Genomic DNA, 72,089 nt, shown 5'->3' on the forward strand with positions numbered 1-72,089 from the left:
ACTGATCGCACAGGCAGAGTAAGTCTGGAGCTACTCTAAAACTGCTAAGTTTTTTTTGTTCGCAATATTGCGTAAACTTCGTTCGCACTTTTAAGATGCTAAGATACACTCCCAGTAGGCGTAGACTAAGCGTGTGTAACTCTGCTAAATTCGCCTTGCGACCGATCAACTCGGAATGAGGGCCCTAGTGTGAAAAAATTGAAATTTTTTTAAATGGTTGCAAATGTCTTAAAGTGGCCTATGTTTTGAACTGGTGATGTTGGCCATGCTAAACAATTGGATTATACTTAACATTTATGTAGCTGTTTCTACCAAATTAAAATAAAAAATAAAAATGTTTGCTATGGCCAACATCACATCTGAAAATTAAAACAAAACAAAAAAAACCCATGTGCTTGCTGTTGGTGATTATTACAAGGATGACTGTTTATTTTTAACACATATTTTTTGGATGTGCACAAACAGTGGGGCAGAAGAATTAACCTGGAGAAGGCATAAGGAAGTGATAAACCAGTGATATGTGCAAGGTGATAAAGGCACAAGCCAAAACAGCTCCAATATGTAAATTAACAGTTAGGATCTGTTTGGCTGCTGCCTTTATCACCTTGCACATATCACTGGTTTATCACTTACTTATGCCTTCTCCAGGTTAATACATCTACCCCACTGTTTTTTACATTTTTTTCAAATATTTTTTATGTTTACTCACCAGACAGCTGAGGGGATTGTGGATCCTCGCTTTGCGGACTGGCCAAAATGGCTTGTGGTGGCAGGGACGACACTGTGGAGATGCGCCGTTGTGGTGGTGAGGATGCTGCTGGAGATTCAGCCTCAAGACGGCGTCTCTTGGTAGGCATCCTATGGAGACTATCCGAGCCCTGTGATGTGCGCCTTACTGCAGAGCCGGATTAAAGGGGGTGCCCAGGGTGTCAGTACCCCGTGCCCCCCTGTCTTAAGGGGCCCCCCGGCCGGAGCTCTGCACCTCTCTACAGGTTACCAGGGCAGGAGGGATCCACGCTGTGCATGTGGTTTCCTCCCCTCCTCTCGGGCAGCACAGTCAGGGACTGAGTCAATCAATCTCCAGCCTTCGCTGCTGCCAGGAGAGATGCTGCTGGCGGCAGAGGCTGGAGATTGCTTGACTCAGTCCCCGACCGTGCTGCCCGAGAGGAGGGGAGGAAGCCGCATGCACAGCCACACTCCCCCCCTGGCAGCATGGATCCCTCCTGCCCCGGCAGCCTGGTGTCTTCTCATCTCCCCCTGCTGCAGCGCGGCTCCCGTTGCCTGTGATAGAGTCAGTTTTCTACCTTTTAACACAAGCTATTTACTAATACCTTCAAGCCGTAATGGCCGCTAAACCACGTGCACGTGCTACGCACTCCGTACGCTATTTGCGTACAAAGACCTCGCACGTGGTACGCAAGTTACGTACACACGCTGCGCTGAGTGTACGGAATACACACAGCGAGCGTACACACAGATAATAACCTTTTAAACCTTAAACACAGAGTATGATTATACTGTAAGTCTTAGTATTGAGATACTGTAATGGATATTTAAGCAAGCTGTTTGAGTGATTGAGATACTCAGAAACCCTTTGTACTGGCTAGAGAAACACAGACACCTTGCTGAGGTTCCAACACCTTTATTAACGAGGATTTAGCTATGTAAAAAGGAAAAATACAGTTAACAGCTTATACACTACAGCACTAACATAAAACACCTAAACAGAATACTAGACATAAATATACAATAGCATCTTAATCCTAAACAATAACAGTGAGAGAGAGAGAGTATGGCAAATACAGACAGAGAATAAGATGGTCACAGAGAAACTTACACACGTGGGAATGAATCGCCTGCGCTATCTGGAAATCCAGCTCTCAGTTAATCAATGATGAAAACTTTGTGGAGAGAAGTGAGAGAGCTGGCCCAGGCTGGCTGCCTTATATACACAACATACAGTACACTACAAAGGGCCCTACAATCTTATTGTTCATTGGACACAGGAATGCCTCTCTGCACTGTAACAAAAGGTCATAGGTTTGTTTGAACAGGTGGGCTGTGACTATTTCAAACTGCTCAAGTGGGAGGAATCCTCAGGACTCACACCACATGTGTAATAAAACAGCAAATACTTTTAAAGTCCATAAACTACTTTTACATATAACTACACGCTGGAGCGACCGATCTCTTCCTAACCAACACCGGAATGTTTCTAATAAAATACTCTTCGGTTAGGTACTAAACACCACCGCTCAGACCCTGTCTGACCCTTCGTATCATGCAAAGAGGAATTCCCCTGTCCATGAACCAGTTACACTGAACATACTTACAGATATTATAAAAGGGAATATTACCTATAAAACACGCTATTTGGGTTAACTATGTGGCGATCGAGTCGCCCGCCGGACGCTCACAAACTCTACCGTAAATGCGCATACCACGCGCCAATGCGCATGGCCGTAGAAGCTCCATTACGCAACTGCGAATATGCGCACGCACGGGAGAGCGTGTGCACGCGCAGCGGGCATGTGTATGGGGTTAGTGCAAGGCATTGTGGATCACGATATTTTTCGACTTTGACAGTCCACCCTTTGGCAGTCATCAATAACTGCCACTTCCTAAACAATTCAAACAGAAAAATATATGTCATCATGTAAATACCTTTTTATGATTGGGTAAAGGGAGGAGAGGAGAAGGTGGGAAAGATATGACCTGGTGAGATAGTAGAAGCATGTGTGTATGACTCCATGTCTGAGGGGTCATGTATCATCGTGCCGTACGTGTTTTAAATCAAGCTTCGAGGTATTGCGAAGTATACATTGAATCCTTCTTATCCTGTTTTAAGGGTCTGTGGATGGGCTGTCAAACTCTACCGAGCTCTTTTTGGCTTTTGGTTACAACAAATGGGGTGCACATTAGTTGATGATACATGAAGGGGGAGAGTATGTGGATGCTAATATGTGAGAATCACCTGTCGACTATGTGAGATACTACCTGGAGGTTGTAGAGATGAAGATAAGAAACAATCGTTATAAATGCAGTCATAAAACTATGTGACTTTTAATAGACAGTCGCCGATTGGGGTCTTGTTGATGTCTTGTCTTGATGTACATGTTGTCTGATGTCTCTCGGTGCTTTTGCTGTAAGTGGCGAACAAAAGCTGTTCCAGTGTCCATAAAATTACAGTCTCTAAAGTATTGGGTTTCCCGTAGATAGTTAGTCACTAAAAGTATTGGGTGTCTGTGACACAGTTCATCAATGGTCTGTATAAAAGAGGTTGTCAAATTTTTCTTCCAAGCGGATGTCTTTGTACCTTGGAGGAAAACAAAGGAGAAACGGGTGAAAGAAACGGACCGTGGAATCACATTTTCATCACAACATTGGCCCTCATTCCGAGTTGTTCGCTCGTTCTTTTTCATCGCATCGCAGTGAAAATCCGCTTAGTACGTATGCGCAAAGTTCGCACTGCGACTGCGCCAAGTAACTTTACTATGAAGAAAGTATTTTTACTCACGGCTTTTTCTTCGCTCCGGCGATCGTAATGTGATTGACAGGAAATGGGTGTTACTGGGCGGAAACACGGCGTTTCAGGGGCGTGTGGCTGAAAACGCTACTGTTTCCGGAAAAAACGCAGGAGTGGCCGGGGAAACGGTGGGAGTGCCTGGGCGAACGCTGGGTGTGTTTGTGACGTCAACCAGGAACGACAAGCACTGAACTGATCGCACAGGCAGAGTAAGTCTGGAGCTACTCTGAAACTGCTAAGTAGTTAGTAATCGCATTATTGCGAATACATCGGTCGCAATTTTAAGAAGCTAAGATTCACTCCCAGTAGGCGGCGGCTTAGCGTGTGTAACTCTGCTAAATTCGCCTTGCGACCGATCAACTCGGAATGAGGGCCATTGTCTCTATCGTTGGGTCATAAATTAAATTAGTTGTGTTATTACAGTGTCCTCGCTCCTCAGACTCATCACTCTGGTACTACCTTTACACTTCGTTAAAGTCCGAACGCATCTAAATATCAGACCAACCAATATGACGACTCCCAGAATACACAAAATAAATGTCCCTACATCCATTATAATGCCTTGGGCCCATTCTCCTAAACCTGAGAACCAATTCCGTGGGTTCAACCATGACACCCAACCGGTCAGCTCATTACCCACAGCAGCGAGAGTGAGATTGTGTCTCCTTCGAAACTCCCACTTCAATTGCAAAATGTCATCCATCTTTTGGTCTATGACCTCGGCCGGGTCCTCAGTGCTGTTTGTAATATACGTGCAGCACTTTACACCATACTGAGTTGCTAGGGTAACACAATACCCACCTGTCACTGCTGTGAGGTAATTGAGAATCATCCTATGCTGAACCAGCTCTGTTTTGTAGGCTTGTAACTCTCTCCCATTGTACCTGAACGTGTCGTCATACATTTCGGTGATATTGTCTAACAAGTTTGCTAGCGCAGATATATACCTATAATTTATCACTCCTCTGGCGGTACGAGTTATATCTAACGCGAGTAGGAATTGAATCCCGGTGGATTCATGGATCAAATCAGAGGCCGGATGCTCTGTCCTTTCTATCAGGTGCCGTTTAACGACGTGCTCGTAGTGAGTGTGAGTATAAGGAGCTTGGGCACCGCGGTGAATGTCTTTCATTTTGATATGGGATACAGTCATTACTTCAGGCAGTACTTTTCCAATGTAACACAATCCCTCTGAGTTTGGGGCAAGCCACTTATACGCCATCCTCCCGCATATGAAATATGCATCATCGGGGAGAACATATGGGACTGAGTATGACATAACCATGTTACAAACTTTCCATGTGAAATCTCCTAACCCTAATTCTCCCATCTGTCTAGTACACGTATCTGGTTGTATGATATGTGCACAGTATCCCGGTGATACTTCTCCAACTCGCATGGTCCTACTTCCTAGAGTGTACCTATACCGGAAAAATCTTCCACTGTTTGCTATGTGGCGTATAAGCTCTGAATCTATGGGCATTCTATCGGCTCTATGTGAAAATGTCATGGTTTGATTACTCCATGACACTTCCCAATTCCCGGCTTTCGGGGATTGGAAATGTTAAAGCATACTAAGGACCTATCCATATGATATTGGTGGAGCTTCAAACTAGGAGGACTAGAGATATTAAACCTCTTGTCCACCGGCCTCCCACCACTTAACTCAATTACCTCTCCTACAGTTAAAGGGAATGGTACTAGTCCTGATTTGCTATGACCTTGAGGTACTTGAGAGCACACCCAACAGTCTGTCTGGTTTAACACTTTACCCACTAATGAGTGATAGTCACTCAATGGATGCCGGTCCATGTGGATATTAAAACTGGACTGACATTTCTTGATGCACCCATCCTCAACTATATTGTCACAAAGCCTACAGATGCAGTTCTCTTCAGCTAACAATCCTTCACAATTTCTTCTATTGTCAATGCTACCAGATCGTTTTCTGATACTCGCCTTTACTCGGTGATTGTGCTGCTCTTGGAAATCTACGCCTCCATCCTGGTCATCAGAACCCATTCCAAATCCTTTCTCGACCTCACTGGTACTCTCACCGAAACAGACTGCTCTGGTCAACAACAGGGTCAACAGGAAAACACGGACTGCAGTCTCTTGGGGCGAGTCCATCTTACAGGAGGAGAAAGGGAAAGTTGTAATGGGGGTACAGATAATAATTGAAGGGGGAAAAAAAAACTTGTTACGATAATTTGTCCTCTGGTCTTGTTGTTCTTCTTGCTCAGATGTCATCTCAAAGGTGCTGTCTCTCAGTCTTCCCAAAACGAACACTCCGGTGATACAATATTCTTTCCAAATCAGCGATCTTTCTGTAAGGAGCATAAATCTTGCATTACCATTTGTCTAACTGATGTGTGACATACTATCCGTAAAACATGAAAGAACAAAAAGAGAGAGAACAATGGAAAAGAAAAACATTATCAGATTTTTATCAACAGGCTGTCGCATCAACATGTCCACCAGTATCTCTGCATAGTCTCCCCCCCACCAGTACTTCCCCTCTCCACCCTTTGCGTCTGGCCAAACACAATGATGCTGGTAAGACGGGTTCACTACGGCTGGCCGGCGGTCGGGCTCCCGGCGACCAGCATCCCGGCGCCGGGAGCCCAACCGCCGGCTTACCGACAGCGTGGCGAGCGCAAATGAGCCCCTTGCGGGCTCGCTGCGCTCGCCACGCTACGCGCGCCACACTATTTTATTCTCCCTCTATGGGGGTCGTGGACCCCCACGAGGGAAAATAAGTGTCGGTATGCCGGCTGTCGGGCTCCCGGCGCCGGTATACTGAGCGCCGGGAGCCCGACCGCCGGCATATAGAAGACCACCCGGTAAGACATACTGGGGTTAGGTAGACCTCTGAAAAGACCAAGTAGTCATGTGACGTTTGAGGTCTGCTGGTGAACGTCAGAGATGGGAAAAATAAACATTTACAGATAAATTACAAAGTTTACCCGGCCGTCCCTGTGTTTATAAGGAATGACCTCCCAATTACATTAACTGTAACCTCAGGCTTACTATCAAGGCTTATGATCAACTTTACTGGCTGCAAATTACAGGTGCGGCCCAAAATTCTTCCTATATGATCCCTGATTACAATTTCGTGTGTCATAACTTTGCTCGTGTTCTTGTCTAGGGGGTCTGACTTTATGTGGGTTGTTACAGTTGCTGGCATAATGCCCTTCTCTTTTACAAAGATAACAAACCCTTGGCTTCCTCCATGTGCCAGGGGCCTGGGGTTTTGGTCGATTTGATGCCTCCTCTAGTGCTTGGATGCTCATCACCATCAACCGCTCTCCCTGTGCTTCCCTGGTTCTTTGGATATCATGGTCATGTCGTTGTCTAGGGGGTTGATATGACTTTTGTATATTTCTTGATCTACATTCCCGTGCAAAATGTCCCTCTTTGTGACAATGATAACAAACTATCACATTTGAATTTCTCACAGGGGTTTGGGGCTTAAGCTGGTGTGGCTTCGTTGTTAGGGCTTGTCTACTGATTGTCATTTTCTTACTGCCCTGTGACTCCAGGTGTCTTTTGATGTTCCATTCATGGTTAATAGCAGACTCTCTCAAAACCGCCACGAGATACCTCTCCAGTTAGGTAGAGAGGTTTGTACCCTTGTTCTCAACACTTCCTGTAAACCATCCATTAATACATTGACCGCTATCTCTCTATGCTGTGCATTTTCTCCAATGTCCGTGATCCCAGTGTCTCTAGCCATTACTTGCAGTGCTCGATTGAAATAATTAGAAGTACTTTCCCCCTCTCTTTGTCTTATGGAGAAGATTTTGTTCCACTCGACAACAGATGGGAAATATAGTCCTAACTGTCGGTTGATCTGCTTAATACATTCCTGATTGTGTTCCTCCGTACGAGGTACTTCTGTGTCTAATTTACAATCAGTAATAAATTTTGCAGGGTCAACACTGGAGGGCAAACATGCCCTCAGCACTGTCCGCCAACCTTTGTTGGTGGGTTCGGCGGAGTTTCCTAGTTCTTTAATAAACCTCTGACATGCAACTAGATCTTTCCTAGGATCAGGGAATTCAGACATAATTGCTCTTAATTCTGTCCGGGACCAGGGACGTCGCATTGCACTGTCCCTGGCGGGAATGATTCCCTGAGCGTCAGTCTTCCCATTGGGGACTGTGATCACCCTGACAGGATTAAATTCAACCACATCATCTTGTGTTGGTTCTACAATATGAGATACATTTGTTTGTGCGTGATAAATAACACCGTACTTACCTGTGGACATGACCTCACCTGACCCTCCATTAGGGGGTTTGACTACTGCCTTTACCAATTGGGTCGTGTCCACCTGGATGTCTTGTATGATGGCTGCTGGAAAAGTGGCCGACATCGTGCTGGGCTCACTTTCTTGCTTGTAATCCTGAGGGAGGTTTAACATGGGGTGCAACTTGCACGGGTTAGAATTTGTACATTTATCAGTTTTCCTTCTATCATTATTATATTTGTTACAATTATTCTTATCATCAATAATACAGTTGCTAAGTGCACAATTATCATATACCAGTGTGCCATTCTCTGTAACCACTTTCTCTCTTGTTGCCATATTTTTCTTACCAAAGTGGGAGTCAGCTGTGTGAGCTAATCCTCCTTGTATTTCACTTTCCCGTTGCCATAACTGTAAACAATCATAATGTCGGATCCGCCTCTTCGCGGACTTAATTAGACATATCCTTCTCCTTAGATTTTGTAACACCTCGGGACTAAAACTGCCTACCCGTGGGAACTTTTCCCCGTCATGCACAGTCATTCTTTCCCATTCATTGAAAACCTTTGTGTGTGATTCATCTCGGACCTCCTGGTCTATATCACACGTTATATACCTTGCCGACCTTATGGGCCGGTTTACTAAATCAGCCTGAACCAGGGTTGATCGCCCCCTACCTGAACAACTGGCCCCCCATCTTTGTAGGTGTTGCTTTCACTACCTCTGACCTTCAAATCAGGGTCTTCAGCAAACCCTTACAAAAACCAAGATGTCCGGGGTAGGCCGACGGTGAAAGTTTACCGAGTACCTTCACACACTCGCCCACGTCGACCAATTCGCCCACACACTGCCTTAGCGCTGGCGTACTCAACCCAGGGCCCCTGCGACCTGAACCTCTATTTACTGGAACATGTGGGTGTGATCCGAAGAGCACTTACCCTTCCCAGTAAATATCAGTTGCTGGAGAATTTCTGAGTGACCAGCAAACCTCCCTTAAAATAAAAAAAATTTAGACAAATCACGTTAGAATGTACAAATAGCGTTTATGACCCCTCTAGCGTACGCAAACGGTACTGGGTCAAGTTACAAACTAATGCACACAATTACATGCGGTACAATCGTACTGCACATAAGCAACTAATCTTATGTGCGGAACGACCAACGGAATCGATAATTTCGGCTGCGAATTCCTTCAGCCAGAGCGTAATGGCCTATATGGGTACCGCACCAACCCTCCTGGGGTTGTGCTTCTTGCTATACTCTAATGCTCTTATTTCAATATTTAACAAGGGATGCCTCCCAAGCCACCGCGCTGTCACTTTCATGGATGTACCTCACGAGAACTCGACTTCCGGTGGTTCCAACAAAAATGAGAAACTTATATATATATATACACACTCTTTCACCTCATATACTCTTTACTTTCTTTTCTGTACAGAAAATTCCTTTCATGCAGTATCACAGGCTAGTCCCAGAGGAGTTGCAACTAGAGAAGGATTTTAAATTTTGGACACTGAGATTAACTTGCGCTATTATCGCGTTGCCTCGGTATCGCCTACTAAAACAATACTATCGTGTGATTTGTATTAAGTGGGCGTACCCATACGCTTCATTGCGTAATATACGCTACGTGTGTCGACCCTTGCGTCGCGTACGCTTGTCCCGCCCTTTGTTAGGGACACGTGTACAAAGACCAGACACGTCCACAGTAACACAAGTAACACGTTTCTATCAATGCAAATGATATTTAACTGTAATCATTTACCGAGCACCACACAGATCTCCCTTGTATCTTAGGCAAAGCCGTGTGCGTGTTTTACAAATTACTCCCTTACGTATTAATTTTACTTTTAACTACCAATAGCAACAAATCTTTCTCAGCACGTTATCAATGATAAATGGCAAACAGGAAAGTGAGATATGTGAAAATACACAGATGAAAATGCAATTCTAAATTAATCTAATAACATACATTAATGTAAACACACACATATAATATTACATATATGTACTAATCACTATTACATCTATGAGACCTTATTCAGTGCTTCTAATTTGCATATGAATGTGCTTTTAACTATCTGTGAAGGCGATTTCTTTCACTGCTGGGAGAGAGAAAAAAAACAGTTGAGAAGTATCACCAGTTACACAGGTAAATTTGCATCTCAATGGCCCATCTCACAAGTAGCAGAGTTAAACAGACTCTTGAAGGGAGACAGAGGAAGAAAAAAAAAGAAAACCAACAACTTTGTTTTATTTGTGTATTTCCTAAATCAAATATTCATTTTACTATTAACTTACATTAAACTCTATCTAAACTATTTATAATTAATTATGATATGGATTAAATAAATGCATTGGAAACTCATAAATGGTGATTTCTTTTTGACAATGGATGGCTGATTATTCCCAAAATGTCCGCTGCTCATCCCCCTTCCACATCCATGAGGGTTACACAAAATGGAGGACAGACCATGCGGCTTCTTTTGTCACAAATAAAAAAATCACCATGCAAGCCCCTGATGTTATTTTAGGCCTGGGTTAAAAATAAAACTATCAAGCTATGCAGAGCGATTAAAAATACTTTTAAACCTATTTAAACAGACAAGCAATCCAATCTGCGTGTGCAGTTGGCACCACAATAGAAATTAAAACCAGATTTAAAAAGACAATAGCTTAATGTTCTTACCTTCTTCGGATTCCACCAGCATCCCTACAAACCAAGAGAATCAGATGCAGACGCTCATCTGATCAGCACTACAAGATACCACCTTCCGCCCTTTGCTGATCGATAAAGTCTGCGCGTTTTCGCCTGACTGCGGATATGAGGTGGACCAGACTTGCCCCCAATTGATAGAGTCAGTTTTCTACCTTTTAACACAAGCTATTTACTAATACCTTCAAGCCGTAATGGCCGCTAAACCACGTGCACGTGCTACGCACTCCGTACGCTATTTGCGTACAAAGACCTCGCACGTGGTACGCAAGTTACGTACACACGCTGCGCTGAGTGTACGGAATACACACAGCGAGCGTACACACAGATAATAACCTTTTAAACCTTAAACACAGAGTATGATTATACTGTAAGTCTTAGTATTGAGATACTGTAATGGATATTTAAGCAAGCTGTTTGAGTGATTGAGATACTCAGAAACCCTTTGTACTGGCTAGAGAAACACAGACACCTTGCTGAGGTTCCAACACCTTTACTAACGAGGATTTAGCTATGTAAAAAGGAAAAATACAGTTAACAGCTTATACACTACAGCACTAACATAAAACACCTAAACAGAATACTAGACATAAATATACAATAGCGTCTTAATCCTAAACAATAACAGTGAGAGAGAGAGAGTATGGCAAATACAGACAGAGAATAAGATGGTCACAGAGAAACTTACACACGTGAGAATGAATCGCCTGCGCTATCTGGAAATCCAGCTCTCAGTTAATCAATGATGAAAACTTTGTGGAGAGAAGTGAGAGAGCTGGCCCAGGCTGGCTGCCTTATATACACAACATACAGTACACTACAAAGGGCCCTACAATCTTATTGTTCATTGGACACAGGAATGCCTCTCTGCACTGTAACAAAAGGTCATAGGTTTGTTTGAACAGGTGGGCTGTGACTATTTCAAACTGCTCAAGTGGGAGGAATCCTCAGGACTCACATCACATGTGTAATAAAACAGCAAATACTTTTAAAGTCCATAAACTACTTTTACATATAACTACACGCTGGAGCGACCGATCTCTTCCTAACCAACACCGGAATGTTTCTAATAAAATACTCTTCGGTTAGGTACTAAACACCACCGCTCAGACCCTGTCTGACCCTTCGTATCATGCAAAGAGGAATTCCCTTGTCCATGAACCAGTTACACTAAACATACTTACAGATATTATAAAAGGGAATATTACCTATAAAACACGCTATTTGGGTTTACTATGTGGCGATCGAGTCGCCCGCCGGACGCTCACAAACTCTACCGTAAATGCGCATACCAAGCGCCAATGCGCATGGCCGTAGAAGCTCCATTACGCAACTGCGAATATGCGCACACACGGGAGAGCGTGTGCACGCGCAGCGGGCATGTGTATGGGGTTAGTGCAAGGCATTGTGGATCACGATATTTTTCGACTTTGACACCTGACTGGGGGAGGTGAGCAGCGCGTGCAGCGGGGAGGGGGGGAGCGCTGGTGGTCGGCGGGGGTGGGGAGCTGGTGGTCGGTGTGGGGGCCCAGCTGTCTTGGGTGCCCTGGGCCCCCCGAGGGCTTAATCCGGCCCTGCCTTACTGGAGGGGGGTTTGATGAAGAAGGACCTATGTGATAAGATAAACATTAACATTCTGCTTTTCTATGTGTTTTCAGATTATGTGGATAGACTACATTCTTACCTGCATCGCCAGCATCTGCATCTCTTGGCAGTGTGGGTTGTGGCCTGGCTGTGCTGCGTCTCTTTCGTACTGTACAAATATGAAGAATGTCCTTATGAACATAATATTATGTTTATATGTTTATGCAAAATCCTTACTGTGATGTAAACATATGAGTAACCTGATGAGCAGTAAACAAAACTATGCTTATGCTTTTCTGTCTGACTTCATTGGGTGTGTATAGTTCAATTCTGAAACAATTACACAAAACAATCCATACACAAAGGTGCAGAATTATCAATATTATACTACTTAAAAACCAAATGTGGTAGCTTAACACAACAAGAATATTGCTCTGTATTTTTTTTTTTATGCTAACAAACAAACACTACCCCCAAATATATTTGCGAAATTAAAAGCATCAAAAACAAATATGCATGAAAATCACATCAACCACACAAAGGACAACCCAGAACAACACACAATAACCATAAGTCCATTGAAAATATTTAAATTAATAAAAATTGTAAAAACACATGACTCACACTTCTTTTAAAGACACCAACAACAATTTACTTTTGTATCAAAACACCATAAAAAGCAAAAGGCCACCTGCTAAATTGACAATACAAAGGCTAAAAACATAACTATTTGTGATTAAAACTACATCACCAACACATTAGAAGAATAAACCAACTTACAATCACAATTAGCTAGAAGACATTTCAGACAACTAAGGACAAAGCACAGATGTTTAAATTATAAATAAACCAAAAAAAAAACTCACCATCCTGCCTTGGGCGATCCGAATCCAGGACATGAGTCGCACCAACCACTTCTGGCGGAATCAGAGTACGCACAGGCTCCTCCCAATCCCGATATGATGCTCGGATGGGGTGTCCACCCCCTGTTTGGCGGGCTGATTTAGCCTCCTTAGACATCTTAGCCTTGACACGGCGCTTGATGTCGTAGAATCGCTTATGACACGTGTCCTCGGTCCTCTTCACCACACCCTCACTATTTACAGCCGCAACGACCTTCCCCCACAGAACAGTCTTCCTGCGTGACGACTCCTTAGCAGCATCATGGCCAAACAATTGTCGATGATGCCTCATCAGCTCCCGCACCAAAGCCATATTCTCAGCGTAGCTTAATTAAACATTGCGGCCCATCTTGTAGTGGTGCGTGGCTGCGGAGCAACAGCACCATCACTGTCAGTATTACTGAAGGCCGCAGCAGCAACCTCCCCCTCACTAACCTCCTCCACCTCACTCACCTCCTCCCTCTCACTCACCTCCTCCACCTCACTCACCTCCTCCACCTCACTCACCTCTGACTGGGACATAATCAGGACAAACAACAAATAACACTGAGAAAAAAAAACAGTAAACACACTACTCCACTACTACTACACACCACACACCAAACACACACACACTCACTCACTCACAAACAATGACAATAGACTTTATAAAAAAATAGAATGACAAAAAACTAGACAGACTTTTAAATAACTACACAACAAGTATGACAAGACTACTTACACACACACAGTACAGCACTCAACAATCGAAAAAACCCTCCTCAAATCCTCCACAAACTCCAAAAAACTCAACAAGTCCTAACACACCTTCCTCTCACCTCTCCACTAGCTAAACCCACGAGGTGCGGACGGTTTGGGGCGTTTTTATAGTAATGTGCACAGACACTCCTCCATCACGAATCAAACCAATCACGGACGAGTGACAAAAACGAAACTTAGGAAAAAAACGCGTCCGTGAACGGACAAACACTGCCGTAACCAAAATGTGACGCAGTCATAAGAAAACCTCATAACACGGCCGCAAAACCACTAAATCGGTCGCATTCTACCTTACAAAACCACGAATGACATCGACATCGGAAAACATGAGTAATAAAAATACGACTGCTTAGTAAATGAGGCGTAACCAATTAAAAAAGTTGCACATTTACACATTCGATGTCATTCGTGATGAATCTCACTCCAAATCGGTACAAATACGAATTTTTGTAAATATACCCCCATGTTTGTTTATAAATAAGTGAAATAGATGTGTAAACTGTGCCTGGGCTAATGTTAAATAGCATATTTTTGTGTGGAGGTGTGGTGTGTGAATATATGTGTTTACATGTTTTTCTAAACAATAAGCTCCTAACTGACATAATTTGTTTGTTTGTTTGTAAATAATAAGATTAATAATCGTAAGTTTGATGTGTGTTTTTTGTAAGGTAACCAATTTCTGCTAGGCAATATGCTGTTCCTTTATTGCATTAAAAAACACAACAACCGACACAGAGGGGCCACGGCGGCAAGCGGGTAGGCAGAAGGATTAAGGAGCTCCCTGGACAAAATATCCTGCAAACATCCTGGGCTCTATTTCAAGCTGCCTCCTAGCTCTAATCCCGACTATCAGCTCTGGGGAAGCGGCGGGCACCACCGGAAGACCCCTGCAGGAGTTCCCAGCTCGCGCCAGCCGCCGCCTGCATCTCGGGCCTAGGCCGCTGTTGAATCCCCGGCCTTGATTTCCGGAGCTCCGCCGGGCCGTAGCGGGCGCGCGCGCGGTGCGGATCCGCGGTGACGACTGCATCCCACAGCGCCTGAGGTGTGCGGCGCCCCCCCTCCTGCACCCCTGGATACCTTACTGGGACACTCATATTCCTCTGGTGCCTGAGGTCAGTGAAGCTGCTTGAGGAGGGGAGAGTCTGTGGGCCCGGCGGCCATCTTGGCTGCAGCTTCCAGTGCACTTCCTCCCTGTATGAAGCTGTGTCTATGAGGGGAGTGCAGGGCTGAGGGAACTGAGGAGGACCATACTGCCCTATCTATCTATCACTGCCAGTCTAGATTATACTATATATTTTGCAGGGACTCTCTTGTCCACCTTCCTCTTTCTGTATTACTGCTGGATGTCCTGGGCCCTGGAGTGCTGTCGATATTGCATTTATCATCCACTGCTGTACTTTCTGACACTGAATATCGGGACTTTGAGCGCAGCTTGGGCCTTGATACTATGGTGAGGGGCGGCCAGAGTGCGGCCGCGGCTAAATTGGAGAAGTTTGCCCGCCAGCCTGCTGCCCAGCCGACGCAGTCATCTCCTAAGCCCTCCCCTCCTACCAGACCGACTCCCCCGGCCGGGGCTGACTCGGGTGCAACCATGCAGCCATCTGCTCCTTCCATTCAACAGGTCCTGGAGGCCATAGCGGCCAGCGAACAACGCCTGTCAGACAAAATGGAGAAGGTGCAGTGCGATTTATCATTGCTGCACCAGGACGTCCAGCGAGTTCGGGAGAGAGTGGGCGAAACCGAGACACGGGTCTCTAATCTGGAGGACCTCAGCGGCCCTCTGCAGCGGTCTGTATCTGCAGTTACACAGCAAGTCTCGACGCTGCAAACTAAACTCCTGGATATGGAGGGTCGACTTCGCAGAAATAATGTGAGATTCGTGGGCCTACCTGAAAGGGAAGAAGGGGCACATCCTTAGGAATTCCTGGAGACCTGGCTGAAAGAGGCGTATGGCCCTGAATCCTTTACATCCCAGTTCGCAGTGGAGCGGGCTCACTGGGTACCTTTCAGGCCTTTGCCCCCAGGCGCACCGCCACGAACATTTATTGCCAAGTTTTTGCACTATAAAGATTGGGACTCTGTCTTGCGCCTGGGTCGTGCGAAGGGCCCCCTGCTTCGGAACGGTGTCCGAGTGTCAGCGTTTCCGGATTTTGCAGCGGATGTCCAAAAAGACCGGGCTCAGTTTATGCCCATCAAGCGACGTCTTCGCGACCTGAATCTCCCCTATTCGATGCTGTTCCCCTCTAGGCTGCGTGTGGTGGCGGATGGGGAAACCAAGTTCTTTAGCTCTCAGAGGGAGGCGGCGGCCTGGCTGGACAGATATGCTCCAGGTGTCCGCCAGCTGGCTCCGGACTGACATCCAGATTTCTTCCTACATGGGCCCGCAGTCTGCAAGTATAAGTCCGGGGTGCTTCCTCGTGTTTTAGTGGTTCTGGACTTTGCTGTATAGTGTTATAAGCGCATAAGTTTGTTTTGTTTTTTGGATCTGTATGCCGCGCATAGTACTGCCGTAGGCTTTCGGATCTCCAGGGTTAGAGTTCTGTTAGGGAAATGTGTATGCCACAGTTCGGGGAGGTATACGGGGAGGGCGGATGTTATGGGGCTGCTGCTTGTTTCTCTGTATTTTTTTTTGTTTCCTTTTTTCGTTTTTTGGTTTCTATATATTTACTTGCAAAATTGTGAGTTGATGTTGTGTTATTTAAAGGGGTCTGGCTCGGGGCCCGGGGCCTGCGGACGATATGGTTTCAGGGGTGGAGCGCTGTACGTTGTAGATGCCCGGATAGCGTTGATAATGGGACTTCTCCTTCACTTTGTAGGAGATATGAGTGAGGTGTCCCGGACGGTACACTGGTTGTCATGTCTGCCTTAAAAATTTTGGCGTGGAATGTCTGGGGCATTAATAATAAAGTAAAGCGATCCCTAGTATTTAAAATGATTAGGAAGTATGGCCCGGACATTATTTGCTTGAGTGAAACTCATTTAGAGGGAAATAGACTGTTGTCGCTCCGCAGGCCTTGGGTGGGTTGGGCATATCATTCCTCTCACTCCTCCTCTTCCCGAGGGGTGTCGGTTATGATAAAGAGGTCTGTACAATTTGAGTTGATCACGGTACATAAGGACCCATATGGTAGGTTTGTGTTCCTAGAATGTAAATTGAACTCCCGCAATTTCTTCCTATTGTCTGCGTATATTCCTCCCCCGTTCTCGTATGATGTCCTACAGAAGGCCGCCTCATTTATTGCTTCTTCCCCTCATACTCCTGTCATTTGTCTGGGGGACTTTAATAATGTGTCGAATGTCTCTTTGGACAGATGGAGGTCTCCTAGGGATTCAGGGGCGGGGGGCGGCCCGTCTACGTCTAATTCTAAGTTTGCAGATTTTCTACATAGTATGCAATGGGTGGATGTCTGGAGGGTTCGGTACCCTACGCTTAGGCAATACTCCTGCTTCTCCAGTACGTATGGCTCCTTTTCCAGAATCGACCTGGCCCTGGTCTCGCCTGAGCTCTTACCTAGTATAACAAATGTCCACTATGAGGCACGAGGTGTGTCTGATCATTCGCCCCTGCTGCTGTCTCTGGATGTGGAATGCCGGAAAGGACAGTCATATTGGAGGTTGCATCCATCCTGGTTGGCCCAGCTGGGCGACTGCCCGGATTTAGCGTCCAAGTGGAAGGGGTTTCATGCGGATAATGTGGGCTCGGCCCCAGCACCGGTTGTATGGGATACATTCAAAGCGTATTTACGCGGTACACTGATCGGCAAAATTGCCGCCCACAAGATGGCGTGCAGGTCGACGGAGAGGCAGCTTGAAGTTGAATGCAGGGATCTTGAGACCCGCTATTTGGCTGAGGGCACCTCTGCGCTAAGGGCTCGCTGGCTGGTGGCTCAGGAGGCCTGGTTAGCTCACCTTTCGGATAAAAATGCACGCTCCCTTTTGTTTAGGGCCACTAATATCCATATGCAGGCGGACAGACTGGGTAGCTTACTGGCCCATTTGGTGCATTATGACCGTCCTGGGACCACGATAGTGCAGATGTCTAGTCCGGAAGGCTCCACGGTAGATAACACCCCTGACATTGCGCAGCTGTTCCTCTCATACTATAAAGAGGTCTATGACACTCAGCTGACGTGCTCCATGGAGGACTTAGACATATATCTGACCGATATATCCCTTCCCAAACTTTCCCTCGAGGCTAGAGAAGTTCTGGACGCGCCCTTGACTTTGGAGGAGGTGACGGCGGCGGTGGAGATGTCTCCCAATGGCTGTTATGATTCCCGTACTCCAGACCAGAGGAGATCTTTATGGCAGAGGTCTGAGTACTGGAAGGATATGCTGGTACGGGAGCAGGAAAGCCTAGTAACCCCTGGCGCCCTAACTCCGTTGTCTCGCCCGTGTTATCAGAAATCCCCTGCGAGACTATGGTTGCTTGAGCCCATGGCAGCCGCGTTCGAAGGGCGGATTATGTCTGCCCAACCCCGATGCCCCCTCAGGTCTTAATGGGAGACAAAGGGAAATCCGAGACAGGGTGATAACAAGGGGCCCTCTGACTAAGCAACCAGGCCAGGGGTTACAAGCTATCTAACTTAAACCAAAAGTATGTGCGGACAAACCGCCAGGGAAAAGGACAACCAAAGATCCACTGATCCGTTACTCCTATCCAGCACCGCTGGATACCAGAGGGGATTTGTGGGAGCGGAATCCTCCGCAAAAGCTCCAGAACACAATAAACTAAATAATAAATAGTAGCGGTCAAGCCGCAACACACGGCTACGCCGCGACTCACGAACACCACAGGATGTTAAAGGTGCTCAGTCGGACTCCAGGAATAGATGACAAATTCCGAGTACTGGATCACTGAGGACAGGAACAACCGGGTTGAGCAGGACTGGAAACCCTCTGTAACTGACACAGCAAACAGGAAGCTATCACCGGCGTCTGTGAGAAGTCCTGAGAGTGCTTAAATTTGGGAGCCCTCCAATCATGATCCAGACAGGGTAATCACATAATGATGCCGTGCAGCTGCATGCTGCACGGCCAGAATACACAAGCACTGATTAATTAAGACCCAGCAACGGGGAACGCGGTCTGACCGTGGCGTCCCCGTTGCTAGGGTCTGAGCGGCTCCGTGCGCCCGGCGTCTAGCGTTGCTAGGGAGCCGGCGGCTGTCTGCCTGCGGCGTCCCTAGTTGCTAGGCGCCGGGCCGCACTGACGGGCGGACCCTCGGCGCCTAACAGTACCCCCCCCCTTGAGGAGGGGTCAAGGAACCCCTAAGGCCAGGTTTCTGAGGAAATTCTCGAAAAAATGCCCTTTTGAGCCTCGGGGCATGGAGATCCTCATCCAGGACCCAAGACCTTTCTTCTGGACCATAACCTCTCCAATGTACCAAAAAATAAAGCCGACCCCGGGACAACTTGGAATCGAGAACCTTCTCCACTAAGAACTCCTGCTGACCCTGTACATCTATTGGTGATTTCCCCTGAGAGATCTTGCGAGGAAATCTACTGGACGAAACATATGGTTTTAACAAGGAGCAATGGAAGGTATTTCCGATCCGTAAAGTTTTTGGTAAACGTAACCGGAAAGCCACTGGATTGACTTTTTTGATAATATGAAATGGTCCAATAAATTTAGGACCCAATCTGGCTGAGGTTTGTCGAAGTTTAATGTTGCGAGTCGACAACCATACCCTATCTCCAACTTTAAAAGTGCACGGCCGCCGGAGCCTGTCAGAAATTTTTTTCTCCCGAAATGCCGCTTTTCTGAGAGCCAGGTGCACTTTTCTCCAAATGAGTTTGAGATGAGAGGTCAAGGTCAGTGAGGAGACAGAGGAATGTTGAAAAAAGGAATTAGCTCTGGGGTGAAAACCAAAAACTGTAAAAAATGGAGATACATTGGTGGAGGAATGACAGGCATTGTTGTAAGCAAACTCTGCAAACGGAAGAAACTCAGACCAGTCATTTTGGAGTTTGGCCGAGTACAAACGCAAATATTGTTTTAATGATTGATTAACTCGCTCAGTCTGCCCGTTGGATTGGGGATGGTAGCCAGACGTTAAAGATAATTTCATCTTTAATGAGGCACAAAAAGACTTCCAAAATTGTGCAATGAATTGTGGACCCCGATCAGAAACAATATCAGTGGGTAACCCATGGAGTCTGAAAACATGGCGGAGGAACAAGACTGCCAATCCCTGGGCAGATGGCAATCGGGGAAGAGCAATGAAATGGGCCATTTTGCTAAAACGGTCCACTACCACCCATATGACTCGGCATCCGGCTGACAGAGGGAGGTCCACCACAAAATCCATGGAAATATGAGACCATGGCCTAAGAGGAACATTCAAGGGCATAAGTTGACCGATAGGCAAGGAACGGGGAACCTTATGCTGTGCACAGACCTGACAAGAAAAAACAAACTCCTTAATGTCTTTGGAAAGACCAGGCCACCATACCGAGCGGGAAACTAATTCAAAAGTTTTAGCGATCCCCGGATGCCCGGCAACCTTGCTATCATGAAACTCGGTCAAAACCGTTGCTCTCAAAAACTCGGGGACAAAAAGACGACCAGCAGGAGTATTTCCAGGAGCTTGATGTTGAAGCTGCTTTAACTGGGTAAATAAATCTTGTGTGAGACCTGCCCGAATGACTGAAGACGGAAGTATGGGAGTAACAGGACTGTTGTCTTGAACTGGAAGAAAACTGCGTGACAGGGCATCTGCCTTGGTATTCTTGGAACCTGGCCTGAAGGTGATAATGAACTTGAAACGAGTAAAAAATAAAGCCCAACGAGCTTGCCGGGCATTCAGCCGTTTAGCTGATTCAATGTATTGAAGATTTTTGTGATCAGTCAAAACTGAAATGGTATGAGTGGCTCCTTCAAGCCAATGCCTCCACTCCTCAAAAGCCCATTTAATAGCCAGTAATTCCCGGTTACCAACATCGTAGTTGGATTCAGCAGATGAGAATTTCCTGGACATAAAGGCACAAGGATGTAATTCCAGGGAATCCGGATCCTTCTGAGATAGGATAGCCCCTACTCCAACCTCCGAGGCATCAACCTCAACAATGAAAGGCAATTCTGGGTTGGGATGTCTGAGGACCGGGGCTGAGACAAAGGCTTGTTTCAAGGCCTGAAAAGATAACTCCGCTTCACGTGACCAGTTGGTAGGATCTGCTCCCTTTTTAGTCAGTGCCACAATGGGAGCAACTAGGTCAGAGAAAGAGTGAATAAATCTTCTATAGTAATTCGCAAACCCTAAAAAGCGCTGAATTGCTTTTAAATTGGTGGGTTGCGCCCAACTAAGGATGGCTTGGAGCTTCTTTGGTTCCATACAGAATCCCCGAGGGGAAATAATGTACCCTAAAAAGGATACCTCCGTGACATGAAATTCACACTTCTCCAGCTTGGCATATAGGTGATTTTCACGTAATTTTTTTAGAACCTGACGCACCTGGGTAACATGTTGTTCAATAGAGTCAGAATATATCAAAATATCGTCTAAGTAGACTACAACGAATCTTCCAAGAAATTCACGGAGCACATCGTTAATGAGATCCTGGAAAACTGCCGGAGCGTTGGACAGGCCGAATGGCATAACCAGATACTCATAGTGGCCTGATTGAGTACTGAATGCCGTTTTCCACTCATCCCCTGACTTGATTCTGATGAGGTTATATGCTCCTCTCAGGTCAATCTTAGAAAAAATCACAGCCGAACGTAGCTGATCAAAGAGGACAGAAATCAGCGGCAAAGGGTAAGTATTCTTTACTGAGATTTTATTCAAGGCTCTAAAGTCAATGCAAGGTCTGAGTGATCCATCCTTCTTCTCCACGAAGAAGAAGCCTGCACTTAAAGGGGATTTAGATGGCCTGATAAATCCTTTCCCTAGGCTTTCTTTAACATACTCATTCATGGCCACAGTTTCAGGTCCGGACAATGCATATAACCTTCCCTTAGGCAAAGTGGCACCAGGAATTAACTCGATAGCACAATCATAAGGCCTATGGGGAGGCAGAATATCCGCATTGCCCTTGGAAAATACATCAACAAAATCCTGGTATTCCACAGGAATGGGTGCGGGAATGACAGCAGCTATTCTGATGGGAAGCGTAATCCATTCCTTATTACAGATGGTACCCCATTGTAAGATCTCCCCCGACTGCCAATCAATGATGGGATTATGAAAGGCCAGCCAAGGGTGACCCAGAACCACAGGAACTGCTGGGCAATGGGTAAGGAAAAACTCAATCTTTTCAGAATGCAGAGCTCCTACCGAAAGTAGAACAGGAGGTGTACAGAGAGAAATAACCCCATTGGACAAGGGACTCCCATCTAAACCATGCATGGTGATACACCTACCCAAGGCTAACTGAGGAATACCTAAGGCCTTAGCCCATGTTAAATCCATAAAGTTCCCTGCAGCTCCACTGTCCACAAAAGCCGAGACCGAGGAACAGAGGCTGCCAAAGGAAACTTTAGCTGGAACCAACAGGGAATTATTTGAGAAGATAAGCTGCAGACCAAAGTGAACCCCCTCACAACTCACTTGGTCGAGGCGTTTCCCGACTTGTTCGGACAACTACGGGCAAAATGTCCCTTACCCCCACAGTATAAACAAAGACCAGAATTTTGCCTTCTGGTTCTTTCTTCAGGAGACAGTTTGGAGAGGCCTATCTGCATGGGCTCCTCTATGTCCACAGGAATGGAAAAAACACAAGGAGAAGACCCGACAGATGCTCCTTTTTCAGCCCTCCGCTCTCTGAGACGACGATCAATCTTAATAGAGAGCTCCATGAGTTTATCGAGAGTCTCAGGAGCGGGATACTGAAGGAGACTGTCTTTTATAGACTCGGATAAGCCGAGGCGAAACTGACTGCGCAGGGCTGGGTCATTCCATCCACAGTCGTTCGACCAACGGCGAAACTCCGTACAATAAATCTCTGCGGGATTCCTACCCTGTCTGAGAGCACGCAACTGACTCTCGGCGGATGCCTCTCTATCAGGGTCGTCATACAATAGCCCTAAAGACCCCAGAAAGGCGTCTACAGACAATAAAGCCGGATCGTCTGTCTTTAAGCCAAAAGCCCAGGTCTGAGGATCCCCCTGTAGCAAAGAAATAATAATTCCTACCCGCTGAGATTCCGTACCTGAGGAGACTGGTCTTAAACGAAAATACAGTTTACAAGACTCTTTAAAATTAAAAAACTGCTTTCTATCCCCAGAAAAACGGTCAGGCAGATGCATTTTTGGTTCAGGAATGACCCTCGGGGAAGTCCGTAACAGATCTTCCTGTGACCTCACCCGAAGGGACAGATCTTGAACCATCTGAGTAAGCTCTTGAATCTGGCTAACTAAAAGCTGGCCAGGATTTGGCCCAACACCGGAGGGATTCATGAGGCTGACAAATCTCCCAACAGAATAAGGGAAAAAATTAACTCCTGTTAATTTTAAATTTTAGTTAGGCCGGTGATAATGTTATGATTCCCGTACTCCAGACCAGAGGAGATCTTTATGGCAGAGGTCTGAGTACTGGAAGGATATGCTGGTACGGGAGCAGGAAAGCCTAGTAACCCCTGGCGCCCTAACTCCGTTGTCTCGCCCGTGTTATCAGAAATCCCCTGCGAGACTATGGTTGCTTGAGCCCATGGCAGCCGCGTTCGAAGGGCGGATTATGTCTGCCCAACCCCGATGCCCCCTCAGGTCTTAATGGGAGACAAAGGGAAATCCGAGACAGGGTGATAACAAGGGGCCCTCTGACTAAGCAACCAGGCCAGGGGTTACAAGCTATCTAACTTAAACCAAAAGTATGTGCGGACAAACCGCCAGGGAAAAGGACAACCAAAGATCCACTGATCCGTTACTCCTATCCAGCACCGCTGGATACCAGAGTGGATTTGTGGGAGCGGAATCCTCCGCAAAAGCTCCAGAACACAATAAACTAAATAATAAATAGTAGCGGTCAAGCCGCAACACACGGCTACGCCGCGACTCACGAACACCACAGGATGTTAAAGGTGCTCGGTCGGACTCCAGGAATAGATGACAAATTCCGAGTACTGGATCACTGAGGACAGGAACAACCGGGTTGAGCAGGACTGGAAACTCTCTGTAACTGACACAGTAAACAGGAAGCTATCACCGGCGTCTGTGAGAAGTCCTGAGAGTGCTTAAATTTGGGAGCCCTCCAATCATGATCCAGACAGGGTAATCACATAATGATGCCGTGCAGCTGCATGCTGCACGGCCAGAATACACAAGCACTGATTAATTAAGACCCAGCAACGGGGAACGCGGTCTGACCGTGGCGTCCCCGTTGCTAGGGTCTGAGCGGCTCCGTGCGCCCGGCGTCTAGCGTTGCTAGGGAGCCGGCGGCTGTCTGCCTGCGGCGTCCCTAGTTGCTAGGCGCCGGGCCGCACTGACGGGCGGACCCTCGGCGCCTAACAGTGGCAAGTCCCCGGGAAGCGACGGTATTCCCACTGAGCTATACAAACAGTACATACAGTTCTTTGGCCCTAAGCTGCATGAAATGTATGCTGATATATTTACCACTAATCAACTTCCACCCTCAATGTCCGAGGCCGTTATTATAGTACTCCCAAATCCCGGTAAGGATCCCAGACTCTTGGAGTCCTACAGGCCGATCTCACTTATCCCTACCGATGCCAAGATCCTGGCGAAAATTCTTGCGGTCCGACTCAACTTAGTTATTAAATCTATAATACATCAGGATCAATCCGGCTTCATGCCGGGGAAATCCACGTCCATTAATTTGCGCAGGCTGTACACTATTTTGCAGGCTCCTCATGACTTCCCCTCGGATGCAGTTGTGGTTTCATCGGATGCGGCTAAGGCATTCGACAGCGTCGAATGGTCCTACCTGTGGGGAGTCATGGATTGTATGGGCTTCGGCCCTAATTTTATACGATGGGTCAAACTGCTATATCAAAGTCCGCGCGCCAGGATCTTGGTCAACGGCTACATTTCTTCCTCCTTTTCCTTGTCACGGGGCACCAGACAAGGTTGCCCCCTTTCTCCAGCCTTGTTTGCCATAGCCATCGAGCCTCTGACTTGCTTGGTTAGGTCGCACCCGGACATTGGGGGAGTTGATACGGGCCCCTGCACTGACAAAATAGCCCTTTATGCGGATGACCTGTTGTTATTCCTCCACGATTATGTTGTGAATATGCCTATCGTGTTGCAGGTCATAGAGAAATTTGGTGATTTTTCTGGTCTCCGCATAAACTGGTCCAAATCATCTATAATGCCCATTATGGGCTCTCCTCCCCAGGTCCCGAGGCTCTCCCTGCCGCTATGCTGGACAGGCCAGTTTAAGTACCTTGGAATCCAGGTTGCTAACGACCCCTCGGACTTTATACCCTTGAATCTTGACCCACTTGTACAGCTAATTGTACGCCAGTCAAGAACCTGGTGTAAACTCCCACTAACAATGACGGCTAGGGTTAGTCTCATTAAGATGGTAGTTTTGCCCAAACTATTGTATGTTCTCTCGCAATCCCCTGTGTACATCTTTCCGGCCTTTTTTAAGAAATTAAATAGTATATTAACGTCTTTGATCTGGGCCAATAAAAGGCCTAGAATAAAATTAAATACACTCACCAGACAAAAAGTTGATGGAGGCTTGGCCTGCCTCACTTCCAACTATATTACTATGCGGCCCAGTTGACACATATAGGTATTTGCCTCCGAGGAGGGGAGGATGCTGGTTTATACTGGGCGTTTCTTAGGTGTTATTATCCGGATCTCTCCCCGGCACAGGTTCTGGTGGGAGGGAGCGCTTCCAGATTTTCGCCTCCTATTGTTTTTCAGGCCATGAAAATCTGGATAGCTATGAAGGGTCTGCTCAGGTATGATAGTATGGACCCGGACACTCCCCTTTGGCACTCTACATCGCTCCATGAACTGGGGTCTCTGGAGGGTGGGGCGGTATGGGCCCCGTATTCCATAATTTCTATATCCCAATTGTATAGCGCTGGAGCAATGAAATCGTTTCAGCAACTAAGGGAGGAGTTTGGTCTCCCGAACTCTTATTTTTATAGATTTCTGCAGCTCAGGCATGCCTTGCAATCGCAGTTCAGTGATTCCCCCCCGGTGCTCCTCCCCTTTCCCATAAAAACCTTTTTGCAGTCACTGGGTCAAGTTAAGGTGATCTCCTTCACTTACTCGTACCTTCTTACAATAATTCTTGCAGACCCGCTCTCGAATCTTCGGGAGCGCTGGGAGCACGACTTGGGCCCCATAGATGTGGAAGATTGGGAGGTTGCGCTGGGGAACTCGAGCCAGGTCACCAAATCACTACGGTTCCAACAGATACAACTCTTTATTCTGCATAGAACATATATAACGCCAAATAGACTCACCAGATTTGGGGCTGGGGGAGTTGTCAGTTGTCCCAAATGCGGGGCTGCTGGAGGATCCTTCTGGCACCTTGTGTGGGAATGTCCATCCTTACAGGCGTTTTGGGCGGGGGTCAGGTCGATTCTGGAACATACGGGGATAATGAGAGATATGCTGACCCCGAGATTTTGTATTTTGGGGGTGGGCGGACCGGACTCTGGGTCTGGGCGGAAGGGCATATATGCCCGTAGTATGTGCGCCCTTGCCAAGGTGTGCATTGCGCGGACATGGATGGCTCCGCATTCTCGTACGGTATCCACATTTAAAGCTTTGGTGAATGACACCCTACTGAAGGACCGCTATATATATATGAAAAATAATGCTCTTACCAAATACGAGAAAATATGGTCCCGTTGGATCAGCTCATCATACTCATCCCTTGCCCTTCAGATTTAGGGTGCATTGGCCCTACCGGTAGTGTGCTCTCTGGGCCTCGTGGTACCGAGCCGGACTCCTCTCCCCTTATTCTATTTATATTGTCATTGTACCTCACCTCATACAATTATGTATCTCTAGGCTTGAAGGTTTTGTGTTGTTTATTTATTTTATTTTATTTTTCTCTCAGGGGGGTTGTGGGCTATATCTGGCCCGCTAGTTGGGATGTTTCTTAAAATATTTTGGGGAGAAAATTGAAAATGTTAAGTATGCGGATTATGATCTGATTACGGACTTCAGAAAATCTGTATAATGTGGGTTGAAAGTATTTGGAACTGTATCTTCCTGAAATGTCTATTATTATGTATCTATATTGATGGGGGAGGTATTTGACCCAGTGTATTGTATAATGTCAATTGTGTTTCCCAGCATACACTGCCATGTCTGTATCGTTAACTATTTTGTTGAATAAAAATACTCGGGGGGGGAAAAACACAGCAACCGCTTAACTGTAAACAATTTTTTTTTTATTTTTGAACATAATTTTTTTTATTGAACAAATAAAAAATATTTTTCAATTAAAAAAATTGTTGCAACCGGTCAACATCGGCCAGCATGGCCTGAAAATTTGCCTTTAGGCTGGCAAGGATGCCAGGCAGGCTTGTGGGATCTCCAACTGCACCATCTGAAATGAAGAGCAAAAATAAAAATAAAAAACTTACTCACATTACCTATTACACAAGCAAGCCACAAAGCACACTTTAATGGCAAAGGGACTCCATCATGGATGTTTGAATGTTAAAACAGTAGCATACCAACACACAAGCATGCTCAGCAATGTTTGTTATTGTTAAATTAAAAATATAAAAAGTGTACCACACCATGATGTATATTTACTAAGATGGGAGTTCTATTTAAGATGGGACGTTGCCCATAGCAACCAATCAGATTCCACATATCTTCTAGAAGGTGCTAAATAAATGAGAAGTTGAATCTGATTGGTTGCTATGGGCAACATCCCATCTTAAATAAAACTCCCATCTTAGTAAATGTAACCCCATGCTGGGATTCATTCACATCTGGAGTGAAGCAGACTTGTCTTTTTTGGTGTTTGCCCTGCATCATCACACTGCATATCAACATCTTCAGAAGGACAACATATCCTAGCATGCCCACACTCCCTGAAAGCCTGCCTTACTACATAAGGTGAAACAGGTTTTTTTTTTTAAATAATCATTTTTTGAGTGTAACTTTCACAACACAAATCATTGTGTCCTTAGCCTGGCTAACAAATAGACTCCTGCGACTTTAATGTGCAAATATTGCATTAACCAGGCACTATTCTAAAATTTTAACCACACAAAAAATTCTACTCAGGTCTAAATGTTTGCCATATAATGTTTCACATACAAACCGTGTTGTGCAGGTAAACCTGTCCACATAAGCATTTAACCTTGTCAAAAGATTGGCCACAGTACAACAATGCAATTATTTTAATGTGTCGTTCAATACTATTTAACCATTTGTAAAAATGTGTTTGAACTTACTTTCCTCTGCCACTTCACCACCTCCCTGAAGTTGGTCCGGTGCCTCTGTTGCCCATTCAGATGGGGGCGAAGGGGTTTGGCTGGGGGATGGCGACTGGATGGGGGTGGTTGGCTGCATGGGGGATGGTGGCTGGATGGTGGAAGGAGTCAGGATGGGGGAAGGAGGGTCCATTTGGGAAAGAGGATGGAAGGGGGAGTAGGTTACAGAGGGTGTTTGTGAAAGATAGGGTGAGGGTGGTGGAGAGATGGTTTGGGACACAGAGGGGGAGGGGGGCAGAGAGGGGAATTGGGAATAGGAGGGGTATTGGGCCAGAGAGGGGTTTTGGGCGGGAGAGGGGGTTTTGGTAAGAGAGGGGGATTGGGCTGAAGAGGGGGATTGGGCTGGAGAGGAGGAGTGGGCTGGAGAGGGGGAGGTGGCCGGAGAGGGGGATTGGGCTGGAGAGGGGGAGTGGGCTGGAGAGGTGGAGGTGGCCGGAGAGGGGGATTGGGCTGGAGAGGGGAAGTGGGCTGGAGATGGGGTGTGGGCTGGAGAGGGGGAGGTGGCCGGAGAGGGGGAGTGGGCTGGAGAGGGGGAGGTGGCTGGAGAGGGGGAGTGGGCTGGAGAGGGGGAGGTTGCCGGAGAGGGGGAGTGGGCTGGAGAGGGGGAGTGGTCCGGAGAGGGGGAGTGGGCAGGAGAAGGGTGTTGTCCTCTTCTGCCAGCCACTGCTCGCCGTTGGGCTTGCCCTAGAATGACATATGTCATAATTAGTTTATTAGGTTGTATTGTTTTCAAAACATAATGTTTATCAAACATTGTTAGTGAGCATGTTAAATAGACATATAAAGTGATTAGGTCCAGCCGCTAGCATGTGTACCAACTCAGTACACCGACATCAGTTTCACAAGCACTTTGCTACACAGTCAGTACTACTTGCCATAACCACACACACTGTGTCATGTTTGCTCTACAATAGTACATTGACAGTCTGCTAATTTACACACTATATAACTTATTAGAGAAAATATGCAGTCTTTACATTAAAAGATTCTGCTAACATTCTCTGTGTTATTTAATGTAATGTGAAACTTACTGCGTCTTCGTCTATTGCGGATTTGTTGGCGTATCTCTGCCAACAGGTCCAGCGTGCACCTGCGGAGGTTGCTCCAGCGCCTCTCTAACTGGCTAATGCTCCTCCTGCCCCGGGCGCGGGTTCGCAATAAGCGGCGGACCTCCGCGTAGGCCTCGTGCTTTACCCTGTTTGGAAAAAGGTCCCTACGCAACCTACGCGGCGATCCATTACGCTACCAGCAGGCGCAGCTCCTGTCGGGTAAAAGCAGCTGCGCGCATGGTGCCAATGGCGTTTTCCATACATGGGCATATATTTATAGTGTATGCTGCCATTTGATTGGTTGTCAATTGATGGTGTCATCTGTAATAAACTTTATTGATATGTGTGCATTAATGTGAAATACAGTGGGTACAGTTCGCATTAGCGGTAATTCGCACCAGCCGAAGGGGAAAAAAACACACACACAATCACACTCACACACACTCACATACACACACACAAACACACACTCACAATCACACTCACACACACTCACATACACACACACACTTATTGAAAAGTAATTGTTACAATCTGTGTACTCACCACATTTTTCAATAACAATCAGCTGCACAAAGTCACAAAGTTATCGACATTTAGGAGCATATGTTGTGTCATTTGTAATGTAAACAGATGCACAAGCCAAAAAAATAATAATAACACAATTTACCTATGTAAAATTTCTTATAAATTAACAACAAAAAAAATGACAACAACAATATTCAAACAAAATACATGATAAGGAGAACATTACAGATTTATTTCTTAAACAAAGAATAATATAGACTCACAAAACAAAGATTTAGCTGATGTAGTTTAGAAGTTGGTTTTAATCACACTTGATTGCATTTGCTAGTATTAAAGAAATAATTACAACATGCATTTAACATCAATGATTATTTTGCAAATAAAATAAATAATGCATTATTTGTTAGCGTGTCAGATTTATAGGTGCTAACAATAAAAATGTTATGTGTCCAGACAATTGCTGTTTGTAGTATTTTGGCAGAGCAGTGTTTGCCAAGTAATTGGACAACAGGTGAATTCATTTGCAAAATAATTGCTAATTAGGGCAGACACACTTGTAACAGTACTTCGCAAGTGCAGAGTAACTGCAGACTTACTCCTCGGCTGCAACAAGATAGCGAACATTTGTTGTGTACATTTTACCATCGGATACGCATTTCTGCTAAAAACACGCCAACTGCTGGTTGCATACTCCCAAACTAGCCGCCCACTTTCACGCCCATTTCGTTAGATAGCGAAGCCGAGCCTCTGTCACACCTCCGTCACTCCCTGTTTTCGGTGGTGTAGTACGAGCAGATTTTCAGTCAGTAATTTTGCTCAAGCGTCGTATCACTCCCTGTGCGCACGCGCAGGTTAACGTTCGCGCATGCGCAGTTTGCGGAATTTTGCCGTTTGTGATGCGATGAACTGCTGCGAACAACTCGGAATGAGGGCCCGAGTCCGCCGTTACTACTTCCTCAGGCAGGGAATTCTTACTGTGAAAAAACCTTTTTGCCGCATTGTGCGGAATCTCCTCTCCTTTAACCTAAGCGAGTGTACATGTGTCCTCTGAGCTGATCTTATCAAAAACAGGTCCCGCGCAAGCTCTGTGTATTGTCCCCTTATATATTTGTAGATGTTGATCATGTCCCCTCTTAGTCTACTCTTTTCCAGTGTAAACATGCCTAGCCCTGCCAGCCTTTCCTCGTATTCCAGCATCGCCATTCCCTTAATTAGTTTGGTCGCCCACCTCTGAACCTTTTCAAGCTCCAGAATATCCTGTTTGTAGTATGGTGCCCAAAATTGTACACATTATTCTAGATGTTTCCTCACTAGTGATTTAAATAATGGGAGTATAACACTCTCGTCTCTTGCATCAATTCCCCATTTTATGCATGCTAATATCTTATTAGCCTTCTTTGCTGCAATCCTACTTTGGGTACTGCTGCTTAGTTTGCTATCTATGTGAACACCTAAGTCTTTTTCCAGTACAGAATCCCCTAATATTACCCCATTTAGTATGTAGGTGTTGTTTTTGTTCTTGCTACCACAATGCATTACCTTACACTTGTCGGTATTGAATCTCATTCTCCATTTATCTGCCCATGCGTCTAGTTTCACTAAGTCGTTCCGAAGAGACTCGGCATCCCCCTCCGTATTTATAACCTTACACAATTTTGTATTGTCTGCAAAAATTGACACCATGCTCTCTAGACCTACTGTTAGGTCGTTAATAAAAATGTTAAACAATAGTGGTCCAAGTACAGACCCTTGTGGCACACCACTTAGCACTTCAGTCCAATTTGAAAAAGATCCATTAACCACAACACGCTGCTCCCTATTATCTAACCAGTTTCTGACCAAAGTGCATATTGTGCTCCCTAGCCCAATTTCTTATAGCTTATAGATAAGTCGCATGTGCGGTACTGTGTCGAAAGCTTTGGCAAAGTCTAAAAAGATTATATCTACCTCCTTATCCTGATCAAGGTTCACACTTACTGTTTCATAAAAGCCAAGTAAGTTGGTTTGACATGATCTATCCTTGACAAATCCATGTTGGTTCCTTTGAATGACCTTATTGGCTTCAAGGACCTTCTGAATACTATCCCTTAAAATACCTTCCAATACTTTCCACACTATAGATGTAAGACTAACTGGTCTATAATTACCCGGTTCGGCTTTGTTTCCCTTTTTGAATATTGGCACCTCCGCTATACGCCAGTCCTTGGGAACCATACCTGAAATAACTTAATCTTGCAAAATCAAAAATAGTGGTCTTGATAGTTCAGAATGAAACTCCGTAAGAACCCTTGGGTGAAATCCATCGGGACCAGGTGACTTATTAATCTTTACATTTTTTAATCGGTCACAAACTACCTCCTCACATAAATAAGCATTTAACAGTGGGACATTATCCTTGTTGAAATTGTGTGTTAGACCCTGCATTTGGTCTTCTCTGGTAAATACCGTTGAAAAAATAAGATTTTAAACCTACCGGTAAATCTTTTTCTCCTAGTCCGTAGAGGATGCTGGGGACTCCGTAAGGACCATGGGGATAGATGGCTCCGCAGGAGACATGGGCACTAAAAAAGAACTTTAGGAATGGGTGTGCACTGGCTCCTCCCTCTATGCCCCTCCTCCAGACCTCAGTTAAAGAAACTGTGCCCAGAGGAGACGGACAGTACGAGGAAAGGATTTTTGTTAATCCAAGGGCAAGATTCATACCAGCCCACACCATTCACACCGTATAACTTGGGTTATACGAACCAGTTAACAGCATGAAACAACACAGCATCAGTCAGAGACTGAACAACACTGTAACATAATTCTTATGTAAGCAATAACTATATACAAGTCTTGCAGAAGTAGTCCGCACTGGGACGGGCGCCCAGCATCCTCTACGGACTAGGAGAAAAAGATTTACCGGTAGGTTTAAAATCTTATTTTCTCTTACGTCCTAGAGGATGCTGCGGACTCCGTAAGGACCATGGGGATTATACCAAAGCTCTCAAACGGGCGGGAGAGTGCGGCAGCACCGATTGAGCAAACATGAGGTCCTCCTCAGTCAGGGTATCAAACTTGTAAAACTTTGCAAAGGTGTTTGAACCCGACCAAGTAGCAGCTCGGCACAGCTGTAATGCCAAGACCCCTCGGGCAGCCGCCCAAGAAGAGCCCACCTTCCTAGTGGAATGGGCCTTAACCGATTTTGGTAACAGCAATCCAGCTGTAGAATGAGCCTGCTGAATTGTGTTACAGATCCAGCAAGCAATAGTCTGCTTAGAAGCAGGAGCCCAACCTTGTTGGCTGCATACAGGACAAACAGTGCCTCTGTTTTCCTGCCCCGAGCCATTCTGGCCACGTAAATTTTCAAAGCCCTGACTACATCAAGGGACTCGGAATCCTCCAAGTCTTGCGTAGCCACAGGCACCACAATAGGTTGGTTCATATGAAAAGATGAAACCACCTTGGGCAAGAATTGAGGACGAGTCCGCAATTCTGCTCTATCCACATGGAACACCAGATAGGGGCTTTTGTGAGACAAAGCCGCCAACTCCGACACTCGCCTAGCCGAAGCCAAAGCTAACAACATAACCACTTTCCAAGTGAGATATTTTAATTCCACCATTTTAAGTGGTTCAAACCAGTGGGACTTAAGGAAACTCAACACCATGTTAAGGTCCCAAGGTGCCACTGGAGGTACAAAAGGGGGCTGAATATGCAGCACTCCCTTCACAAAAGTCTGTACTTCCGGGAGAGAAGCTAATTCCTTCTGAAAGAAAATGGGTAGGGCCGAAATCTGAACCTTAATGGAGCCTAATTTTAGGCCCAAATTCACTCCAGTTTGTAGGAAGTGAAGGAAACGGGCCAGATGGAATTCTTCCGTAGGAGCATTCCTGGCCTCACACCAAGAAACATACTTCTGCCATATACGGTGATAATGTTTTGCTGTCACGTCCTTCCTAGCCTTTATCAGAGTAGGAATGACCTCATCTGGAATGCCCTTTTCCGCTAGGATCCGGCGTTAAACCGCCATGCCGTCAAAGGCAGCCGCGGTAAGTCTTGAAACAGACAGGGCCCCTGTTGCAACAGGTCCTGTCTTAGAGAAAGAGGCCACGGATCTTCTGTGAACATTTCCTGCAGATCCGGATACCAGGCCCTTCGCGGCCAATCTGGAACAATGAGAATTATCTGTACTCCTCGTTTTCTTATGATTCTCAACACCTTGGGGATGAGAGGAAGAGGAGGAAACACATAGACCGACTGGAACACCCACGGTGTCACCAGGGCGTCCACTGCCCCCGCCTGAGGGTCTCTTGACCTGGCGCAATACCTCTGTAGTTTTTAGTTGAGGCGGGACGCCATCATGTCTATTTGGGGCAGTCCCCACTGACTTGCAATCTGTGCGAAGACTTCCTGATGAAGTCCCCACTCTCCTGGATGTAGATCATGTCTGCTGAGGAAGTCTGCTTCCCAGTTGTCCACCCCCGGAATGAACACTGCTGACAGTGCGCTTACATGATTTTCCGCCCAGCGAAGAATCCTGGTGGCTTCCGTCATTACCACTCTGCTCCTTGTGCCGCCTTGGCGGTTTACATGAGCCACTGCGGTGATGATGTTGTCTGACTGATTCAGAACCGGCCGATCGCGAAGCAAATTCTCCGCTTGACGAAGGGCGTTGTATATGGCCCTCAGCTCCAGGACGTTGATGTGAAGACAAGTCTCCTGGCTTGACCAAAGACCTTGGAAGTTTCTTCCCTGTGTGACTGCTCCCCAACCTCGGAGGCTCGCGTCCGTGGTTACCAGAATCCAATCCTCAATGCCGAACCTGCGACCCTCTAGAAGGTGAGCACTCTGCAGCCACCACAGGAGAGATACCCTGGCCCTGGGGGACAGGGTGATCAACTGATGAATCTGTAGATGTGACCCGGACCACTTGTCCAGTAGGTCCCATTGGAAAGTCCTCGCATGGAACCTGCCAAAGGGAATGGCCTCGTAAGACGCCACCATCTTTCCCAGGACTCGAGTGCAGTGATGCACTGACACCTGTTTTAGCTTCAATAGGTCCCTGACCAGAGTCATAAGTTCCTGGGCCTTTTCTATCGGCAGATAAACCCTTTTCTGGTCTGTATCCAGAATCATGCCTAAGAAGGTCAAACGAGTCGTAGGAACCAACTGTGACTTTGGGATATTGAGAATCCAGCCGTGTTGCTGCAACACCTTCAGCGAAAGTGACACGCTGTTCAACAACTGCTCTCGTGATCTCGCTTTTATGAGGAGAATGTCCAAGTACGGGATAATTGTGACACCCTGCTTGTGCAGGAGCACCATTATCTCCGCCATTACCTTTGTGAAAATCCTCGGGGCCGTGGAAAGCCCAAACGGCAATGTCTGAAATTGGTAATGACCCTCCTGTACCGCAAATCTCAGATACGCCTGATGAGGTGGATAAATGGGAACATGAAGGTATGCATCCTTTATGTCCAGGGATACCATAAAATCCCCCCCTTCTAGGCTGGCGATGATCGCTCTGAGCGATTCCATCTTGAACTTGAACCTTTTTAAGTATAGGTTCAAGGATTTTAAATTTAAAATGGTCTGACCGAACCGTCCGGTTTTGGGACTACAAACAGGGTTGAGTAATACCCCTTCCCTTGCTGAAGCAGGGGAACTTTGACCACCACCTGTTGAAGACACAATTTGTGAATCTCATTTAAAACTATCTCCCTTTCTGGGGGAGAAGCTGGCAGGGCCGATTTGAAAAACCGGCGAGGAGGCACCTCTTCGAATTCCAGCTTGTACCCCTGGGAAACAATTTCTATTGCCCAGGGATCCACCTGTGAGTGAACCCAGATGTGGCTGAAAAGTCGAAGACGTGCCCCCACTGGGGCGGACCCCCTCAGCGGAGCCCCAGCGTCATGCGGTGGATTTTGTAGAGGCCGGGGAGGACTTCTGCTCCTGGGAACTAGCTGTGGTAGGCAGCTTTTTCCCTCTGCCCTTACCTCTGGCAAGAAAGGACGATCCTCGTACTCTCTTGTTTCTATTTGACCGAAAGGACTGCATCTGATAATGTGGCGCTTTCTTAGGCTGTGAGGGAATATAAGGCAAAAAATTAGATTTACCTGCCGTAGCTGTGGAAACCAGGTCCGAGAGACCTTCCCCAAACAATTCCTCACCCCTGTAAGGTAAAACCTCCATATGCCTCTTTGAGTCGGCATCACCTGTCCATTGCCGGGTCCATAGGACTCATCTAGCAGAAATCGCCATAGCGTTGACTCTAGAACCCAGTAGGCCAATGTTCCTTTGCGCATCTCTCATATATAAGACAGCATCTTTAATATGACCCAGGGTCAATAAAAATGGTATCCTTATCCAGGGTATCAAGTTCCGCCGACAAGGTATCTGTCCACGCTATCACAGCGCTACAAATCCAAGCCGACGCTATCGCCGGTCTGAGTAAAGCACCAGAATGTGTGTAAATGGACTTCAAGGTAGCCTTCTGATTGCGATCAGCAGGATCCCTGAGGGTAGCCGTATCTTGGGATGGCAGCGCCACCTTTTTGGATAAGCGTGTCAACGCTTTGTCCACCCTTGGGGAGGATTCCCACCGTATCCTGTCCTTATCCTGTCCTTATTCAGGAAAGGATGCGCCATAAGAATCCCTTTGGGAATCTGCAGTTTTTTGTCTGGAGATTCCCAAGCCTTTTCAAATAACTCGTTCAGCTCATGAGACGGGGGAAAGGTTACCTCAGGTTTCTTTTCCTTATACATGTGTACCCTCGTGTCAGGGACAGGGGGGTCCTCTGTTATATGCAAAACATCTTTTATTGCAATAGTCATATATTGAATACTTTTAGCCAATTTTGGCTGTAACTTTGCATCATCGTAGTCGACACTGGAGTCAGAATCCGTGTCGGTATCAGTGTCTACTATTTGGGATAGTGGGCGCTTTTGAGACCCCGAAGGTCCCTGTGACATAGGGGCAGGCAGGGCTTGACACCCTGTACATTCCCTGGACTCAGCTTTGTCCAACCTTTTGTGCAATAAATTCACATTAGCACTTAAAACATTCCACTTATCCAGCCAGTCAGGTGTCGACGTTGCCGACGGAGACACCACAGTCATTTGCTCCACCTCCTCCCTAGGAGAGCTTTCTACCTCAGACATGCCGACACACGCGTACCGACACACCACACACTCAGGTAATCCTCTTATCTGAAGACAGTTCCCCCCTAAGGCCCTTTGGATAGACAGAGAGGGAGTATGCCAGCACACACCCAGCGCTAATGACCCAGGAAAAAAACACACAATATGTTTACCCAGATAGCGCTGTTTATCCGTATCTGCACCAAATTATGTGCCCCCCCCCTTTTTTTAAAACCTTCTTTCACCATGTAAGCAGGGGAGAGTCCGGGGAGCTTCCTCTCAGCGGTGTGCTGTGGAGAAAAATGGCACCGGTGAGTGCTGAGGAACAAGCTCCACCCCCTCAGCGACGGGCTTCGGTCCCGCTGAAAATTTTCAAAACTGGCGGGGGATCTCTTATATACAGTGCCCAGCCTGTATATATCATTTTAAGCCAGATATGGAGGTTCTTATTGCTGCCCAGGGCGCCCCCCCTGCGCCCTGCACCCTTACAGTGCCTGCCATGTGTGTATTGTGTGGGAGCAATGAAGATCTGAAGTCTTCTGCCGCCTCTGAAGTCTTCTTTCTTCACATACTCACCCGGCTTCTATCTTCCGGCTCTGCAAGGAGGACGGCGGCGCGATTCCGGGACGAACGGCAAGGGTGAGACCTACGTTCCGTTCCCTGTGGAGCTAATGGTGTCCAGTAGCCTAAGAAACAGAGCCTAACCTTAAAGTAGGTCTGTTTCTCTCCCTTCAGTCCCTCGATGCAGGGAGTCAGTTGCCAGCAGGCTCCCTGAAAATAAAAAACCTAACAAAATACTTTCTTTTCAGGAAACTCAGGAGAGCTCCCTGTAATGCACCCAGTCTCCTCTGGGCACAGTATTAAACTGAGGTCTGGAGGAGGGGCATAGAGGGAGGAGCCAGTGCACACCCATTCCTAAAGTTCTTTTTTAGTGCCCATGTCTCTTGCGGAGCCCGTCATTTAGTTTGTTCGCTATGTCATTATCATTTTTGATTAAGACTCCCAACTTGTCTTTTAAAGGGCCTATACTCTCCTTCTTTAATCTCTTGCTGTTGATGTATTTAAAAAAATTGAGATTTGCTTTGCCTTCCTTTGCTACTAGTTTTTCAGTTTCTACTTTAGCCGCTCTAATTTATTTTTTGCATATTTTGTTACGATCCTTATAATGCTGAAATGACTCCGCATTCCCTTCAGATTTGTATTTTTTTGAATGCTCGACTTTTTTGCCCATTAGTTCCTTTATCTTTTTGTTAAGCCACATTGGTTTGGAATTCCTTTTTTTTGCTGCTTGTGGGAATAAATTTGCGAGTATTTTTAACTAGCAGTGATTTTAATACATCCCATTTCTCTGTAGTATTTTTTTCTTGAAACAAAACAGCCAGTATAGGACTGCCTATGAAAACTGATATTGAATGTGACCATATTGTGGTCGTTGTTTCCTATGGGCTCCCCTACTATAATATTTGACATCAATTCCCCATTGTTTGTTAATACAATGTTTGCAATGTGTGTGTGTGTGTGTGGTGTGTGTGTGTGTGTGTGTGTGTGTGTGTGTGTGTGTGTGTGTGTGTGTGTGTGTGTGTGTGTGTGTGTCCAGGTAAGTTTATGACCCCCTGGAGGCAGAAGCCACCTCTCCTCTCAGCAGTCCCTGAGCCTCCCAGCAGCCCCCATGCCTCCCAGCAGCCTCCTCCCCACTGTAAAGATGGAGAGGAGGCCACCTGACGGGTATCCTTAATTATGTTTTTTCCAGAGCTGAAAACCCAGCGACCATTTTTTTTTAAAGTTGGATACCGCAGGTATTGGCAGAACACATACCCATGGTAATCCAAAATTGGGTACAAGGTCCACAAGGTTTTTATCCTTGCTAAACCTCGCCCCTAATTGAACTCCCACCATAGTGTCACATAATGAAAAGTGTTCTCACTGGCTCTGTACAGTATACTAGAAACACAAAAGAAAAAACAAAATTCTCTTTCTATTGAGGATTTCCCTTTTGCACCTTTCATTTACCTAGAGGGTGTAGGCGCTGTACCTACTAGCACTGAAAGGGTAAATTAAATTTTAATCACATGGCAAGAACTGTAATACTGAATATTGTTCCTACAGCTTTTCCTTTCAATTACTTCATTTCTAAATAGGAACAATAGGAGAGCTTGTCTCTCGGACTCCCTGTACTTTCCCTTTAGACAGGTGCATAGATAAAGAGTCAAGCTCTTTGTTCCCCTGTCCAGATAGAATATTTTTCATCTTTCTTCTATGCCATTTAAACTTAAACCCAGTCGTAACTTTCACTGGCTTGACTAACAATTCAAAGGTGCCTAGATGAAAAGTCCACTCTCCCCCTCTGAAACGTAGCTGGAGCACTTCATTTGTCTATAACTCTTTTAACTTTTTCTTGGGCCTTATTCTTTTAATTTCTCCTTTTTTTGTACATTCTGAGGGAAATGCTTTATAGCCATGACCTTTCCAAGTCTAGCAGCAGGCTTGCTTTTGTGAAAATAACAAAGATTGGGCCATAGCGCTTAAGGTAATGGAGATATTAAAATTTAAGATTGTTCTCTACAATTCCAATCCATTTTGATTACTATTGCCTTGATAAATGTGAAGTTTGCGTGTTAACACGTGTTTTAGCCTCTGATATCCAGTTAGGTGTAATTACATACTACCTGGGTCCATGTGTACACAGTATTTCTGTCTTAATTTTAAATTACATATATTTTAGCAGCTGGTAGTACGTTATAAAACCAGTTCAGTTCTAGATAACCAAATTCTAGGTTCTTATTGAAAATCAAGTTACAAATTTCAGTTCAATATGCTAGCGGCGGGCATCAGGGGGTACAAGTACTGCCAGCAGAGGCAGAACTCTGGGAGGCAACAGAGTCATCTGCCGCCGGGCTCCTGCTCTGAAGGGAGGCAGCTCTCCTCCCATTCTGTGATACCATTGAATTAAGTTAATTGATAGCTGCCACTGTCTTTTCAGTGACCGACTTCCTCAATGGTCCCTGCACCTTACAAATCACACTTTCTTTATTATACTGAATATACACATTTTCAGAGCCGGCCCTACCCAATATGATGCCCTAGGCAAGATTTTGGCTGGTGCCCCCTAGCACCAACGCTAGTTCCTCCTCTAACCCTGCACCCCTTTCCCCGCACCATCACCCCTCACCTATACCAGTCCTTATTTTGGTTTTCCTACCCCCTGTAATTTAAATAAGAACAGTGTGCACATTAAGCGCACAGCCCAAAAAGGTATGTGTTCCTGCTGGGAAGGGGCATGGCAACACAATAGTACCCCCAATTCAAATTATGCCACACAGTACTGCAACTTTGTTCACAATTTATCATGCGATAGTATCCCTTATTCACATTACATCACGAAGTTGTACCACTTTACCTTATATACGTTACTCCTCAACAGTAGTCTTAATCTTAATATAGGAAATAGGGGGCACCAATATTTATCTTGCCTCCGGGCAACTGGGACAAACTTACGCCACTGACTGCCAGTGCCATGAAAAACTTCACTAGCTACCCCCAACCCTCTGCCATAATTCTGGCTCTTCCTTTGTAAAAGACTGCTTAACATGTTTACCTGTCAGTTGCAGAAAATACTTAAGACGCCAATGACAGTCCAAAACAATTGTCTCTAGATTACTGTAATAACCCTTTCCCATAGCTGCAATATCCTGGGTTATTGCCGGGAACCAGAAAAATAATCAAGGTCCAGTTAACAGGGAATCTGACCCCAGGTAGCCACCAGGGTGGGACCAGGGGAGGACACGTGTAATGGTGCAGTATAAACGGGTGACCCAGGAATAACCCGGGTCAAAGGTGCAATGTCAATGGGGTCTGACCCTGGTTGGAACAATGTTAAAAAAACGTTGGTCGGACCTGGAATTTTGGAAGAAAAGGGGTATAAATGACTTCTTTTGACTATAAGCTCTCACAAGCAGGGCCCTTTTCCTTCATGTGTTTTTCCTTCCCTCACTTATACCATCATCCCCTCACAATTACCTAAATGGCACCAAATCTAGGGGTACTGCTGCCCTGCTGCTTATTTTGGTATTATGACTATGATGCAGCAATGTTTATAAACAATGTCCTGCAATGTTCTGTACTATAATACCCCTTTCACATTGCCAATGCCGGATCTCACCCGGGAATTGGAAACGGGTCCTACCAGGGTTGGACCCTAACAGCAGGCTTCCCGACTTGGCAATATGCCGGGTCAGGTTGCCATGGCAGAGGGGGTGGAGGCAGCAGCAGGGGCGAGACGGCGCTGGGAGATGAGGTCATCTCCGCGCTGCTTCTCCCTATATAGTGAACGGGTCCCAGGTCGCATCGACCCGGGAACCCGTTCACACTGTCACTAACCCGGTATTCAACCCGGGAATAACCCTTCTTATTACCCTGATTGAATTACCTGGTCAGGCGACCCGGGAATTCTCCATGGGCCTTTTCACATCGCACAGTGATACCGGGTTATTTTTGCAATGTAAAAGGGGTATAAGTCACTTTTTTCTTGTTTTGTTCATACTATTTTTGTTTATGTACTTTGTAAGGTGCTGACGACACCTTGAGTCGCCATATAAAGGATACTAATAATAATAATAATAATAATAAAAGATCATAGTCTAGTTCTTAAAGTGTATCTCTTTCTCAACTTTTTATCTTTCTCTCATCCCCGTTTTTAAGCCGCACCCCTGTGAGTGATAAATTGCACCAGCAAATCACCTCCTAACTGCCATGTCACAGGCTGTGTTTGAAAAATGACAGTTAGGAGGTGATTGGCTGGTGCAATTTATCACTCACAGTGAAATGTATCACTCATTGATAAATGAGCCCACAGTTATCTCTGATTTCATGTAGATAAAGAGTTTAAATACAATTGTGTTGTCTTAGTATTTTGCACACATTCTCTGTAGGAGACTTGCTTAGCACACAATCACTGTAGATGGTCATTTTAAACTCCCTGTATTTATAATTGAGAAAAATAAAAATAAATCCCCATTAGTCTCACCACCGATTGGTACACTGGCATATTGTTCTGGTCTTTGTTATTGCACAAACTTCTTCCAGCTGAAAAGAACAGTGATCAGGGGCGAACTTGTCATGCTGAAAATAGTTGCGGTGCAGTATAAAACCATCTTCAGTGGCTTAGGAGCCTATTTATCACCATCCGCATCCAGGATGCGGATGACAGATGATAACATCGCCCAAACTCGCACTGCGATAATTGATTACATCGCAGGGATGTATCAATTATCGCATACAGGGACAGAGCTTGGTTTTTTTTTCTTTTTCTTTTTCTTTTTACACTCTGATCACACATAGCTGATCTCTGGAGTCGGGTCCCGCTCAGCTTTCTGTGCCAGGGGCAGAGAAAGCTGGGAAAATGCCTCCCTATCGCAGTGCTGCCCTGTGATTGCAAGATTATCACAGGGCACACTGCGTTATTTTTCCACATTTTTTTTTTTTTAGTAAATCTGGTCAGATCGCATTTCCCATTATAAGTATGGGGAATGCGATGTGGCTTACTAAAAAAAAAGTTAATTAAAGGGTTTGGAGCAGTTTTTCATGAAAACTGCTCCAAATGCCTTTTAATACATCAGGAGATACTAAAATAATTAGAAATTTTCACATTATTTTAGTAAAAATAGGATTTTGGTTACCTACTGGTAAATCCTTTTCTCGTAGTCCGTAGAGGATGCTGGGGTCCATATTAGTACCATGGGGTATAGACGGGTCCACCAGGAGCCATTGGCACTTTAAGAGTTTAATAGAGTAGGCTGGCTCCTCCCTCTATGCCCCTCCTACCAGACTCAGTCTAGAAACTGTGCCCGAGGAGACAACATACTTCGAGAGAAGGAATTACACAGATAGTGGTGAGATTCATACCAGCTCACACAACAGGCAAACCAGCTAACATGCCGGAAAACTCAGCAACAGCTGAAACAGTAAATAACGCAGAACTTATCTAGGAACCAGGCAGTACTGAACTATAAAACCAATGCAGGAAAACGCAGCGCTGGGCGGGCGCCCAGCATCCTCTACGGACTATGAGGAAAGGATTTACCAGTAGGTAACCAAAATCCTATTTTCTCTTACGTCCTAGAGGATGCTGGGGTCCATATTAGTACCATGGGGATGTACCAAAGCTCCCAGTACGGGAGAGAGGCTCCTGCAACACCGCTTGACCAAACTTGAGGTCATCAGAGGCCAAAGTATCGAACTTGTAAAACTTGGCAAACGTGTTCGACCCAGACCAAGTAGTTGCTCGGCAGAGTTGTACAGGTCAGTTGTACAGGTCAGCCGCCCAGGAAGAGCCCACCTTACTAGTAGAGTGGGCCCTTACAGATTTCGGACACGGCAATCCTGCCGTGGAATAAGCATGCTGGATAGTGAATCTGATCCAGCGCGAAATCGACTGCTTAGAAGCAGGACACCCAAGTTTCTTGGGATCATAGAGGACAAACAGAGAGTCACTTTTCCTATGATGAGCTGTCCTCTTCACATAAATCCTCAAAGTCTTCACTACATCCAAGACCTTTGAAGCAATTGAGGAGTTAGTAGCCACTGGCACCACAATAGGTTGGTTGATATGGAAAGCCGATACCACCTTAGGCAGGAACTGTGGACGAGTCCTAAGTTCCGCCCTGTCTTCAGGGAAGATCAGATAGGGACTTTTACAAGATAAAGCCCCCAATTCCAAACCACAACGTGCAGAAGCCAAGGCCAACAAAGTGACCGCCTTCCACGTGAGAAACTTGAGATCAGCCTCCTGTAGAGGCTCAAACCAAGCAGACTGCAGGAACTGTAACACCACATCAAGATCCCAGGGTGCCATTGGCACCACAAAGGGAGGCTGAATGTGCAGAACCCCTTTCAAAAAAGTCTGATCCTCAGGGAGGACAGCCAATTGTTTTTGAAAGAAAATGGACAAAGCAGAGATCTGGACCTTGATGGAGCCCAATCTCAGTCCCATATCCACCCCTGCTTGCAGGAAAAGGAGAAAACGTCCAAGTTGAAACTCCACCGCAGGAAATTTCTTGGACTCACACCATGAAACATATTTTTTCCAAATGCGATGGTAATGTTTAGACGTTACCCCCTTCCTAGCCTGTATCAGGGTAGGAATGACCTCACTCTGAATACCCTTCCAAGCTAAGATCTGGCATTCAACCGCCATGCCGTCAAACGTAGCCGTGGTAAGTCTTGATAAGCGAACGGCCCCTGCAGTTGCAGATCCTCCTGAAGAGGCAACGGCCTTAGATCTTCCATCAGAAGATCCAGTAGATCCGCGTACCAAGCCCTCCTTGGCCAGTCCGGAGCAATGAGGATTGCCAGAACCTTTGTTCTTCTTACTAGTTGAAGAACCTTTGATATCAGAGGAAGTGGAGGGAACACATACACTGACGGCAACACCCACGGTGTTACCAGTGCGTCCACCACCACTGCCTGTGGGTCTCTCGACCTGGAACAGTACCTTCGTAGCTTCTTGTTGAGGCGGGAGGCCATCATGTCTATGTGAGGAACCCCCCACCAACTGGTTACCTTCTCGAACACCTCCGGATGGAGGCCCCACTCTCCTGGATGGAGATCGTGTCTGCTGAGGAAGTCTGATTCCCAGTTGTCTACACCAGGAATGAAGATTGCTGACATCGCCACCACGTGCCTTTCTGCCCAGAGGAGGATTTTTGACACCTCTGACATGGCAGCCCTGCTCTTCGTTCCGCATTGTCGGTTTATGTAGGCCACTGTGGTCACGTTGTCCAACTGCACCTGAACAGCCCGATCCTGTAGAAGGTGTGCTGCTTGCAGAAGGGCATTGTACACGGCCCTTAGCTCCAGGATGCTTATTGGGAGAAGGGATTCTTGATTCGACCACTTTCCCTGAAAGGTTTCCCCCAGAGCAACTGCTCCCCAACCTCTTAGACTTGCATCTGTGGTTAAAAGGATTCAGTCCTGAATTACAAACCTTTGGCCTTCCAGAAGGTGCGGAAGTTGTAGCCACCTGAGGAGTGAAATCCTGGCTTTCGGAGACAGGCGTATCCTCTTGTGCATGTATAGGTGAGAGTCCGTCCACTGGTCCAAGAGGTCCAGCTGAAAAGGTCGAGCATGAAACCTGCCATACTGCAGAGCCTCGTAGGCGGCAACCATCTTCCCCAGAAGGCGTATGCATTGATGAACCGATACCAGGGTAGGCTTTAAGACATCCCGGACCATTGTTTGAATCACCAATGCTTTCTCCACCAGGAGAAATACCCTCTGCACTTCCGTGTCGAGGATCATTCCCAGGAAAGACAGCCTCCTTGTCGGCTCCAGATGATAAGGTTCAGGATCCAGCTGTGCTTACTGAGCAGCTGTGTCGTGAGCGCGATGGATCGCAACAACCTCTCCCTGGATGACGCCTTGATCAGGAGATCGACCAGATATGGAATTATGTTCACCCCCTGTTTGCGGAGGAAAACCATCATCTCCGCCATCACCTTGGTGAAGATCCTTGGTGCTGTGGAGAGGCCAAATGGCAGCACCTGGAACTGATAGTGATCGTCCAACAGTGCAAACCTGAGATATGCCTGATGCGGCGACCAAATGGAAATGTGGAGGTAAGCATCCTTGATGTCTAGAGACACCAGGCACTCCCCCTCCGTCAGTCCTGAGATGACAGCTCTCAGAGATTCCATCTTGAATTTGAACTCCCTGAGATAAGGGTTCAAAGACTTTATGTTTAGAATCGGCCGTACCGAACCATCCGGTTTTGGTACCACAAAAAGGTTTGAATAATAATCCTTGTTCCACTACTGAGGTGAAACTGGAACAATGACCTCTGACATCACCAATTTTCTGATGGCCTTCAGAAGAATTGTTCTGTCTGCCAGCAGAGCTGGCAAGCCTGACTTGAAGAAGCGGTGAGGTGGGGGAACTAACTTGAAACTCCAGTCTGTATCCCCTGGACACTATATCCAGTACCCAGGGGTCCAGCCCAGATGACACCCAGACGTGGCTGAACTGCCGGAGTCTTGCCCCCACCTGACCCTCCTCCAGGCCTAGCTGTCCACCGTCATGCGGAGGACTTAGGGGTATCAGAAGCGGGCTTCTGGGTTTGGGAACCTGCGGGAGCAGGTTTCTTTCCTTTGGCACGACCACCTCTGTAGAAGGTGTTCGAAGGCTTGTTCTTTCTAGGCCTCGAGGGCCGAAAGTACTCTGACGTGGCTAGTGTAAAATGCTTCTTCATCCTCGCTGCAGCTGAGGGGAGAAAAGGAGACTTACCCGCGGTAGCCGTGGCAATCCACGCATCCAGCGCCTCCCCAAAGAGAGCCCGACCTGTATAGGGTAGGCCCTCCACGCTCTTCCAGGATTCCACGTCCGCAGACCATTGGCGCAGCCAGAGACACCTGCGAGCCAAAACGGACATGGAGGAGATCTCCGCAGCCATGGAACCCAGGTCCTTCATGGAATCTACCAGGAACCCTGCAGAATCCTGAATATGGCTTAAAAATACATCAACATCACCTTTGTCCAACGAAGTCGACTCCTCCTGCAGAGTGATTGACCACCTGGCAATAGCTTTTGCAATCCAAGCACAGACTATAGTAGGCCGTAATATAGCCCCGGAAGCCGTGTAAATGGATTTTAGCGTAGCATCCACCTTGCGATCTGCCGGGTCCTTCAACGTGGTAGATCCCGGGACTGGCAACACCACCTGTTTGGACAGCCTGGAGACAGAGGCATCGGCTATTGGCGGGGACTCCCATTTCTTTCTATCTTCCTCTGGGAAGGGAAAAGCAACCAACTCTTCACACTGACCCTCTGCTTGTAATTCTAATGTGATCCTTGATACACGTTTAAGTCAGTAGCGGATTTCCCACTAGGCACGTGAGGCACGTGCCTAGGGGCAGCACTTGCTGGGGGGCGGCACACCTGGCTGATAAGGGCCAGATGATTCTTTTTTTTGTCATTACAACTTAATATAAAAAAGAAAAATTATATATATACAGGTTGAGTATCCCATATCCATATATTCCGAAATACGGAATATTCCGAAATACGGACTTTTTTGAGTGAGAGTGAGATAGTGAAATCTTTGTTTTTTGATGGCTCAGTTTACACAAACTTTGTTTAATACACAAAGTTATTAATAATATTGTATTAAATGACCTTCAGGCTGTGTATACAAGGTGTATATGAAACATAAATGAATTGTGTGTATGTACACACACTTTGTTTAATGCACAAAGTTATAAAAAATATTGGCAAAAATTACCTTCAGGCTGTGTGTATAAGGTGTATATGAAACATAAATGCATTATGTGCTTAGATTTAGGTCCCATCACCATGATATCTCATTATGGTATCTAATTATTCCAAAATACGGAAAAATTCGTTATCCAAAATACCTCTGGTCCCAAGCATTTTGGATAAGGGATACTCAACCTGTATATATATATATATATATATATATATATATGTATATATATATATAAAAGAGAAGTGAAGAACAAGCGCCTAATGGTGCAGTAATTTTGGACTTTGATCTCTGTCACGACAACATTCATATATAGATATTAAGCGTACCAGATGAATAAATATGGCAAGCACATCAAAAAGCTGTTGTCTTCTGTCTATTGTTCACAGCCAAGGGGTCGGAACACTTGAAAGGTGACGACACGTCACTGGGTTTTTTTTATCCTCCAAAGCTCGGATAGAATCAGCTCACAGCTCAGAGATACTACAAGTAAACATAAAATGCGCCTCTCATAGTGCAATATTGTTGCTGCAATGCAAGATCGTGAATCACTAGGCGGTCCATCTAGTGATGAGGCTAGCCAGCTCGGGGCAACACAGTTTGTACTGTACGCCCGTGGCCTAAATACTGTATTGTATTGTAAGGCCCGCAGGCCTCTGCTTTTGGATATGCAACACCTAAACTGCTTGTGGTCTATCCCTCTCTTCCTTTCACTATGGGGCTCAATGTGGTCTGGACACTTGATTCTTTTTTAGCCCTTCATGGGCACTCTACTTCTGCCTTCTGCCCTAGTGGCTGATCCACTTACTTAAGACACCCTAATTATGTGGTTTCTTGGGGGGTTTTGTTTCAGTGCACAGACGAGTCTCATTTTTTCTCAACAGTATGGGCTCACTAAGTACCTAGGGCCACTGGAACATCTTCCTGTATATAGTATGCAGCAGCACTACTTCTATGGTGATAGCGGTTTTTGTATTTTTCCTGTCTCTTTTCACAGCTCCCGAGTCTCCGTCCCGACGTCACGATGCGAGGGTTGCTAGGCAACGGGCCGGCTACGCAGCAGGTTGCCGAGCGATGGAATCACAATGACGCGCCCCAGTGCGCCAGCCTACGTCATCTCCCGGCGCCATCGGACACGCATGGACGGAGAAGCGGGAACTGTTCTGCACGGCGTGTGGCGGGTCTCTGTCCTTAAATAGGGTGAGTATGATTTCATTTCTTTTCTTTCCTTTCACCTACACCTTGACAAAGGGGTTGGAATCCCCGAAACGTTGGTGGGGCGCAGGTGCGCTATGTAATTGAATTCTTAATACAACTTTTTTCAAGCAAAAGACCCTGAGTGCCGCAGTCTTTGTCTCCTGTATATATATATATATATATATATATATATATATATATTATGTAGCAAATGATGGGCGGCGGCATAGTGTTTGCACGGCTGCTAAAACTAGCTAGCGAGCGATCAAATCGTAATGACCCCCACTGTACATTGCTTGAAAAGTGTTGATGTAAATGCGATATACTTATTGCTAAAATGTGCTACTGGAAGTGTAGTCTGCTTAATGTTATTACTGTTATACTGTTATAATCCTGAGCATATTACTCATGTTTTGCTAGTTATTCTTATGATTTACCTTTGCTTCAGTTTGTGGAACTACAGGTCACAGCTAGCTCCTACATAGTTGTCTCCCAGTGCCTCAGCTCCTGCATTCAGCAACTGACTCCACAGGAGTCTGCATTCTGTAATTACAGCTGGTTACCTGAATCCTACTATTCAGCCTGTCAGCCTGCTCAGTCTGCACTGCAGCTGCATGATATATCAATTACTGGGGGGCCTGTCTGGTGCTCACAGCTGATTGGTCCAGCCTGTTCTTTTAAGCCTCTCAATCCCAAAATGCTTTGCCAGTTATAGCTACTCCATACGGTGTTCTGCTCTTTGGTTCCTCTCTGGTCTCATCTGTACTGTGGGTTTTGCCTCGCTCCTGCACTGAATTCCAGCTTCACCATCTTGCTGACGAACTTAGTCTGCCGACTACCGTTCCCCTGTCTCCAAGTGTCTGCACCCCAGTCCGTCTGTGTACCGCTACCTCCTATGTCTCTCCTAGAGTTCCTGCTGTTGTTCCATCTCCACGGCCCCAGTGAACCATCTGCCCGTGTGTACCCTGCCACCTTCTCCAGTTCATGTTTGTTCCTGTGTAGCCCTGTGGTTTGTCATGTGCATCTGGACTATCACACAACAGCTCTGCCATAACTCTAGTCCAGTTCAGGCATCAAGTTACCCAGACAGGGGGCCGTGACCTGCACGTCGGGAGCCGCGAAGCCCATATCCCCATGCGGGGTTCCCTGGTGAAAACCTTCTGGCATGTTAAACTCCACGCCTCTGTTCTGGGTAACGTCAACTACTTGGTAACTGATCCCAAATTCTGGATTCTGCACCAGTTCCTGACATTATAACTGGCCAACCACTTCCTGGGCATGGACCCGTCACAGCAAAATCCATCTCAAATCTTGGCTGCTCAAATACAAAATTTGACGCAGCAACTGCAAGATCTAAAGCTCTGAGTCTGCACCCTGAAGTCAGGAAAAGATAAGACCCAGGGTTAAAAGGGGAGTTACTCCTGGGTCTGGCTGGAATCTCTCCTAAAAATTCAGTCTTGCTTCCAGTTTAAATTAGTCTACCTACTCAGCAAGTGGCAGTCAAGGCTTTGATTGTGGTGCAACCGCCAACTTCATGGATATCTCTTTCGCCCGGTCCTGGAACATTCCTACACTAAGGATGGAGCCTCTTGTGACTATTTGTGGCCTGGACGGCAACCACCTCCACAGTGGGCAAGTTTCTCAGCAAACTCCTACTGTTCATTTAACTACTGGTCTTCTGCATTCAGAGAAGATTAGTTTCCTCCTGGTCAATTGCCCCATGGCTTCCATAGTCTTAGGCCTTCCATGGTTGAAATCCCATAATTCATCCATCTGCTGGAAGACAGGAGAACTCTTACAGTGGGGAACAGAGTGTACGGGAAGGTGTCTGTCCTTGCCAGTGCGATCCTCTCAACTAATACCAGAGGGGCTACCGACTCCATATCATTCATTTGTGGATGTCTTCTCCAAGAAAAAGGCGGATACTCTTCCCCCACATCGACCTTATGACTGTGCCATCAGTCTGGTATTATTATTATTATTATTATTATTATTACATTTTATTTATAAGGCACCACATGTGTTTCGCAGCGCCGTACAAAGGACAGTACAGGGAGACAAACATAGCATTACAGTAAATAAATAACAGGAAGAGAGTACAGGTAAAATAGAGCACCACACGTTCTAAAGACATAATACAGCTAAGATGTAAGTATTGATGGAGTGCTCATCGTACTACTAGAGGCTGATGGCCATAGATAGAGATGAGCCTTTACTAGCAGGATAAAGATGGTCATTGAGTAGGGGAGAGCTGCGAGTGAAATGTGTCGAGACGAGGGCTTAGATAACAAGAGGAAAGAGGGCCCTGCTCTGAAGAGCTAATAATCTAGTGGGGAGGGGCGACAGACAGATGACAAGAGGTGCAGGCAAGTGGGAGGTTGCCTGATGGCAGTATGCAAGCAAAGCTGAGATGTTCATGGCATGAGGCAGGGGGGTGGAGGCGCGGCTTCAGCACTGGGTTATGCATCGGGAGGGTATGCTTTGATGAATAGGTGGGGTTTTAGTGCCCGTTTGAAGCTTTGCAAGGTCGGGGAGAGTCTAATGGAGTGGGGGAGTGCGTTCCACTGAAGGGGTGCAGCACGGGCAAAATCCTGAACTCGTGCATGGGAAGCAGTGATCAGGGCGGTGGAGAGGCGACGGTCATTGGTCGACCGTAGGGGGCGGGAGGGAGTATGAAGGGAAAGGAGGTTGGAGATGTAGGGAGCAGTGTAATTAGAGATGGCCTTGTATGTGAGGGTGAGGAGTTTGAAGAGGATTCTGTAGGGGAATGGGAGCCAGTGTAGATTTTGTCGAAGGGGAGTGGCAGATGTGGTGAGGCGGGAGAAGAAGATAAGCCTAGCTGCGGAGTTCAGGACAGATTGGAGGGGAGCAAGATGGGAGCAAGCGAGGCCAGTGAGGAGAACATTGCAGTAATCAAGTCGTGAGATGACCAGTGAGTGGATGATGAGTTTAGTTGCACTCTGGGAGAGGTATGGCCTGATACGAGCAATGTTGCGTAGCTGGAAACGACAGGATTGTGCCAGAGCTTGGATGTGGGGTGCAAAGGAGAGGGAGGAGTCAAGAGTGACGCCCAAGCAGCGGAGTTGGGGAACGGGGGAGATGGTGGTGTTGTCAACAATGATGGAGATATTGGTCGGGGGTGTTGCTCTGGATGGGGGGAAGTTGATGAGTTCAGTTTTGTCCATGTTGAGCTCAGAGAGCATTCAGACATCCAGGAGGAGATTGCGGAGAGGCAGCTGGAAACCTGAGAGAGGACAGAGGGGGACAGATCAGGAGAGGAGAGGTAGAGTTGTGTGTCATCAGCATAGAGGTGGTATTGAAGGCCAAATGAGTTAATGAGCGCACCCAGGGAAGAGGTGTACAGGGAGAACCGAAGGGGTGCAAGGACATAACCCTGAGGGACACCAACAGGAAGGATGGAAGGGTGTGAGGTGGTGCTGGAGGCAGACACAGAGAAGGAGCGGTTAGTGAGGTAAGAAGAAAACCAGTCAAGGACAGTGCTAGAGAGGCCAGCATTTTGGAGTGTGTGGAGGAGGAGAGGATAATCTACGGTGTCAAAGGCAGCAGAGAGGTCCAGAAGGATATGCAGAGAGAAGTGGCCCCTGGATTTGGCCGAAAGCAGGTCATTGGTGACTTTCACCAGGGCAGTCTCAGTTGAGTGGAGTGGGCGAAAGCCAGATTGTAGTGGATCGAGGATGGAGTTGTCAGAGAGGTAGCTTGTGAGACGGCTGTAGACTAGTCGTTCAAGTAATTTGGAGGCGAGGGGGAGAAGAGAGATGGGGCGGTAGTTAGTGGGTGATGAGAGGTCGAGGTTGGGTTTTTTGAGAATAGGTGAGACGAGAGCATGTTTGAATGGCGAGGGGAAGATGCCGGTGCAGAGGGACAGGTTAAAGAGGTGAGCAAAGTGGGAGCAGGCAGTGGGGGAGAGGGAGCGGAGAAGACGGGAGGAAAGGGGGTCCAGGGGGCAGGTGAAGGGGGGGGGATAAGATGAGGGAGTGGACTTCCTTTTCTGAAGTGGGACAGAAGGAGGACAGGGTGGGATAGATGGAGGGGAGGGATAAAGGGGGCAGGGGGTAGCAGAGGGGTGACGGCGGGAGATGTCGTGTTGGATGTCCTCAATTTTGGAGATGAAGAAGGAAGCAAAGTCAGTGGCAGTGAGGGAGGATGGGAGGGGAGGAGGAGGGGGCGAAGGAGAGTGTTGAAAGTTTCAAAGAGACGGCGTGGACAGGAGGACTGAGAAGAGATGAGTGCTTGGAAAATGGATTGCCCGGCCAGGGAAAGAGCAGAGCTGTAGGAGGAGAGAATAAACTTGAAATGGAGGAAGTCCGGCAGAGAGTGAGATTTCCTCCAGGAGCGTTCAGCGGAGCGTGAGCATTTTTGTAAGAAACGTGTTAGTTTGGTGTGCCAGGGTTGGGGTTTGGAGCGGCGGAGGGGGACAGAGGAGAGGAAGGCCACAGAGTCGAGAGCAGCGGTTAGGGAAGAGTTATAGAAGGAGGCTGCCTGGTTGGGACAAGTTATAGTGGAAAGAGGAGATAGGAAAGTCTCGAGGGAGGACATGAAAGTGGGGTTGAGAGACCCGAGATTGCGTCTGGTGGTGGTAGGTCTGGGCGTGGAGAGGAGGAATGAGGATGAGAGGGTGAAAGAAAGCAGATGGTGGTCAGAGAGAGGGAAGGAAGAGTTAGAGAATTCAGAGAGATCACATTGGTGGGTGAAGACAAGGTCGAGGGAGTGGCCGAGATTGTGAGTAGGGGTGGAGGTCCATCGAGAAAGTCCAAAGGAGGTGGAAAGGGTGAGAAGATTAGTGGAAGCAGCATTAGTGATGTCAATAGGGATGTTAAAGTCACCGAGGATGGCAGAGGGGAGGTCAGAGGAGAGAAAGTGGGGAAGCCAGGCAGCAAAGTTGTCAAGGAAAGGTGAACAGTGGCCAGGGGGGTGGTAGATCACTGCCACAAGGAGGTGAATGGGGTAGAAGAGGCGGATAGTGTGGACCTCGAAGGTGGAGAAGGTGAGGGAGGGCTCAGGTGGGATGACACGAAAGGTGCAGTTAGGGGAGAGAAGGATGACCACGCCTCCACCCTGGCGACCATCAGGTCTGACCGTGTGGGTGAAGGAGAGGCCTCCGTAGGAGAGGGCAGCAGGGGAGGTGTGTCAGAGGAGGAGAGCCAGGTTTCAATGATGGCGAGAAGGTTAAAAGTGTGGGAGATGAAGAGGTCGTGGATAGTTGGCAGCTTGTTGCAGATTGATCTAGCATTCCAGAGTGCACAGGAGAAAGGAAGGGGACAGGGGAGATGGGAATAATGTTGGCTCAGTTCTGAGTGCGTGTGGGTGATTTGGAATTTGGGGGGTGAGACCTGGCAGTGAGGATTGGTATGTGACAGGATCGAGGAGCCATAATTTGGTACAGTAGTGTTCAAAGGAATAGAATGGTGTGGGTGTAATATAGAATGAACAAGGAGAATGTGGGGTGTAATGTAAGCAAAAGGCCGTGCAAACAGAATTTTAAGAAATAATGGAAGGAACGGAAAGGCTGAGATGGATACACAGTGGTTGTAGATTGTGTAAATGAGAGTGGAAGCAATGTATGAGAGCAGTAGGGCTGCTACTTAATCAGACAGGTAGTTCAGTGTCCAGGCTGTGCAGGCTGCAGTCGTTGCTGTTAGTGGTATAGGTAACTCACTGTAGTCTGTTGTTTGCAGTTATTTTCTGGAGGTGGGGGTGATAGTCTGCTGTCCTTCTGTTTCTCTCCTGTTTTTCTCTGTATATCTCCAAAAATTATATCACACTTTGCACTAACATACTTCGCAACTAAGATGCTTGCAGCCTAAGAGGCTTGCAGCCCGATCTATACTAGTTAAATAAACATGCAGACATGGCTACAGGGTTAATTGATAGCAGCACCCACCCTCTGAAAACTCCACCCACAACAAAAGGTGGCCTCAAGGTGTGAACAAACCACTATACCCCCACTAATACACAGTGAGAGCAGACTATAGTCTGGCCTAGAAATCACTAATTAAAGTTAAATTTGTCAATACCTAGCATAGTTCAAAAAGCATGTAATGGATGGATGTTAAAGTTGCAGCAGTGAGAGATTGTCAATACCTAGCATAGTTCAAAAAGCATGTAATGGATGGATGTTAAAGTTGCAGCAGTGAGAGATTGTCAATACCTGAAGAGAAGTATCCGAAGAGAAGTTACCTAAGGGTAGATTATATGCTCTTTATTTTGCCGTAAACCAAAGATATGGAGGATTATATCCAGGAGAACCAAAGCAAAGGTTTTATTCGTCCCTCAAAATCACCAGTAGGAGCAGGATTCTTCTTCGTGGCAAAGAAGGACGGCTCCTTACGTCCATGCATTGATTATAGAGGACGCAACAAGATCACTGTTAAGAACTCTTATCCTCTGCCTTTAATTTCCGTGTTGTTCGATCAACTCCGGATGGCGGAAATAAAAATTGATCTTTGGGGGGCAAATAACCTCATATGAATTAAGGCCAGTGACGAGTGGAAGACGGTCTTCAACACTCATTCTGGGCATTATGAATACCTTGTCAAATGCTCCTGCCATCTTCCAAGATTTTATCAATGATGTGCTCCGATAATTCCTAGGAAAATTTGTTGTGGTCTACTTGGATGACATCCTGATATATTCACGGCCACTTGAACAGCATCGAGTCCATGTCCAGATGGTATTGTAAAAGCTTCAGGAGCACCATCTATACGCCAAGTTAGAAAATTGTGAATTTGAAGTGAAGGAAGTCGCTTTCTTAGGATACATCATCTCTCCTAAGGAAATCTCCATGGATCCCAGTAAGCTTCAAGCAATTCAAGACTGGGCACAACCTACTAACCTTAAAGCTATACAACGCTTTCTTGGATTCGCTAATTATTACAGGAGATTTATTCGTTCATTTTCAGACATTGTTGCACCTATTGTTGCTATGACCAAGAAAGGTGCAGATCCATCACATTGGTAGCCTTCAGCTCTACAAGCTTTTATCAAGTTAAAAAAAGCCTTTATATCCACACCTGTTCTTAGTCATCCAAATCCTGACCTGCCTTTTATTATGGAAGTGGACCCCTTTGAAGTGAGAGTGGGAGCAGTCCTATCGCAGAAAGATCCCGTGGATTCTAAACTTCACCCGTGCTCTTTTCTGTCCAGAAAGTTCTCTCCTGCCGAAGCCAACTATGATGTTGGGAATCGTGAACTGCTTGCCATCAAGTGGGCTCTAGAAGAATGGAGGCATTGGTTGGAAGGGGCAAGACACATGATTACAATCCTCACTGACCATAAAAACCTATCCTATATTGAGTCAGCCAAGAGACTGAATCCAAGACAGGCACGATGGGCGTTATTCTTCACTAGATTCAACTATGTGGTCTCCTATTGGCCAGGATCAAAGAATCTTAAAGCAGATGCATCGTCACAAAGCTTCCTTCAAATTCAAAATTCATCCTGCTCTTCGGAACCAATTATTCCTGTTTCCAATATCCATGCTGGTCTTGCTCAAGATTTAGTCTCCCAGATTCAAGCCAGTCTCTCGCACCCATGGGGACTCCCACAGGACTCCTCTTTGTCCCTAAAGAGTACAGGACAGAAGTTTTATCTGAATTTCATGCAAAAAGAGTCTCTGGAAATCCAAAGATTTCTTAGACTCTGGATTTATTGTCTCGATCAGTTTGGTGGCCTTCCATGTGCCAAGTTGTTAGAGAGTTTATTCTTGCTTGTGAGATCTGTGCTCAACATAAAACTCCTCGTAAAGCTCCCATGGGACATCTTCTGCCTCTTGCGATTCCCTCTAGACCCTGGTCCCACATTTCTATGGACTTTGTGGTTGATCTTCCTAAATCCTCAGGGTACAATACCATTTGGGTTGTGGTAGACCGGTTCAGTAAGATGGCTCACTTTGTTCCTCTTCGCAAGCTCCCCAGTGCCAGAGAATTGGCAACCTTGTTTATCCAACATATCTTTAAATTACATGGATTACCACAGGACATCGTCTTCGACAGAGGAACTCAGTTTATTGCTCGATTCTGGCAAGCTTTCTGTTCAGCCTTTGATATTAATCTTAGTCTGTCCTCTGGTTATCATCCACAATCCAATGGACAGACTGAGCGAGTGAACCAGTCTCTTGAACAGTATCTCCGTTGTTATGTTTCCAAGTACCATGGTGGTCCATCTGGCATTTGCTAAATTTGCCTATAATAATTCCAGTCACTGTTCTTCATCCATGTCACCCTTCTTTTGTCTCTCAGGTTTCCATCCTAGGTCTAACGCTTTTGACCTCCTGCAGCAACAGACTTCTTTCCTTGATCCTGTAGCTCGTCTGAGGAAAATTTGGAGGAGAGTACGTCTAGTACTCAACCAAGTCTCTGTTAGTTCCTAGAAATTTGCTGACAGACAACGATGACCGTGTACTTTTAAAGTGGGTGACATGGTGTGGCTGTCCACCTGAAATATCAAGTTACGCCAGCCCTCTCAAAAATTTGGGCCTAGGTTCACTGGTCCATTCCAGATTATTAGACAGATTAATCCAGTAGCCTTTCAACTCCTTTTACCAAAATCACTTAACTTCACTAACACTTTCCACTGTTCTTGTTGAAACCAGCATTGGTGTCCCAGAGATTTAGAAGATCTCCTTCCAGAAGGCCTGCCGCTGTGTTGGTTCAAGGTCACCAGGAGTTTGTTGTGGAAAAGATTCTGGATTCCAAGTTCAGGAGGGGTCAAGCCCATTTCCTCATACATTGGAAGGGTTTCAGGCCAGAAGAGAGAACCTGGGTACCAGAGAGGTTTCTTCATGCACCCAGACATAAGAGGTCTTTCTTCCATGAATTTCCAGATAAGCCTGGTTCTAGGGGTTCTTAATCCCTCTTCAAGGGGGTAGTACTGTTATAATCCTGAGCATATTACTCATGTTTTGCTAGTTATTCTTATGCTTTACCTTTGCCTCAGTTTGTGGAACTACAGGTTACAGCTAGCTCCTGTATAGTTGTCTCCCAGTGCCTCAGCTCCTGCATTCAGCAACTGACTCCACAGGAGTCTGCATTCTGTAATTACAGCTGGTTACCTGAATCCTACTATTCAGCCTGTCAGCCTGCTCAGTCTGCACTGCAGCTGCATGATATATCAATTACTGGGGGGCCTGTCTGGTGCTCACAGCTGATTGGTCCAGCCTGTTCTTTAAGCCTCTCAATCTCAAAATGCTTTGCCAGTTATAGCTACTCCATACGGTGTTCTGTTCTCTGGTTCCTCTCTGGTCTCATCTGTACTGTGGGTTTTGCCTTGCTCCTGCATTGAATTCCAGCTTCACCATCTTGCTGATGAACTTAGTCTGCCGACTACCGTTACCCTGTCTCCAAGTGTCTGCACCCCAGTCCGTCTGTGTACCTCTACCTCCTGTGTCTCTCCTAGAGTTCCTGCTGTTGTTCCATCTCTATGACCCCAGTGTACCATCTGGCCGTGTGCACCCTGCCACCTTCTCCAGTTCCTGTTTGTTCCTGTGTACCCCTGCAGCTTGTCATATACATCTGGACTATCATACAACACCTCTACCATAACTCTAGTCCAGTTCAGGCATCAAGTGCCCAGACAGGGGGCTGCGACCTGCATGTCTCCTTGCGGGGTTCCCTGTTTAAAACCTCCCGGCGTGTTAGACTCTGCGCCTCTGTTCTGGGTAATGTCTACCACTTGGTACCCGATCCCAAATTCTGGATTCTGCACCAGTTCCTGACATATACTAAGGAAGTTGGTGCTGACAGGTTACCTATGTGGTTGCGCTCTTAAATGTGTAATGTGTTAGATGAAGTACATTATAGTTATGTGTAATGATTCTATTGACATTGACTGTGGTTATGTCTTATGCAAATGCTGTGGGCAAAGTGTATTGAAAGGTCATATGTCATATACTGTCTGGGAGCTGCAGCTCTCAGAAACTCTCAGTGTATTCTATAGTGATATACTTGACAATAAACTGATTCTGGGTTGATAGACTGCTTGCTACCTAACGTTAATGCTGGTTACCTGAAACTGAGATCAAAGCCAGCCTGTTCACTGTCCACCTGTATCTTGCTTCACCTTCTTGCTAGCTAACGTTAATGCTGGTTACCTGAGACTGAGATTAGAGCCACAGCCAGCCTGTTACTGTGCACCTGTATCATTTGTAAACTGTCCTTTATATGAACTGTCATGTATGGCTCCATTGTATCCTTGCAGTTGTTTTCCCTTTTAACCATTCTAACATATAATAAGAAAATGGAGTTTGATCCAGCATTCGGTGTGGTCATTGTGTTCTGGGAGTAAAGCAGGCCTGCCTCTCTGATCTTGACCGAATCTGGTTTATTTTAGTACCCCACACTGAGTTGTAAATTCCGGCATCGGAATTGTGGGCATTACATAAGTGTATTACACAATGATATAGCTAAATTAGAGTCTCATTACTGTTTCTAGATTTAAGAGTTGTGTTTGCTCACACAGGGCCTCAGGCTGAGCGAGTACAGTACTACAGCAGTTAGTGTAGGGTATCGTGGCAGTATGAAGGTAAATTGCATTAGTGAGCTTTGGGTTCTGTGTGGGGCAGGAGGAATCCATCCACACAGGGAAGAAAAGGCAGGTGTGAGCACATCTAATGGCAGGAGACATTATTAATGTCTTCAAATATGTAAAGGGACACTACAAAGAGTTATCAGAGGAATTATTCATTAAAAGAACTCTGTTTAGGACACGTGGGCACTCGTTGAGGCTGGAGGAGAGAAAATTCCGCACACAGCGGAGGAAAGGGTTCTTCACTGTTAAGGCAATAAGGATTTGGAATTCCTTGCCAGGGAAGGTGGTAATGGTGGACTCAGTAAATGCATTTAAAAGAGGATTGGATAAATTTCTGATTGAAAAGGATATCCAAGGTTATAACATTTTAAAATATTGACTTTATTAATCCGGGGGTAAGATGATTTGTAGTTGTTAACTAGTCATAAAACATTCTTCAGCAGGTACAGTAAAATCAACTCAACTTAATACAAAATACAGGTTGAACGCGATGGCCATTTTGCCTCTTTTCAACCTCAATTACTATGTTACGAAGAGTGGATTCAGGGGGTAATGCAATATGCATACCTGATCGTAGCAGCAAATTTTTTAGCAGTTGGGAAATCCATGGGCCTAATTCAGACCTGATCGATCACATTTATGATCAGCTTCCCTGACATGTGGGGGGACGCCCAGCACAGGGCTAGTCCGCCCTGCATGTCAGGCCCTACCCCACCGCACAAGTACAAAAGCATTGCATGGCAGTGATGCTTGGGTACTTGAAGAGTAACTCCCTACCAGAGCAGCTCCTGCGCACTGGCAGGGAGCTACTCGTCGCTATCCGGGTCGCAGCAGCTGCGTGTGACGTCACATAGCCACTGCAGCTCGCCCCATGCACGGTGGCCAAATGCCGCCAGCCCGCCCCCTCTCGCGCAGCGACCGCCTCTACCTGTCAATCAGGCAGAGGCGATCACAGGGCTGAAACGGCCGTAGGCTGTCTGGCATGTGCTGGCGCAATGTGGCGCAGGAGCATGCGCAGTTCAGACCTGATCGGCTGCTGTGCGAAAATGCACAGCAGCGATCAGGTCTGAATTAGGCCCCATGTTCACTGCAGGGGGGCAGATATAACATGTGCAGAGAGAGTTAGATTTGGGTTTGCCCATAGGAATGAATAAAGATGCTCAGCTCCATTCACTCCTATAGTGGTACTGTAACTGCTTAATTGGAAAAACCACAAGGGTCATCCCCAATTGACCTTGTAATTACTCCCTCAATTGGGGTTGACCCTTGTGTTTTTTTCCAATTAAGCGGTTCCCACCATAGGAGTGAATGGAGCCAAGCTTCTCCATTCATTCCTCTGGGCAAACTGTGATAGGCAGAGCCCGGGGAGACCAAAGCCAATCAGGAAGCTATTGCTATGGCAGCAGCTCCTGATTGGCTGCCGGGTCAAAGAAGTGTATGTGTAAACATACAGTACATTTTTACTTGTCTTTTTTGAAGCATTGTTTTTGAGGTTTGTTATTTTTTAAGCCCTGGGATACCTACGTGGAGAACCGATCTACACTGAAAATAGGTGAGTATTTTTTTGTTATTATTTTTTTTTACAGGTACCTTATGGATTTCCTCATGGACAATTGGACATGAATTGCTACGTGGGATGTAGGTAAGTATATGTAAGTGTGAATGTGCATGTATATTTTATTAAAGTTATACTGTGTAAGATGTGTGTGTCTTGTCTTTATTGTAACAGTTCTTTTACAGTAGAACTACAGGTACCAGCATTATCTTCTTGACTAGTACTGTTTTCAATAATACGGGTGACCCCTATGTTCATTTCCCCCCTGTATTTTTGGAACCAGGACCGGTCCAAGATCCCGGTGCTGGTCTTTAAAATACTAGGGACCCCTACTCAATTTTTCCCCGGTATTTTAAGACCCAGGACCGGCTTAAAGAGTCCGGGGGCTGGTTATGTTTAGAAGGGGGAGGGAGGGGGACCTCACGCAGTTTGTTTGCAGATTTTTAACTGTTTAAATACTTTACACAATGATCTCACTGATCTGGCCGGGCTTCATTGTGTCATGTTTGGGAGTGTTTTACAAAACTCCACCGTAAAACACTGCTCTGGATTACGAATGACATTAGACATCGGAAAACACAAATGAAACACGGGAGCTTAGTAAATTACCAGGTATGCTTGCTGAAAAATAGACCGATGTCAGCCAAGAAACACGGGGGATTAGTAAATGTACCCCCATGTATGAGTAGCTGTGGCAAGTCAAGCCAAACCAGGCTGGAGCCTGTGATATACCTACAAGAAGCAGGCAAAACTTTGAGATTTTGTGAGAGACTTTGCTTGCAGACTAGCTGTCCAAGTATAGTGAGGGGCGAACAAGTGATTTAGGGGGACATGTACTAAGCAGTGATAAAAGTGGAGAAGTGAGAAAGTTGAGAAGTTGCCCATGGCAACCAATCAGCATTGACGTAACATTTATAATTTGCATACTATAAACATATATACGGAACAGCTGATTGGTTGCCATGGGCAACTTCTCCACTGGCTCGCTTCTCCACTTTTATCACTGCATAGTACATGTCCCCCTCAGTGTCCTGAAAGGGGGCTAGGCTGTTTGTTGCTTTGTTTCATTTTTGTACCTGAAAAGCTGTATTTGGATCCTGATTAAGCACCTAGACACTGCACCAATACACCCCTCTACTGGACTAATTACCCCAGATTATCACAGTATGTTGCTGAAATTCGTTCTGTGTATGTCCTGGACAGAGGGTGCACTACTTGGCCCCTAAGCGAATTTTGTGATTATGCCACTTACACTCACTTGCGTCTGGATAAACAGTATGGATTGGACCAGGATGTCCTAATGTAGTCTGAGCACAGTGACTGTGTGAACACACGATTGTAAGCACATGCTGACTGGGAAAAGGATGCATATGCACCTAAGTTTTGAGTCAGGGGAGGTGTTGATAAAGATTGGTGTCCCACAGGGTTGCGTCTCAGTCCTTTATTCTACTCCCTATTTACCCATGACTGTGTATCGACTTCAAAGTCTATTAAGGATGTGACGTTTGCCGACGATATTGCAGTTGTTGGGTTAATTAGTGATGATGATGAGACTATATATAGGAATGAAATAACTAGGCTGGTTGCCTGGAGTAAAGCAAACCATTTATTTTTAAATGAAGGGAAAACTAATGAACCAGTGATTGATTTTAGAAGAGGATGTAGGTTGCCAAAAATAGTGGTATCTATAAATGTTCAATACTGTATGTTGAGAGTCGTTTACATTTTTAGGGACTCAGGTTTCAATGAGTATGACGTGTTCTGTAAATATGATGTCGTTGACCGAAAAAAAGGCCCAACAACTCCTGTTCTATTTGAGGCGCCTAGTGTTAGCAAAACAATTTTACTAAACTTTTATAGTTGCTCAACAGAGAGTTTTGTGACCTTTGGCATAATTTTCTGGTATGGCAACTGCACTGCATCAGAGCGAGTTGTGTTAGAGCGCATAGTAAGAACCACAAGTGAAATTGTTGGCGTGCAGCTGCCAACCATTCACAAGCTTTATGGTGCTAGGGTTTTAAAGAGAGTCAGAAATATTTTATCTGACTCAAGACACCATTTTTATGAGTGTTTTAAAAAACTGACCTCTCGACAGGGCTGCACTGTCCCACAGGGGTACAAGGGAAACCCCCGGTGGGCCCTTCTGCCGTGTCGGCTCACCTTTTCCTCTATGGATCAGGTTCCTTATACCAGGGCCGCAACTAGGGGGGGTTAGGGGGCTAGGGGGGCGCATGCCCGGGTGCCGGACTCTAGGAGGCGACTTAAAGCTTAATTAAAACTTCTGCTCCACTTTCTGTCCGCCCGCTGGTAATCACGGACGAGAGGAGCTGCGCACATACAAGCTACAGTTGCACACTGACAGACTACGGAGTTGTCAGCATGCCACGCCTCCCTCCCTCCACCCGCCGGCCGGGACCCTACACTTCCGGCCAGAGACCATGCTGACTACGGAGACTCCAATCCCTCCCCCCACACACACACGCTGCTGGGAATCTGCACTTCAGGCTGGCTCTGCACGTCCATCAGATAGGTGCAGTCAGTCAGCCCACACACTGCAGCCAGATAAGGGACTTTATTATCACCTCACTGTCCCTGAGGTCAGTCAAGCATCAAGCTGCTGCCATTAACTGTTGCATTACATTTTATGGGGACACTGTGTATGGTATAAGTTGGGGACACTATGGCATAATATTGGGATGCTGTGTGGCATATGTGGGGACACTGTGTTCTATAATATGGGGATGCTGTGTGGCATTATATGTGGGGACACTGTGCGGCATTATATGTGGGGACACTGTGTGACATTATATGTGGGGACACTGTGCGGCATTATATGTGGGGACACTGTGTGACATTATATGTGGGGACACTGTGTGACATTATATGGGGACACTGTGTGATATAATGTGTGGACACTGTGGCATTATATGGGGATGCTGTGTGGCATTATATGTGGTGACACTGTGGCATTATATGGGGACGCTGTGTGACATAATTTGGAGACACTGTGGCATTATTTGGGGACGTTGTGTGCCATAAGTTGGGGATGCTGTGTGGCATAATGTAGGGACACTGTGTGGCATTGTATGGGAACGTTCTGTGCCATAATGTGGGGACACTGTGTGCCATAATGTAGGGACGCTGTGTGGTATAATGTGGGGATGTTGTGTGCTATAATGTGGGGACACTGTGTGGCATTATATGGGTACGCTATGTGCAATAATATGGGGATGCTGTGTGCCATTATATGGGGACGTTGTGTGCCATAATGTGGGGACACTGTCTGCATAATGCGGGGGGACCTTGTGTGGGATATTATGTGGGAATACTGGCATAATATTGGGACACTATGGCATAATATAGGGACACTGTGATGTATGGGGTACCCTATGTGGCATAATGTAATATTTCATGAAAAGTCACAATCTGTAGTTATGCAAAGGGGGGGATGGGGCGCCAAGTTACTGCCTTGCCCCGGGTAACAAAAATCCTAGTTTCGGACCTGCTTATACTTATGTTACAGTATAATGCACAGGACTATGGAGCAGTGGCGCACCCAGGGGGGGTTTCCGAGCACCCAGAAACCCCCCTCCACTAAAAAAAAAAAAAAAAAAAATTTTTTTTTTTTTTTTTTTTTAGCTGCATGTCTAGCGTCCTCTGCAGCCTGCTGTCTTCCTGGTGGCACTTGTAAGTGCAATAAAACTACTTTATTTTAATTATAGTACATATATATCCATGTGCATACATATATACACATGTATATACATACATACATATAAACACACACACACACACACACATGATATATATATATATATATATATATATACATGTGTGTGTGTATATATATGTGTACTGTATGTGTGTACATATATATTATATATGTCAGTGATGTGAGGTAGGTGAGGCAGAGCCTTTACTGTCATACTAACGTTTGTGCCAGAGTTTTGACTGCATAAAGTATATAATAAATACTAAAAATATGTTTGAAATATCTTCTTTGCATTATTCTAATAATTTGTATAGCCAAAATTTTGGAGTAAAAAGTATATGGCAGTGCCTCACCTGGCTAACTTTTCCGCACATCTCTGATCAAAACTCACCAAATTTCCAGGAGTTTATACTGCTGCACCTGTATATAATGCCTAGATGTACGCTTTGGCTCAAATATTGCATGTAAATCTGTCTCTGGTGCTAGTCAGTGCCTCCTGAGATATTTAGCTCACCGCATGTCCCTGATATATGTATGCATGTTTAATATGCTATGTATATGTGTGTGTATGTATGTATGTATGTATGTATGTATGTATATACAGGTTGAGTATCCCATATCCAAATATTCCGAAATACGGAATATTCCGAAATACGGACTTTTTTGAGCGAGAGTGAGATTGTGAAACCTTTGTTTTTTGATGGCTCAATGTACACAAACTTTGTTTAATACACAAAGTTATTAAAAATATTGTATTAAATGACCTTCAGGCTGTGTGTATAAGGTGTATATGAAACATAAATGAATTGTGTAAATGTACACACACTTTGTTTAATGCACAAAATTATAAAAAATATTGGATAAAATGACCTTCAGGCTGTGTGTATAAGGTGTATATGTAACATAAATGCATTCTGTGCTTAGATTTAGGCCCCATCACCATGATATCTCATTATGGTATGCAATTATTCCAAAATACGGAAAAATCCCATATCCAAAATACCTCTGGTCCCAAGCATTTTGGATAAGGGAGACTCAACCTGTATATATATATATTATATATGTGTGTATGTATGTATGTGTGTGTATATATATATATATATATATATATACACACACACACACAGACACACTAGTTTTCCGGACCCAGCATATACTGGGTCACCTCAGTCCCCACCCCCGTGATTGGCTCCGCCCAGTTCTGGAAACCCCCCCATGCAAATCCTGCGTTTGCCACTGTGGAGGTCATTCAGATCTGATCGCTGGGCTGCGTTTTTTGGTGTCCTGCATTCAGATAGTCGCCCCTACAGGGGGAGTGTATTTTTGCCATGCAAGTGTGCGATGCTATGTGTACGCTGAGCTGCTAAAATTGTGTGTGTGCAGTCTCTGCGCTGCCCAGGACGTACTCTTCCAGTGTGATAGAAGCAGGCTGATCGGGGCCGGAGCTGACATCCGACACCCTCCCTGAAAACACTTGGGCACGCCTGCATTTTCCCAAACACTCCCAGTAAGCGGTCAGTTACCACCCACTAATGGCTTACTCCTGTCAATCACCTTGCGAACGCCCGTGCAAATGGATTTTTCACACCATCCCGTTGCTGACGGGAGATACCCATTGTTGTTGTCCGACGCACGTGTGCATTGCGGTGCATACGCATGCGCTGTTATGACTTGATCACCCGCTGTGTGAAAATGCGCAGCAGTGATCAGATCTGAATGACCCCTATGTTGTATTTAATACAGTGCATTGCTGTTATTAATCTGGTACATTATCATGCATGAATTAACAGTATTTACTATATTTATTTATCAATGGGTCCAGATCATGCACTCACTAATAGTTAGCCAAGTCTCTAAGTATGGGCCCCTACCACTGCATTCCCTCGGTGGGCCCTTCATGCACCAGTCCGACACTGCCTCTCGATAGAGGTTTAGAACATAACTGACACGTACAGGATGCCTACATGACAGTTTAATTCCATCTGCAATACGTTTGTTGAATAGTGAAAATATACTATCTTAGTTTGGAGTGCTAGGGTATTTTTTCGTGTTTTGTTTCTTAAATTTGTGTGTTTTATCTGTTTTGCTGCTCATTCTATTTGCTGTGTTTGTACAATGTAATTTCATCTCAAATTTGTCTGTTTTTGTTGATGACAATAAACTCATCTTAGTAAATTGCATTCGTAGAAAACCTTCTTATTTGCAGGTGTCAGACACAGGTGCTAATTCCAATGATGATGATGACTATGGTCACCAGTACTAGCAAACCGCTTGAAACTGGCTGTTTTTGCGATCAGTGGTAGGACCTGGAAGTGACAGTCACATGACGACCAGGACCTGGAAGCCACGCTGGAGCTATTGCAGTCATCAGGAGCAAGTAAGTCACTGCTGCGCCACCAAGGATCATATGTCCACATTCTAACATGTTGATAGTTCATCAGTGACTGCTGACATATCATACCACACCATCAGACTTGTGTTAAATAATTTGCTTAGCAGTTACAGTTTATTATTTACATTTGATCTCTCATGTGTGGTCTAAGGTGCTTTCTGCTGTACATACCTACTGCTGAGGTTTCTTTTCTGATGTAAAAGCCAATCTTCAGTATTGCTTTCTGGTTTATCGTTGCAGAGAACTTCCTATAGGTGTATTTGGGCCTGATTTAAGGTTTGCGGGTGGATAACAGGACCTGCGTTATCGCACGCAATGCACCCTAAGCCCCAGCCCGATGAAAAGCTGCGGCCATTTGGTGGGTGGGGTTTGGGTGACGCTGGCCAGCATTCCCAAAAACGGGGACACGTCGTCCCCATTTTCTGGGAGCACCAGGTCAGTGTTTCTGTCTTCTAAAGGCTGGCCCTGGATGCAGCTTCTGTGTGTACTGCGTCCATCTCTGAATCAAGCCCTTTTATAGACCCTTTGGAAGTAGGATGGAATGCATTTCATATGCATGGAGGTAATTGTGCCTACCTCCGGGAAGGGAAGGGTTAATTGTTTCTGTGGGAGGGTTCCCTGTAATGTGGGGTGAGGTCTGGTTAGCCTATGGAGTGGGAGTTAGTGGGTGGGGTTTTAGGTCCATTTCAGGATTTCTGTAGGAATACATCTTAGGGATTTTTTCTTGTGGATGTTATGGTGCAGTTTTTCGTTTTGGTGTCAGATTTTGTGGCAGGAAAGAATGGTTGCAGTTGCCATCTGTTTTTTGGGCTTGCTCTCCCTCCAATACATGTCTTAGCTGATTCTACCCTACCGGGGTCAGCCGCACCACCGGTCCAGGTGGGCCTCATGATGTTGTGTCATTGGGATGGGAGGTGGATACCTTAGACATTGTTACAGGGCTGGTTGCTCGCCCCCCCCCCCATGTGGTAAATCGATGTGTGTGTGCAGTTGGCGATCTTGCACTGTGGAGGCCATATGCTAGTTAGATAATAGGATTTTAATAACTATCGGTAAATCCTTTTCTCTTAGTCCGTAGAGGATGCTGGGGACACTTCATAGACCATGGGGTATAGACGGGATCCGCAGGAGACATGGGCACACTCTAAGACTTTTACTGGGTGTGAACTGGCTCCTCCCTCTATGCCCCTCCTCCAGACCTCAGTTATAGGAACTGTGCCCAGGGAGACGGACATTTCGAGGAAAAGGATTTTTATTATTTTTAAAACTAAGGGTGAGATACACACCAGCTCACACCACAAACACGCCGTACAACATGGCATTTGTAAGTAAATCCAGTCAACAGCATGAACAAAAAACCAGCAACAGGCTGATTATAACCAAACACAACCATTGTGTAACACAACCAAAACCTACAACCACTACTGCAGAAAGAGTCCGCACAGGGACAGGCGCCCAGCATCCTCTACGGACTAAGAGAAAAGGATTTACCGGTTGGTATTAAAATCCTATTTTTTCATACGTCCTAGAGGATGCTGGGGACACTTCGTAGACCATGGGGATCATACCAAAGCTTCAGATCGGGCGGGAGAGTACGGATGACTCTGCAGCACCGATTGACCAAACAAGAGGTCCTCATAAGCCAGGGTATCAAATTTGTAGAACTTTGCTAAAGTGTTTGAACCCGACCAAGTAACTGCTCGACAAAGTTGTAACGCCGAGACCACACGGGCAGCCGCCCAAGATGAGCCCACCTTTCTAGTAGAATGGGCCTTAACCGATTTCGGCAACGGCAATCCAGCTGTAGAATGAGCCTGTTGAATCGTGTTACAGATCCAACGCGCAATAGTCTGCTTGGAAGCAGGCGTCCCAATCTTATTGGGAGCATATAGGACAAAAAGAGCATCTGTTTTCCTAATCTGAGCCGTTCTGGCTACATAGATTTTCAAAGCCCTGACCACATCCAGAGACTTTGAGTCCACGAGGGTGCCAGTAGCCACTGGCACTACAATAGGTTGGTTCATGTGAAACGCTGAAACCACCTTCGGTAGAAACAGCTGCTGAGTCCGCAACTCTGCTCTATCTTCATGCAAAATCAAATAGGGGCTCTTGTGAGACAAGGCCGCCAACTCAGATACTCGCCTTGCGGACGCCAATGCCAACAACATGACCACTTTCCACGTGAGGAATTTCAATTCAACCTCCCGTAAAGGTTCAAACCAAGAAGATTGTAGGAACCTCAACACCACGTTGAGATCCCACGGAGCCACCGGCGGCACAAATGGAGGCTGGATATTGTTAAATTCTCTTGGTTAACTAAATTAACCATCTTGTTGCTGTTTGGGTTGTTAAGTAAAATTAATGAATTGAAAACGGATTTATAAAAATCAATTATTATTTATTCAAAGGGCCACGCCCGTATACAGGGACGAGGGACATCCTCTCGTCCTGTCTCAAATCATTTAACCATGACATACACGTATCAACAATGAGTTTTATATAATACAAAGTAACGCCCATTTTGTATATCACTCCCATATGATTTCATTCTTCTGGAATACAATGTTAGGCAATATAGTTATGCAATATTTGGACAATTGTCAAGAATACTAACATGATACTCGTGAGCTTCAACTGTGTCCATATTAGGAATTACATCTGTACTCTGTGAGCTTTTAGAAAGTGCGTATGTGGAATTAATACTCAGCCAACAAAGTTGTTTTTCTCTCAGGGTGTGTATAAAGTTCAATATGAATTTGCTATATCATCTAGCTAGAATCAAAATGGATTCTGTTATGCTTTCATATTATACTAGTGAATATGAGAACACTTTGCTTATTGGATGTATACATAAAATACGTACTATCCCGTAGTGCACACACATAACTGTTAGGCCTTCAGCAGGTTGCCTCAGTCCCAGTATTCGACAGCTCCACCCTTTGATCAGGGACATTATCCATGTGCCCTGTCATCTCAGGAGAATTTCTGGGAACGTATAGTTCACTAATGATCATTTCATGTAATATTGCTATTCTGCGTTTGACAGTAGCCTTCTAAATATAACATATGCCGCACCTGTATGCGGTGAACATCAAATGAATGTCTATAATCACATTGGGGTCGCCAAAGAATAAACCTCATCACAGAATACATCATCACATACAATCACATACAATATATTTAAAAAACGTTTTCCTAATCCTGAAATTGAATACTAGGATTTAAACATTTATCTTTTCCAGTCCATATAATAATGCCTTGGTTAAAGTTCTTTTATATCATGGACCTCCTCTATATACTTGGCATTACACGTATCAGGATTCGTAATGTCTTTGGTCAGATAAGCACAGCATTGAGCTTAAAGTGCTGTTTCCGGACATCAACAATATCCTCCAATCTGTGGTATTAAAAAAATGTAGAACAATATGGTATCGTAATAGTTCATGTCCAATGTCCTGGAATCATCACAAATGTCCACAGTTCTGGAATATCCTATCATAAAGTTCAATCATGTTATCAATAATTTACTTGAAATAAAACATCAACTTCCAGTTGATTAATCATACGACTTCATTAGCCATAGGAGAACTTATTAGCCATCTTTACCACTTCGAGGTTTTATTGATGCTCTGGTGGCAGGAACATGTTTCCTGATTACTGAGTCAATTACTCTTTTTAGGAATAGTTCATCCTGCAAGAAAACTTTTCTCAAGTTAATATATGTTTTTGTATAAAACTGCTAAATCAATCTTCTTAAATAACAAACATTTTTAGAATTAATAGGTAACCAATTATATATCATATCCTAAGGACATGGTGACAACTACCATTCCCCGTTATGTATGATATCTTCTTTTAACCTTTGAATCTACTCCTAGTAAAATACATATTACATCATAAACTTTAATGAACATCATATGTAACCATTACTATTTATATACCTAACTCATTATATCCAGCACATCTAGAAATCTTAGGTTAGTATATTGTAACAATCCTTTCACATTCCCTTAAATCAACCTTTTCTATCTACATAAGATCTTTTATTGTTATTTTTTTTTTTTTTTTTTTTATTATTGACCTATTTTATTTCCACTAACTGAAATACACCCGACATTTGTAACTAATATTATCACCAGTGGTTCTTTCTTGAGATACTGTTGTATCTATACACATGTACCGTGTTTCACTATTATCACGACTCTATAAAGTTTTGGTAATCACATCAAATGTAACTTGCATAGAGAACTTTGGCCTGCTAGTGTCTATGTATACATATCTAACAATTATAATAGTCTTAAATAATGATTAGCAATACAATTTATATAGCTGCAGTACTTAAAATCTTTCCAACAATTAATGGTATTGCTGGACTGGATACTCCTCAGAATAATATCCTAAATTATTTAAATTATCCATGCATTAATCTATACATCTGTCTTCAAGTGGAGTATAATACTCACAACCACGTTTTTCAAAGTGTGTGTTCGTTACACCAGTCATAAATCCCTCTGGATTTCCTGCTTAGAAAAGAAAAGAGGAAGGAAGGGTCTTATTGAAATAATTCCCATCCACAATAATGGATGAGTACTCATACCTACACCATACGTTTGCTCGCTCTCTCTTCAAAGAAAAATAAATAAATTAAGTCCTAATGCTGTTATAAATAACGTCGCTCCCGTATACTTTCAAAAATGTTAAAAGTTCTGTAGGATATTAGCTTATAAGCACATAGTCTATTATCAATGATCATAATCATCTCTATCTTGATTGAAGGGTTCATTCAAATACAACTCTGTGGTAGTAACCGTAGTAACAGTCTCTGTATTGTATCTCCATACAATTGTTTTTAGTGTTAGGTTCCTTTAAGCTCTGGTCTCTGACCTTTTCATTTCATTGCAAGCTCATGGATCTAGGTGTCCTTCTTCTGCAGCCTTTGCAACGGCTGTATCAGAGTCAGCGGTACTTGCCAAGGACCATCCTATGCGATCTGTAATGGAACCAAAACATAAGCAACTTCTCACCATAACACCGTCTTCACTCTCTTAGTGATTGTCCTGTGCCGGACTGTGTGTTTTCGTGTTGGTTAAATATCTTTCCAAGGTTCTTGCAGCTTTTGATATTCTTGTAACTGTTTAAATAATTTGTGTGACACATTTGAATCGTCAAATCATTTTGTAGTTTTGAATCAGTCTCTGGATAATATATCTTTGCGGGATAACATATCTTTGCTGGATTCCAAAAAGAATAACAAAAAATGATATAGAAGAGAGACTAAGCAGAGGCTTAGGTGTAATTCTACCACTATTGAACCAACGATTGGACCATGCCATGATTCAAATTCTGCCTTTCCTGTCTCTTTTGTAGATTAATAATGCTTAATTCTTTAAACTTTCCTTGTCACATTATGACTTTTTATTCTCAACATTACACATACTAAACACAAAATATTTTTCAAACTCCTATAAACTCTTTCTATCAGTAAAGAAACTTTACTGTCTTTTGAAACAATAGCTCACACCTCTGGCCTTATTATTCATCTCTCAAATAACCCCTTAACACCTGTTACACATACTATAGTTCCTTTTTAGCATTACACTATGTTGTATTAAAACAATGT

Source organism: Pseudophryne corroboree, chromosome 11, assembly GCF_028390025.1.
Source record: "Pseudophryne corroboree isolate aPseCor3 chromosome 11, aPseCor3.hap2, whole genome shotgun sequence".
Taxonomy (NCBI): Eukaryota; Metazoa; Chordata; class Amphibia; order Anura; family Myobatrachidae; genus Pseudophryne; species Pseudophryne corroboree.